The 60,351-nt window shown below is 45.3% G+C and overlaps 1 protein-coding gene and 1 long non-coding RNA gene across 2 annotated transcripts; one reads left to right on the top strand and one right to left on the bottom strand.

The window, feature by feature from the left end:
- Nucleotides 1–20,923: 20,923 nt before the first annotated feature.
- On the bottom strand, nt 20,924–28,642 carry LOC137475165 (uncharacterized). Its single transcript, XR_010999714.1, has 3 exons — nt 26,075–28,642; nt 21,722–21,929; nt 20,924–21,598 (listed from the first exon to the last, which is right to left on the bottom strand). It is a non-coding gene; the product is annotated as an uncharacterized lncRNA (long non-coding RNA).
- A 1,090-nt stretch (nt 28,643–29,732) lies between these two features.
- On the top strand, nt 29,733–49,065 carry SGPP1 (sphingosine-1-phosphate phosphatase 1). Its single transcript, XM_068192182.1, has 4 exons — nt 29,733–30,529; nt 40,718–40,807; nt 42,957–48,753; nt 48,789–49,065. Exons 1-3 carry the CDS (start codon nt 29,936–29,938, stop codon nt 43,506–43,508), a joined length of 1,236 nt encoding a protein of 411 aa, XP_068048283.1. The 5' UTR covers nt 29,733–29,935; the 3' UTR covers nt 43,509–48,753; nt 48,789–49,065.
- The last annotated feature ends 11,286 nt before the right edge of the window (nt 49,066–60,351 follow it).

Here is a 60,351-nt window from a genome sequence, read left to right as displayed (position 1 = left end):
CATCCTGCAGAAAGCTGCTAGGAAGCCTTTCCTTACAGTGAGTGTGGTCAAACACTGGAATAGGCTTCCTAGAGAGGCTGTCAATGCCCCCAGCCTGTCAGTGTCTAAGAGGCATTTGGACAATGCCCTTAATAACAAGCCGTAACTTTTGGTCAGGCAGTTGGATGAGATGTTCCTTGTAGGTCCCTCCCAACTGAGACATTCTTTCCCATTCTCCTCTCTCATGGAGGCCCTTTTTGGGATGCTTCTGAACAAATTCATCCCGTGGACATGTCAGCACTAGATACAATGCAAAGGGAGTAATCTTAAGCGTGTGATTTTGTGATGTGGCCGAGCCCATTCACCTGTCCCCAGCCCCTGAGGTGTGTGCTCTGTCCCTGGTCCCCTCCCCAGCACGCTCTGGCTGGGCAGGACTGTGGTTCTGGCACTGGTACCCACTGACCATGCAGCCACCTTGCCCTTCAGGGACCTGAACCAAATAACAGCTCATTACAAGGCATAAAAATAGCTTCAGGCTGGGCTGGTTGAGTGCCCTGGCAGGCCGTGCTGGGAGCTAAGAGTGAGGGATGGGGGAACTGATGTGCTGGTGTTTGATGCACTGAGCTGCTCCCCAAAGCCACCCTGCAGTGTGACCTTGCAGCAGGAGCTGCTGCTCCCCAGCAGATGTGCAGTGAGCTATCCCAGTACAGCCTTATGCAAGCACAGGCCTCCAGATGTGTCACCAACCCCAGCAAAAAGCCATGTCAAGGTCCCTCCAGGCCATACAAACCAAGCTGCATGTGCACGAGCAGACTGCACTTCTATAAAGGAACACGACTTTTTAGGACAAAACTCAGTTCTTGCTAGTGCAAGGTGAAGTAAGCTGGGTGTGAGAGAGTGTGTGCTTGCTGGAGCAATGAAACAATTCATCTCCAAGTGCCTGATGAGCCCCCAAGAAAGCCCTATGTGTCACAAAAATGCTGTAATTCCACTACCACCATGGACTAAACCAAAATGTCAACCTCTCTCAAGTTCAAAGTATTACTTCATGCTGTTTCAATAACAAAGTTCACTGCATAATTTTGCTTTGTGCTCTTTATTCACCTCAGACAAGTCCAGAAATGAAATGGGATCAGGGTAAGAGGACAGCTGAAGTTGCTCATAGCTGATGTTTAGTCTGTGCCATTAAACTTTCATTTTCGGTTCTGCTAATCCTTTATTTTCATGACAAATTTGAAGAGCCATTGTAATTACAATGTAATGAAAAAGCTGAACCCAGAGATGTAGCTGCAGAAGGGAAATCACCTCCTGTGCTTTGTATTTAGAGGAGGTGATTAACTGTACATTTCAGGGACGGATTGAAGTGATGAATTCGACAAAGTTCAACAATCAGGAAATCTTAATTTAAAATACCTCTCTGCTATTTTAAGTTTCTTTTTGCAATGGTTCTCTGCAGTCATTTCAATTTTTAAAGGAAGATTAAGTTTAGAGGCTGTCGGAATTAATTAGATGTGACTAACCAGGAAGGCACCTGTGGCTTTTACTAATTCCAGTGAGTCTGTATCTTATATGCATTTATTTAGATTCCTAATTATATTTTAATAAAACTATTAGAAATGGTGTATAATGCTTCTTTTTTTAACATGAATATTTTTCTCTTAGGTCAGGCTGGGTTGCAATTAAAAATGAGTATATAAGTGCATTAAAATTTGATTTTACTCTACAAAGTAACTGAATACATACAGGAAATTACACATAACTTACACTTAAAAACAAAACAAAACAAAACAAACTGATTCATTAAACAAAAAAGCTTTTCCTGTAATTAGATTTGGAGGGTTTATTTCTGGATTTCAAAAAGTGTTAGCTCTCATCCTCAGCCATCTTCCTTCCCTAGGCAAGAGGAAGAAAACAAGTTTTCTTCTTTTTCAGTTGTCAGTGGGCTTCTTGAGCTGTCCTTGGCCAGCTAACCAAATAAACTGGAACCAGAAGTACTCGTTCAGCCCCAGCAGACAGGCTCTTGCCAGACCCAGAACTCGGTGCTGGCTGCTGGAACCTTGGCCCTGGCAGAGCAGCTGCGGGTCATATTTAATTACAAATAGCCCTATTTCCGGCAGAATAAATGCAATCAAACACCTCCAGTGACCAGAGGGGCAGTTTGGAGGGCAGTGCCAGGCGCTGGGGTGGGCTCCCGTCCGCGGACAGATCCTCCCAATGATGCCAAAAGCGTTTTGGGGCAAATCTCCCCTGGAAAGTGTCTGCTGCAGGTGCGTCCCCACCAGCCCGCTGGAAGCCTGGCTAAATGAGGGAGCCTCATTAGAGGCTTCTAATTAACCCCCGGTGATTTGCAGGAGGGACGCTGACATCTAGCGGGCAGCCCGCGTTATTCGGGCAGCCGGCAGAGTCTTCGGGAGGGATTTGTGCGAGCAGGAGGCACCACCATGGCTGGAGAGGCACCACCATGGCTGGGCAGGCACCACCATGGCTGGGCAGGCACCACCATGGCTGGAGAGGCACCACCATGGCTGGGCAGGCACCACCATGGCTGGAGAGGCACCACCATGGCTGGGCAGGCACCACCATGGCTGGAGAGGCACCACCATGGCTGGAGAGACACCACCATGGCTGGAGAGACACCACCATGGCTGGGCAGGCACCACCATGGCTGGAGAGGCACCACCATGGCGGGAGAGGCACCACCATGGCGGGAGAGGCACCACCATGGATGGAGAGGCACCACCATGGCTGGGCAGACACCACCATGGCTGGGCAGACACCACCATGGCTGGAGAGGCACCACCATGGCTTGGCAGGCACCACCATGGCTGGGCAGGCAGCACCATGGCTGGGCAGGCACCATCATGGCTGGAGAGGCACCACCATGGCTGGGCAGACACCACCCTGGCTGGGTAGGCACCACCATGGCTGGGCAGGCACCACCATGGCTGGGCAGACACCACCATGGCTGGGCAGACACCACCATGGCTGGAGAGGCACCACCATGGCTGGAGAGGCACCACCATGGCTGGGCAGGCACCACCATGGCTGGAGAGGCACCACCATGGCTGGGCAGGCACCACCATGGCTGGACAGACACCACCATGGCTGGGCAGGCACCACCATGGCTGGGCAGGCACCACCATGGCTGGAGAGGCACCACCATGGCTGGGCAGGCACCACCATGGCTGGAGAGGCACCACCAAGGCTGGGCAGACACCACCATGGCTGGGCAGACACCACCATGGCTGGAGAGGCACCACCATGGCTGGAGAGGCACCACCATGGCTTGGCAGGCACCACCATGGCTGGGCAGGCACCATCATGGCTGGAGAGGCACCACCATGGCTGGGCAGACACCACCCTGGCTGGGTAGGCACCACCATGGCTGGGCAGGCACCACCATGGCTGGGCAGACACCACCATGGCTGGGCAGACACCACCATGGCTGGAGAGGCACCACCATGGCTGGAGAGGCACCACCATGGCTGGGCAGGCACCACCATGGCTGGGCAGGCACCACCATGGCTGGAGAGGCACCACCATGGCGGGAGAGGCACCACCATGGCTGGAGAGGCACCACCATGGCTGGAGAGGCACCACCATGGCTGGAGAGGCACCACCAAGGCTGGGCAGGCACCACCATGGCTGGGCAGGCACCACCATGGCTGGAGAGGCACCACCATGGCTGGAGAGGCACCACCATGGCTGGGCAGACACCACCATGGCTGGGCAGACACCACCATGGCTGGGCAGACACCACCATGGCTGGGCAGACACCACCATGGCTGGAGAGGCACCACCATGGCTGGAGAGGCACCACCATGGCTTGGCAGGCACCACCATGGCTGGGCAGGCACCACCATGGCTGGAGAGGCACCACCATGGCTGGGCAGGCACCACCATGGCTGGGCAGGCGCCACCATGGCTGGAGAGCCACCACCATGGCTGGGCAGACACCACCATGGCTTGAGAGGCACCACCATGGCTGGGCAGACACCACCATGGCTGGAGAGGCACCACCATGGCTGGGCAGGCACCACCATGGCTGGAGAGGCACCACCATGGCTGGAGAGACACCACCATGGCTGGGCAGGCACCACCATGGCTGGAGAGGCACCACCATGGCTGGGCAGGCGCCACCATGGCTGGAGAGGCACCACCATGGCTGGAGAGACACCACCATGGCTGGGCAGGCACCACCATGGCTGGGCAGGCACCATCATGGCTGCAGAGGCACCACCATGGCTGCAGAGGCACCACCATGGCTGGGCAGGCACCACCATGGCTGGGCAGGCACCACCATGGCTGGGCAGGCACCACCATGGCTGGAGAGGCACCACCATGGCTGGGCAGGCACCACCATGGCTGGAGAGGCACCACCATGGCTGGGCAGACACCACCATGGCTGGGCAGAGACCACCATGGCTGGAGAGGCACCACCATGGCTGGAGAGGCACCACCATGGCTTGGCAGGCACCACCATGGCTGGTGAGGCACCACCATGGCTGGGCAGGCACCACCATGGCTGGGCAGGCACCACCATGGCTGGAGAGGCACCACCATGGCTGGGCAGGCACCACCATGGCGGGAGAGGCACCACCATGGCTGGAGAGGCACCACCATGGCTGGGCAGACACCACCATGGCTGGGCAGGCGCCACCATGGCTGGAGAGGCACCACCATGGCTGGAGAGGCACCACCATGGCTTGGCAGGCACCACCATGGCTGGAGAGGCACCACCATGGCTGGGCAGGCACCACCATGGCTGGGCAGGCGCCACCATGGCTGGAGAGGCACCACCATGGCTGGGCAGACACCACCATGGCTGGAGAGGCACCACCATGGCTGGGCAGGCACCACCATGGCTGGAGAGGCACCACCATGGCTGGGCAGGCACCACCATGGCTGGAGAGGCACCACCATGGCTGGGCAGGCACCACCATGGCTGGGCAGGCACCACCATGGCTGGGCAGGCACCACCATGGCTGGAGAGGCACCACCATGGCTGGAGAGGCACCACCATGGCGGGAGAGGCACCACCATGGCTGGAGAGGCACCACCATGGCTGGGCAGGCACCACCATGGCTGGAGAGGCACCACCATGGCTGGAGAGACACCACCATGGCTGGGCAGGCACCACCATGGCTGGGCAGGCACCACCATGGCTGGAGAGGCACCACCATGGCTGGGCAGGCACCACCATGGCTGGACAGACACCACCATGGCTGGGCAGGCACCACCATGGCTGGGCAGGCACCACCATGGCTGGAGAGGCACCACCATGGCTGGGCAGGCACCACCATGGCTGGGCAGACACCACCATGGCTGGGCAGACACCACCATGGCTGGGCAGACACCACCATGGCTGGGCAGACACCACCATGGCTGGAGAGGCACCACCATGGCTGGAGAGACACCACCATGGCTGGAGAGACACCACCATGGCTGGAGAGACACCACCATGGCTGGGCAGGCACCACCATGGCTGGGCAGACACCACCATGGCTGGAGAGGCACCACCATGGCTGGAGAGGCACCACCATGGCTGGAGAGGCACCACCATGGCTGGGCAGACACCACCATGGCTGGAGAGGCACCACCATGGCTGGAGAGGCACCACCATGGCTTGGCAGGCACCACCATGGCTGGGCAGGCAGCACCATGGCTGGGCAGGCACCACCATGGCTGGAGAGGCACCACCATGGCTGGAGAGGCACCACCATGGCTGGAGAGGCACCACCATGGCTGGGCAGACACCACCCTGGCTGGGTAGGCACCACCATGGCTGGGCAGGCACCACCATGGCTGGGCAGGCACCACCATGGCTGGAGAGGCACCACCATGGCTGGAGAGACACCACCATGGCTGGAGAGACACCACCATGGCTGGAGAGACACCATCATGGCTGGGCAGGCACCACCATGGCTGGGCAGACACCACCATGGCTGGAGAGGCACCACCATGGCTGGAGAGGCACCACCATGGCTTGGCAGGCACCACCATGGCTGGGCAGGCAGCACCATGGCTGTAGAGGCACCACCATGGCTGTAGAGGCACCACCATGGCTGGAGAGGCACCACCATGGCTGGAGAGGCACCACCATGGCTGGGCAGACACCACCCTGGCTGGGTAGGCACCACCATGGCTGGGCAGGCACCACCATGGCTGGGCAGACACCACCATGGCTGGGCAGACACCACCATGGCTGGAGAGGCACCACCATGGCTGGGCAGGCACCACCATGGCTGGGCAGGCACCACCATGGCTGGACAGACACCACCATGGCTGGGCAGGCACCACCATGGCTGGGCAGGCACCACCATGGCTGGAGAGGCACCACCATGGCTGGGCAGGCACCACCATGGCTGGAGAGGCACCACCAAGGCTGGGCAGACACCACCATGGCTGGGCAGACACCACCATGGCTGGAGAGGCACCACCATGGCTGGAGAGGCACCACCATGGCTTGGCAGGCACCACCATGGCTGGGCAGGCACCATCATGGCTGGAGAGGCACCACCATGGCTGGGCAGACACCACCCTGGCTGGGTAGGCACCACCATGGCTGGGCAGGCACCACCATGGCTGGGCAGACACCACCATGGCTGGAGAGGCACCACCATGGCTGGAGAGGCACCACCATGGCTGGAGAGGCACCACCATGGCTTGGCAGGCACCACCATGGCTGGAGAGGCACCACCATGGCTGGGCAGGCACCACCATGGCTGGACAGACACCACCATGGCTGGGCAGGCACCACCATGGCTGGGCAGGCACCACCATGGCTGGAGAGGCACCACCATGGCTGGGCAGGCACCACCATGGCTGGAGAGGCACCACCATGGCTGGGCAGGCACCACCATGGCTGGGCAGGCACCACCATGGCTGGGCAGGCACCACCATGGCTGGAGAGGCACCACCATGGCTGGAGAGGCACCACCATGGCGGGAGAGGCACCACCATGGCTGGAGAGGCACCACCATGGCTGGGCAGACACCACCATGGCTGGGCAGACACCACCATGGCTGGAGAGGCACCACCATGGCTGGAGAGGCACCACCATGGCTGGAGAGGCACCACCATGGCTGGGCAGGCACCACCATGGCTGGAGAGGCACCACCATGGCTGGAGAGGCACCACCATGGCTGGAGAGGCACCACCATGGCTGGAGAGGCACCACCATGGCTGGGCAGGCACCACCATGGCTGGGCAGGCACCACCATGGCTGGGCAGACACCACCATGGCTGGGCAGGCACCATCATGGCTGTGCAGGCACCACCATGGCTGGAGAGGCACCACCATGGCTGGGCAGGCACCACCATGGCTGGAGAGGCACCACCATGGCTGGGCAGGCACCACCATGGCTGGGCAGGCACCACCATGGCTGGGCAGGCGCCACCATGGCTGCAGAGGCACCACCATGGCTGGAGAGGCACCACCATGGCTGGGCAGGCACCACCATGGCTGGAGAGGCACCACCATGGCTGGAGAGGCACCACCATGGCTGGGCAGGCACCACCATGGCTGGAGAGGCACCACCATGGCTGGAGAGGCACCACCATGGCTGGGCAGGCACCATCATGGCTGGAGAGGCACCACCATGGCTGGGCAGGCACCACCATGGCTGGGCAGGCAGCACCATGGCTGGGCAGGCACCACCATGGCTGGAGAGGCACCACCATGGCTGGAGAGGCACCACCATGGCTGGGCAGGCACCACCATGGCTGGAGAGGCACCACCATGGCTGGAGAGGCACCACCATGGCTGGGCAGGCACCACCATGGCTGGGCAGGCACCACCATGGCTGGGCAGACACCACCATGGCTGGGCAGGCACCACCATGGCTGGGCAGGCACCACCATGGCTGGAGAGGCACCACCATGGCTGGGCAGGCACCACCATGGCTGGGCAGGCACCACCATGGCTGGGCAGGCACCACCATGGCTGGGCAGACACCACCATGGCTGGAGAGGCACCACCATGGCTGGGCAGACACCACCATGGCTGGGCAGGCACCACCATGGCTGGAGAGGCACCACCATGGCTGGGCAGGCACCACCATGGCTGGGCAGGCACCACCATGGCTGGAGAGGCACCACCATGGCTGGAGAGGCACCACCATGGCTGGAGAGGCACCACCATGGCTGGGCAGGCACCACCATGGCTGGAGAGGCACCACCATGGCTGGGCAGGCACCACCATGGCTGGGCAGGCACCACCATGGCTGGAGAGGCACCACCATGGCTGGAGAGACACCACCATGGCTGGGCAGGCACCACCATGGCTGGACAGACACCACCATGGCTGGAGAGGCACCACCATGGCTGGAGAGACACCACCATGGCTGGAGAGGCACCACCATGGCTGGACAGACACCACCATGGCTGGACAGACACCACCATGGCTGGGCAGGCACCACCATGGCTGGAGAGGCACCACCATGGCTGGAGAGGCACCACCATGGCCTGGCAGGCACCAGCAATGAACGGGTGAAAGTCAACAGTGACTTACGTGGCCCCCAGTTTCTGGGGCAGAGCTGATACCCGGCACTGAGACCAGCCCCATGGTTTTTCAGTCTGTTTCAAGCACTATGGAGTCAAACCTTCTCAAACCAGCCTTAAAACTGAAGGATTAAGCAGCAGTAGGAAGGGATCTTGCTGTTGAGCTTAGCTCTGGTTTGTATTACAACCTGTTTTGCAGTACAGAGATCAATACTGCCTGCTAACATAAGCACTGAGCAGGGGCATGTGCTGGATACTGCTGCTCCAGAATAATATCTGACAGTACCTATGGAAACAAGAGATAGAAAAATTTTTATGTCTGTAGTCCGTGACTCTCCCTCTGCTTCTAAAGGACAATTTTGCCAACAAGTTGGATTAGAAGAGAAGTTAAAGGAGGAGGTGTTTCCCTAGAAACCTGAAAAGGCAATAGGCAGTTTCATATCCCTGATTGATAAGAACAAAGATATTGAAGGGATTGATAAGCCTCCCACATTTTAGAAACAACTGTGAGATGAAGGTGGGAGAGACCATGATGAACTGCCTGAAAAAACTGCTACTGCAAGGAGCCAGAAAGGAGAGGCTGAACAATAAGGGGAGCTGTGCTTTTAAGGTTTATTTTGCTTTTTAAACTCAAAATGAATGAGGTCTATCCATACAGACTCTGTTTGGAAAATGCTATTGCATGTCAGGACAAATCCTTTAGGTTAAATTCCTCCAAGAGCCAACTTTCCTACAGGAAACATGGAGACAGAAGCAGCTTCCAGGAGAGGGGCAGCAAGGCAGTATTGGCAGGGTTGCACAGGCCCACAAAACACAGTTTTGAGCATGAACAAGAAACATGGGAAAACTTTGCTTTTCCAGTTTTGAATTATAAGATCTGTAATCAAAGAGGGCATATTTTCAGGCAATAGGTAGAAGAGATGTCTGATCTTCATTGACTCGAATAAATTCCTTAAATGAAGGGATTCTTATGGCTGCAAAAGAAATTTATAAAACATGACCTTTTGATAAAGAAAAAAATGTTACCAGGACCTTAAACCATGAGGTTGGTCACACAGAGAGCTAAAGCATTCCTCAGTTTAGGCTTGTTCATTAAAACCTAACATTAATAGGGAACTCTTTATTGTTCAGGATCACTGTAGTGCTCAGCCTAAATCTCAGGGTAAATACTTGACTCATATTTTCTGCTCTGGGAGTGTATTAAACAGGCAATAGAGCTGCTCCCCAAATAAAGAGTCTTGTGTCACACAGCATCCCTTTCAGCTGCTGCAGAAATCTTGCAGACCCTGCAAGGCTTCCTGCCTGACTTGGCTGGAATAGCAGAACTTGGATGCAGAGGGATGCTGACTCTCTCATCCACACACCAAAAATGAAACACTGGAGAGCAGGAGTGCTTTTCTGAAGTGATTTCCACTGTGGCAGCTTCTGTTAAAGCAAAGTATCTTCTTGAGCAGTTCCCAGTATCCCAAGTTATTGTGGTCATACAGCAGTATTTTACTCATTACATTTCATTACCTTCCCCCCCCCCCCCCCCTTTTGTTTGCCTTTGCAGTTTGGAGCTTTGTTAAAGCTTTTTTGGGACCCTAAATTGAATCTCGGCAAAGCTACTCACAGACAAAGCAAAGCTGCAGCTGGAGAGAACAAACAGTAATCCCTGCCAGCACAGAGCTGTGTTTGCTCAGTGGAGAGGACTGCATGGAAACAGCGATGTGGATTGAACAGGCAATCACGTCTGCACTTGGCTGCCTGGGAGGATTCTCTTCCAGCCTCCAATGCCAGATCTGGAGACTGAAAATCAGTTCCCAGCAGTGCCTCTTTGGCCAGACCGTATCAGTATTACAGACCCACCATACATGCTTCTGTGTTTACTTTCTCTTTTGAAACACCCAGACAAGACACACCAGCACCAACCCGAGGGCTTGGACAGCAACGCTGTGCCCTGGCCCATGTGAGTATGGAGGTGGCAAAGCTGCTGTCACCTTACGTGTGCCAGCTCATGTCACAGCTTCCCAGGGACCTTGAATGCTACTGATCCAATGCCTCCCTGTGCCCCAACTCTTTCCTGTTAACACCCACAGAGATGTCTGAACTCACTGCTGAGGCTCAGGAAACCTCCTCCAGTCTCCAATCAAGGTGATGAAGCATCAGTGCTCCTTTTTTACTTATTTACCAACAGTGGCTTATTTTCGTGACCACCATGTGCCCACAAAGCACAAGTCAGTGCACAAGAAGCAGAAGGCAATGGAAGCAGAAGGGTTCATTTCCCAGCTGTGTAGTCAGGGCTGATATGCAGCTCTCAAGGTCCAGCTCCCTTTAATCCATCCTTTCTCAAGGCTTGCAGTAGTTTGTTATGGATCTGTAGCTTCTAGGTTCACAGAATCATGGAATGGTTAAGGTTGGAAGGGACCATGCTGGGTCAGCTGGTCCAGCCAAGTAGGGAAATATAGGTCATGCCTGTGTTCTTGCTATCCTTATTAAGCAGCACTTTACAACAAAATTAGAATGATAGAATCTTATTTAGAATCATAGAATCTAAGGTTGGGAAAGACCTTTAGGATTATCAAATCCAGCTGTAAGCCCAGCACACCACCATGTCCTCAAGTGCCACATCCACACATACACTTCCAGGGATGGTGACTCTACAACTGGTGATACCATTGATTTGAACAGGCTCCTGTGTGACCTTTTAAAAGGTGAGGGATGCAATGCAGAAGTACCAGGTGAAATTTGCAGATAGGCAGAACTTACACTTAAAAAAAATTGAAATTACCTGATTCATTAAATAACAGTCAGAACACTTTGACTGTGGAAGGGCAGCAAAGAAACTTCCCTGAAAAACCAGACAGTGGGATTGTAACAGCTTGGTGTAAGAAGTTTTGGGTCATTTCTCCCACATCTTGAATTATGTAGAAGGCTGTTAGATTTCTACTGACTGCATTTTTTGGTGATAAATTAAGAAAATGCATTTAAAGGAATGATCTGTGCTAGGGGAGATTCAGGAATGTGGGCACACCAGGAAAAGCTACTGCAGAAATTTCATCAGAGAACATTTGCTCATGAGATTTCCACATTTCTCCTTACTGTCACCAAAGTGAATGCAGTGCAAACCAGAGAGACTTGCCAAGTCTTTCAAAAGTCTTCACTAAGCCTTGGAAATGGGAGACAGGTGAGACTGCCCTGCCTGGAAACAGTCCTACTTAAGGCTGTCAGCATTGGGTGAGACTTCCTTTGTGACTGTGGTGTCCATATGGGTGAGATTTATGCATCCCACAATTCTGGGAACGGTATCAAGCAGCTGGACTGAACGTGCCTCCAGTGGCTGAGGCTTTCTGGGGAGCCCTGCTGCACCTGTGTGCAGCACAGCATGCAGGTTCTACAGCTGTGCAGGATGTCCTGACCTGTGGGAAGTGCTCATGGAGAGAGTCCATTGGGATTTCAGCTGCTGCACCGCTGGAAATCTTTACCAAACTGAATGGATTTAACCAGAGAAAAGCAGGGCATATGTGGCAGCCTTGAGTCCACCTATAAATTCCAGTGCTTTCAGGCATTCTGGCACAAGCCCCACACCCAATCACCCTAATTAGCCTCCTGTTAGCTTTAATGAGCACGGAGAGCCCAATATGAGTGTCCTGGGAGGCCTGTGTGTGCCTTCTCACACATAGGTTTCTCTTTACCTTCATCTGGAAAGCTGACCAATTTACTCCAAACTCTGTGTAATGTTTGTGCACAGACCGGGAATGCTGCTCCTCACAACCCTACACATGGGGAACATTTCCAGAATTTCCTTCCCAGATCCCTTTTACCTTTTGCCCCAGATTTCTAATCCCCTGGTTTAGGTAACTCTTTGCCCACACTGTACTTGCCTCAAGGGTGCCTAAAAGGCTTATGGTGGCCAAGTGCTGCAAAAAGAAGAAATTGGAATCTTCAGAACAACACCCCAGAGCTTGGAGCAGATCTCACATGGCAGTCGTTGGGTTGATTGTCCTTGCTCCCTACTCCCACATCCTGACCTCCCTGGCTGCCAAGCTACATGTCCACTGGGGCAATGCTGGTGCTTGCAGGTATTTTCCTACACGTCTTCCCTCCTCCTCTAGTTCAGCAGATGCAGTTCTGCCAGTTCACATTCCCAAATGCTGTGATTTATTTGATGCACAGATCGGCACATTCATGCATTTACTACAGGCAGGAAACCTCAGGCCTGGCGTGTATTTGCAGATGCATTTATGTAATTAAACATTTAGGGGTAATTACTCTAATTGCCTAGCTTGAGTTGTTAAGCCTCCCATTCTGAAGATGAAATTCATTTACCTAAAGAGGCTTCATTTTCACAGTCCCCTTCATTCCTATCTGTCCCTTATGCAGCTGAGGGCTTTGCCATATCCCCTTTCCCCTAGGTGACAGGTGGGCAGTGACCAAGGGCTGCTTGACCCTCACAGCTGGATGCACGTGTTACAGAGGGGCTGCAGTCAGGAGTGTTCTGGTGTGTGTGCTTGCACAGTCCCACAGTTTTCAGCAGTTATTTAACCCAGCTGTAGCCTGGCATGGTCATCCCCCTCTCTCTCTCCTTCCACTCAACAAGCAGCCCAGGCTGAGCAGCCCTGTGAGACCTGGCTGTGCAATGTGTGTAATCCCTCGTGCCTGCAGAGCTCCCTGGGCTGGGTGCTCACAGATGAATCTGCAAATGAGAGAACACTCTGCTTTGAGCACAAAGCTGCAAAGAACTTGGTGTTATAAACCCCAAACCTCAGCACACAGGCTGTGACTTTGCATTTTGACTACTTAGATAAGAACATGCTGCCTGTTCTATTACTCTTTACATGGGCTCAGGTTTAATCACTGGTGTGCCAAAGGGAGATATGCCTTCATTCTTGCAATAACTCTGTGCTTCTTGTGCTGAGCTGAAGGGTCCTGAAGGGATGGAGCTGTTGTAATCATCCCCCAGCACCCTCAGCCTTTCAGAGGAGACAGACTTTCACATGTTGATCAGGCCTACCCAGCAGCCTTTTGCTAGAGGGTGAATTTTTGTTTCCCAGATTGGATGGCTTTCCCAACTCTTTTCAGCACACATAGAAATTATTCTCAGAAAAATCACCAGTGGGTCCAGAGCAGAGGTCTGGATAACCAGTCCTTAGCTCTGCAAATGCACTGACTTGTCATGCTTCAAAGCTATGACACAATGAAAATTAAAATAAAAACTTGTCTTTATAACCTTTCTTCTCTTTTTTTGTGCTCTGGGCAGCTGGGCTTATAGCAACTACTACATTTATTTGGACAAGTGGAAAGAAAAATGAGGCAAACTCATTCATCCTCTTAATTCTCTGAAATAGCTCTTAATGAGATGTTTTTGTCTGCACAGCACATATAAAACAGGCAACGATCCAACACAAAGTTTCATGGTGCTGTCCTTTGGAAAATTTCTCTAATTTGCATGTGGATTTCATGCACCCACAATACACATTCCAGACTTCCATGAATAATAACAAATACCCTTTGTAGCATGCCAGGGCATGATGTCCCAACATGATAACAGACCTTTCCTTGGAATTCAGAGGTACCTGCTCCTGCCTGGCACCATGTCCCTGTACCACTAGGTGGCTTTTCCACCCCATAGTTTGTACTTCGTTCTCCAAAGTCATTACAAGTACGGGAAATCTCCTAAGTGCAACCATCAAACCAGTGGAAAAGAGACGACAAAGCTAAGGCATCCTTCAGCAGATGAACTCTTCAGTTTCCATAGTTTTACAGTGAAATCTTTACCAATCCCTCATCTGTCCTTCTAATGCTTTGTTTTGACTTCGTTACAGCTGGCTTATTCCCAGATTTTGGGTATCATAAGGTATCTGCTCAGATACATTTCTGTGTAGCTATGGAACTTGGCAAAATAGTGCATGTGCCGAATTTTATAATAGTCATTTTTGAAATTCATTAGCATAAACCAGTTAGTAAGACAGAATCAGGATGTGTATTTGTTAATATAAAGCGTTGCTTCACCATGTTCTCAGGAAGAGTAAATCCAGCTTTGTCTTCTCAGACCTTTTACTCCTTTTTTAACTTAACCATTTTAATTACAGATCTTTACTCACACCTAAACACTGCAAATATATGGCTATGGATAGTATCTTTTTCAAGTAGCTCTCAGTGTCTGAAGTTTTGTCCAAAAAGAAAGGCCCTGAGGGGTTCATTGACTGTGTACAGAACAGAACAGGCAGGAGGCTGACTGTTGCAAGTCCACAGCAGTGTTAAAAAAATATATATATATAAACCCCTCTCCCCTGAGTTTTATTTAAGTTTGGCCATGTTGAATATAATGTATTTTATTTGAAGCACAAAGGAGCTGAGTTGGGCAGAGACAGACCTAAAAGATGCTAGAAATTTGTCAGATGAACTCAAGATTTGCATTCTTTCATTCATTTCAGACTTTCCTTCTGACAGGAACTCCTATTTTCTGTTACAAAAATGGTCCTATATTCGCTGGAGAGAGACCATGGAGCTGTCTCCTGACAAGTGCCCTTCAGTGGTGTGAAAAGTTGCATGAACAGCTCTTTCAGGTAGAACATTTGGAATTTACATGTAAATTTTAGGGGGGGCTAATCCTGCAACCAATTTAACACATAGAAGGGAAGATCTGAAAGAGGAAAGTCAGTTATTGATGAAAAGTTTGGAGAAGGCTCCTGCTTTAAAAAACAGCAGAGTCTCATTTGGAATACCTGTGTAAAGCTGGTTCCTCTCTCCAGATGTCCAGCAAAGATGGACACAGCTGGGCAAGAGGTTGAGAAAAACACTCCTGCAGCTGCTCTGCACTGCTGCAGCAGGGTGTGCTCTTGGTTGCCATGTCCTGATTTGTGCTGCTTGGATCCAAGTCTCCGCACTGATTGTAGCAGCCAGCTTTTTACAGCAGCTGGTTTTCAATAGACAGCTTTCCCAGAGGCCCTGGATTTCTGAGGGAAGAGGAAGATTGTAGTCAAACTTATTGGAGAACACTGATGCTCCGTAAAAGCTGCACCAGGGGAGGTTTGAGTTGGACATCAGGAGGGATTTCTTCACAGAAGTGGTTGTTAAGCATTGGAATGGGCTGCCCAAGGAAATGATGGACTTACCATCCCTGGAGGTGTTCAAAAACAACTGGACATGGCACTTGGAGCCAGGTTTAGTTGACAGGGTCGTGTTTGGCCAAAGGTTGAAAATGAATCTGTGATTCTGCAGTAATATAACTGAATAAATAAAGCAATTAGGAGTATGTGATGATTTTTTTCGTTACACAAGCACCTTTCAAGCCACGTTTATACATCATAAGTGTCCATGGTATATTCCAACCAAAAGCTGTGTTATCACAGTAGCCTGGTGCTGACTCAAAGTCAATATACTCTGCTCCCAGGGGCTTTTTTGCTGGATCTTGGCATGGCATGGATGCAGGAACACAGCTTTTGATGGGCACAGAGCATGGGCAAGAGCCATCTGTATTATCTCAGTGTAGGTGCTTGTCTAAGTTGATCTTTAGGTTAGAATTATCCTAATCAAAATGAAGTTTTGATTTTTCATGCTCAGACAGATGCAATGTAATCTGTGCTTTTGCTTTGGCCTGGCACAGTTTGAATCTGTGAGTGCTGGCAGTGCTTCCTGGCCAGAGAGTGCCTCAATTTGTGGCTCCACTTGCTGAAAGGCACTGGACGAGTGGTAAACCTTTGAACAGCCTCTGATCTCTTGGCTGTCCCTCAAGCTGTATTATCTCTGCAAACATGTACTTCCATTAATCTCTATATAATCTTCTCCCAAACAGAGTAATTAAAAAAACAGTTCCATGTCTTTTCCTTAGCTTTGTCTAGCTAAGCATTTTGCAGCCTCCCGTCCTTGTGCCAACAGTCTGTAAATTTTGTCCTGTGACTTTATCTTTTCTAATCAAACTCTTCGCTCCTCTGTCAACTCTGCTCTTTATACAGAACGTTTTTCAAGTGAAACGCTCTCTTTCCTCCTCTTCACCTCATGGAGATTATTCATGTGGTTGAAGAGTCCTTGTGGAAGCAAGCTCTGATCCCAGCTCTGCATTGTTTTCAAACACTGCCCTCCATGAATGTCTGACACCTCTTCTTATCTCCCTGTGCCCACAAGCTGAGCAGAAAGCTGTGGTGCATGAGCAGTGAGAGGTGAGGTCTCTGTGCCAGAGCTGTTTCCTGCCGTGCTGCAGGTCTGGATGCACAAAGGGATTTCAGCAGGGTGGCTCTCAGTGAGCACAAGCACTGGCAGAGGAGGCAGCACCCAGGTGGGGATATCAAAGTGACAGCCCAGGGCTGCTCTGGGAGGCAGCTGGACACATGTCTCTGTTGTGCCCAGCATCCAGGGCCATCTCCTGCCCAAAAGGGCCCTGCCCTTCTTCCAGTCCTTGGAAATACCCACTGCAAACCCATAGGTTATGGGAGGATGTGATATGCTTTCCACAGGGCTGGTATTTCTGTCAGGTCTTCCTCTTCAAAGCTTTTCTCTTGTCATTGCCAGGATCATCATCTTTGTTTCTAAGCCTTTGTTAGTTCTGTGCTAATCATGGGACATGTGCTGTGATGCTTTTACTGATTTGCTATACTTTGACATCCATTTTCTAGCACAAAAAAGAAATATTGTTATAACCATTAGTCTCAGTTATTTTGACTGTAGTTAGACCACACAGGAAAGAATGTGAAAACGGCTTTTTCAAAGTGTCAGTTTTATTTTTTCAAGGACTGCATGAGCAGTTTATACCTTGTATTTTAATTGCTTGTGGTAAGGGAACATCAGTGGATTCAATGTAATAATATTTTTCTACACGAGTGCCAAAGATCCTGCATCTGACATGGTTCATGGAAATTATTCACAAAAGCAGGTTTTCATTGCATTGATAACAACTTTTCTGGTACTTTTCACCAGTTGATTTACAAAGGAAATCAGTGTCCTTATTTCACTGTTACTGGTACAGAAGCTTAGGCAGAAAAAGGACTTGCTAAGGTTTATTCTTCCTAACAACATGATTTCTTGCAGAGGGGTTAAAGACTTCTGGCTCCTCTCAACTTTATTTAGAGTTTAGAGAGCCTTGGGGGCCTATTAAAAAACTATCAATGTTCACTTAAATAATTTCTTTCTATTTCAATCTACTTATTATCTTATCCCTATCTCACACACGGAGTATTTCAACACTAAGAAAGGAAGCTGCATCTTAATTCTATTAGCAGTAGGACCACAGGCTTCTCAAAATTAATTCCAAACATTTTATGACCTTGTCAAGATTCAAACATGTTCAACTTCCAGCACTGAGTGCCTTCCTTGTGACTTCAAAGGAATGTGTGAGCACGATGCATAAAGATAATCCCTTGCAGAATCACAGCACTGGTCAATATCTTTACTGGAAATTAAACATTTCATGGTAGGGTATTACAAAGAGGTATTATTTTGTAATGACACACTTGGGAGAATAGTGTGACTGCCTTTAATTTGGAGATCACTTCATGCTGCAAACCTACACAGACTGCCTTGTAAGAAATACCTCTTACAGTAAAAGGTGGTATTTTCTAAGGTCTTTAAGTGCCACCCAGGTTCTTGCATGCCAGCCTCCTCCACCTCTGTGTGAAAAGAGCAGTTATATTAGTAATTGTATGTGGTCAAAAAGCTGCTGAAACCAGAAGGCTCTAAATGACTATTTACACAAACCTTTTAAACTTCAGGTTTTAAACCATTTAAGCCAAAATACATAACTCAAGCCAGAGTTGCTGAAGGCATGGCTGAAGTTCAGTGAGACAGTTCATAAAACTTAGACAGGGTTACACAGAACCTGATCTGAGTTTCAGATTTGTAATTTATGCTGGTTTGAGGTTTTCTTGCAAGTATTCTGCATGCCCTAACAAATACAACTGCATTTTAGTTTTTACAGTGTCAGGGGTGTTTGAGCACCAACACACCCTTTAACCCTGCTGCAAGGGGTTTGGTGCCCGTGTTCGGGGCCAGTGCTGTAACCTGGGAGAAGACTGAAGGCAAAAGAGCAGTGAGAAGTCTCCTCCAGGCTGGGATTTGCTTGGCCTTGTGCCTGATCCTGCCCTGACCTCCTTGACTTGCGTTCCTGGCTTGAGCATTGCCCTTCCTCCCTGCCGTGGCTTTGCACCGCCATCGTTGGGCTGCAGCTGATTCCAGCTGGTGTCACCAGGGCTGCTCTGCTCACCTTGCTGGGGTGCTGCAAGACTGTGCCCCAACAGACACTGGGAGTCTCACTTGTGGCTCTCCCAAGCACTTGTTTCAAAAATTAAACCACTTTGTTAAATTACAGAAAAAGATCTTACCATGTCATCATTAAAACTCCTGCAGGCAGTTGCCTTAGAGTCAAACAATAGGGTCTGACACTTGAGTGAAGTCCTGTTTGCCAGGATTTCACTGGACATGGTATGCAATAGCAGCATGATGATGATGACCAATCTCTCGCATCATTTAGGTATGATTTCCTTCTGGACACGGAAGTCCTGGTGCCATTTTAGTGAGGGCTTTGTTGGAGGGTGGTGATTTTGTTAGGCAAATAAGATGTTCTTATTGCACCTGAAATATGTCTGTTAGTCATTGCTACACCATGTTTACCCTGTTCTCCACATTGTTCTTTGGATATGTTGCTATTGGCATGAATGCCAAATCTTGCAGACTCAGAGGCTGGAAATTTCTCTAGGACAGAAGGATAAGCTCTATTTACACACTGGATAATATGCAGAAGCCTGTGATTGTATCTAGGAAGCTTTAACTTTACTTATGCTTTGTTTATGATTTGGTTTTGTAAATAATATTGGATAATTACTGTCTACTCATCCAAGGACATATGATAGGTTCTCCAGTAGCTGTGTCACCCTGTGTCTCCAGTTTCTTAATGAAGTCCAAGTTCTTAAGGAAAAATGAGGAAGTCCTGTCCTATGTAGGACTTACAAGCCATATCCAAGAAAGAAATTACTCTGCCAAGAGAGTGATTCTGCCTGGTGTTTATTTTTTTTCCATAACAAATTCACTTATGCTCTTGTTACTGGCATTGTCAGGAGGACTCTGTCTGTGCTTTTCTGCAGCTGGCACTTAAAGGGTGAAAAAAAAATGAAATATAGTAACATGACCCTGGTGCTACCATATGACCAGAAGTGTGAGCACTCCACTGGTGCTGGTAGGATTAAAGAGTAGGACAGAAGTGGTTGTATAGCTTGTGGCTGCAGAAACTCTGCCAGACACCCTATGTACAAAAAGCCAAAGGGACTTTGAAGAGTTCTCCTGACTGCACATGTGGGTGAAGTATCAACCAAACCAATGCAGGGAAGAGGGCAGACAGAGCTAATGAGAATAAGGCATAATAAAAAAGGTGTATGGGAACACATATACATCATACAGAGGGGGACAGCATTGCAGTCATAAGGCAAAATCAGATTCCAAAAAATTAGCACTTCCAGCCTAGAAGAGATAGGATAAAACCATCTGATTAGCCAGAGAACATGCAAATTTTAAGACAATGTGAGTGTGACAACTCCAGCCCTTTCATTAATAGTGTTTTATCTTCCTTTGTTGTCTAGCTAAGCTGGTTTAAGAGCCCCTTCATCAGCAGTGTGTCATTTCTAAGCACAACAGAGGTGCAAAACTACGTAGTCCTGAGAATGCTTAGGTCCTTAACTGATGAACCTCCATTGCAAGTTCCTCCAGTCACATTATAAACTATTTTCCCCTAAAATACAGTGATCAAAAAGTTACACAGTCTCCTACTGCCTCCAAAATTAGCAACTTCTTTAAAAAATGCTTCTCCTACTATACATCACCTTTTATTGGTTTCTTTTCAGGGGCCACAGCAGATCACGAGGGAGGTATCAGAAGACATACAGGCAAACAAACCCAGAGCTGTTGCATCCTCAAGTTATGCTTCAAGCATGGTTGCTCCACAGCTCTGTGAATCAGCAGTCTTGTGTTCTTGGCCAAATTCTACCATTTACATATCCTGACTCCAAACCTACAGCTGCATGACTTGTTTGCATGACTAATTTCACTGAACTCCAAGGGCAGGACTTTGGGGGCCTCCAATTGCAGCTCCCAGTACCTGTGGGAGGTAACACCTCATCAAGAGCCTCTGCTCCCTCCTCAGCCAAAGCAGTGAAGCTCCACCAAATCTGGATCTCCAACATCCCAATCACAGCACTACTTGAAATGCTTGATCTCTTTCCATTCCTCTGACAGAGGTCTTAAAATCAGGAGGAGGGATGGAAGTCACGATGCCCTGGATTATGCCATAACTTAGTGGCTACAGCAGAATTCTGAGTCATGAGTGGGCTGCATCCCATCAAGCCAAAATGAAACTGAATTGAGATTTCCCACTCCCCAGCTGACTGATTTATTAAGATAAATGGAAGGAAGCTCTGCTGCTTTTCCCTTACCTTTTCACAGAAGCCTGTGTTTTTTCTGTGAATGGCACTGGCTCAGTGCTACAAGGCTCTGAAGCAGAGTGGGCTTCTCCAGGGATCCAGGTGGATCAGTCATGCCTTTTCTGTGTCCCTGAATCAGGCTGAGGGCCTGGTTCTACTGGTCACTGACACCTGTGCAGGCATGGCAGCCCAGTTTAGTCACCTAGGGAACTGCCAGGACAGTTGGTGGCAGGAATTTTTACATACCTCTAGGCTCAAAGAGCTGCCACAGCAGAAAATAGTTTCCCTGATAGGTATCTAGAAGATAGGTAGTATTCTTGAACTTGGTCAGATGAATCCACCCGAGTCCCATCTCTGGTGCTCAATGCAGACACTGTAGAACCTATCCATCATGACAGCGCATTTATTTAATGACTTGGATGTTTGAGGGCAACTCTCATAACCCTGTGTATTTTAACTCACCACCCCAAACATCTAATTACTTACTTCATGATGATATTTTAAGGATTAATTTACATTTGAGGAAATGGCTCTGGGTCTCCAGGGAAATGTTCACAGCACCAAACCTGCTGGAATTCAGTAAGTGTTTGGACAATGCTCTGGGGTACATTGTGTGGGGTGTCCTGTGCAGGGCCAGGAGCTGAACTTGGATGATCCTTGTGGGTCCCTTCCAACTCAGGATATTGTGTGATTCTGTGAAATATCACAGACACACACATAATTCTGAGCACTTTCTTTGTAATTAAAAAGAGCAGCAAATGTTACCCTGAGAACGAGAGCTGGCAGAACCACCAGCTCCATCCCAAATACTTGTCATACAGGTTCTGAATCGCCCTGGGATGCACGGGTTGCATTACCTGAAAAAGGGTGCAGCAGTAAGGCAGGCAAGTTGTTCTGAGTATCACCATGTGTGCTGAGCACACCTGGCCTTTTCCTGAGAACCTCCCCAGGACTGGGAGTACGTAACACTCCGAAGATGGAAGATTGATGGAGGTGGATTGCTGGCATTTCAGCAGATTGAAAGAAAATGGCTCTTGGCGATGTCATTGGATATTCTCAATTCACCTGCAACAAACAGGACCACAATGAGAGCAAATTAATATTGGCTATTACATTGTTAAAAGGGCTTAGAAATGTCCTTCCCTGGCAAGAGCTCTGACCACTTGGCATTTATATCAAAATTGGTTGTCCTATCCTGTAAAAAAGTGGCATCTACCCAATTATTTATAAAAGTAATCACAACTGACTACCAGCAGTGGATCCTGCATTGCATTGAATTCAAGATATCTCCTTTTTAGTCCTGCCTGAGGTGTGGGATGGAGTTTCAGAGCCATCCCCACACTTGGTTTGTTGTCAGCCAACTCCAAACAACTCTCTCATCTGCCTGTAGATCTCTTGGTCTGTCTGTCAAGTTATCTGCTTTTCCAGTGAAAGATTCCATGAATGACGAAAACATTTCCCAAACTGTGGTTTCTTTTCCCCCTCTGAATAGAAAATGAATAAATGTTGTCAGAAAGGACCCTAGGGAAGCTTCCACTCCTCCTACTCAAGGGATGAGTAACTTGACACACCCTTGAACATGAATCTGCTCCATTTCATAATCTTGGCAATTTGCGATCTTCCAAGAAAAAGAGTCCAGAACTGACTAAAACACACATCTGTGAAAGCAAAGGCAAATTCCCCTCAGCTGCACATCTTATACTTTGCATCCTGATTCTCTCAGCATATCAAATCCCTCTTCCCTAGGGATTTATTTGGCACATCTAAGCCTTGCCTAGTTACCTACACATGAACTTTTGAGCCTGATGGGAAGATTTGAACATGCTCCTTCCTTTCATGTCATGGGATGCCACGTGGTGAACTTTCTGCTCCTCCTCTTCAGGCTGATTCCCATGAATTCCTTCCCATTCTTGTGGTGTGGTGTGCATCCCTTTGATGAGTTCAAGGAATCAGAATGGCTCTAGTTTCTTGAAAAGGTGCTTTTTTTTGGTTTTTTGGGTTTTTTTTCCCATAAAGCTGTAATTCCTAGGATGTGATCACCTTCCTAGGTGCCCTCCCAACTCTGTGATGCCCCAAGAAGAGGGCTCTTTTCATCCTTGGCCTGGGGATAAGGCCTTTGAACTGTCCCATCAGTGAGTGGGTTCTGCTTCTGGGGAACCAGGAGAGGGATGCCTGCTGCTCTCAGCATGCTCCAACAAGAATCTTCCTGCTCCCAGGAGCTCTCAGCAGCTGTTTGCCCCTGCAGCACAGTTGGCTTTCAGACACGGATGTAACTGCCACTCCTGCCCACAAAATTCAGCCCAATGTGCAGGAATTGCAATTGATGCGAATCAGCATGAAAGAACTTACTCCTTTCTTAAAGGACAACTATCTGAGGGATCTGCATAAATTCCAGGGATAAAAAGGCTGAAAGTGTGGCATAACCACCAGAGTCCAGATGATGTGTGGCAGAGGGAACCCTCTAATTCTGGGCTCCAGGTTGATGAAGGGCTGTGCACAAGTTTTGGTTGTTTGGGGTTTTTTTAATTCTACCCCTCCTCTGCTGTCTTGCTAGTAATAAAACAGCTATAAAATAACACAGTGATGGCACCCAAACATGTACAGGCCCAAGTTAGCAACTTGCCTCTTCCACAGAAAAAAGTTATGGATAATATAGGAAAGCTTGGGAATGAAAGCAAAGTCAGTTATTCTGAGTGAAAGCAAGCAATTCTACAACTTAATCCCTGGTAGCCAGAGTGAAGAAACAACTTCCAGAAATGAGAGTTTCACACCCACAAATAGGTATTATTAGCTCAAACTTTAGAAAAAGCAGGAACCTAAACCTCCTCCTCTATTTCTATTTTTTTTTCTTTCTGAAAAAGAGCAAATGTACTCTTCCCACCTACAAAGCAACCAATGTCTCCCCTGCCTCCCCAAATTTAATTATTTTCAATTCCAAATCCTGGGATGAGGAGGCAAAAAGACCAAGGGTTTATTGTTGCTTTAGGATTTGTTACTCTCTTTGAGAAACCACAGGAGAAAAAACATCTCCATTTTCTCATCACAGTCAGCACATCACTGAATTAAAAATTTAAAATTACAGAAACATGGGAAAATGGAAGAAATGGAAGTATAATGAAACTGTTACCAAATCAGTATCTTTTTCCCAGTAGTAAAATTAAGGGGGTGGTAATCACATGTTCCACTCCCTCACAGAGTTGTTCTGATGTGTTGCCAATTAAGAACTGTAAGACACTGAGATAAATTTATTTTAAGATAATGCTAAAAATGGAATAATCTCATTTTTAACACAACAGAAACACTCCTTAAATAATGACACCTTGTCTGAATTGTGTTTGAGATGGCATGTGACTGGGTTACATCCATGGATTTAAGTTCACAGAAGAATGAATGGACTATAACAACTGCACTCCTAGAACACCTTTAGAGAGGAGACTCCATCACTGCAGTCCCTTTTATTACTTACTTTCAACTTTTTTATTCCTGTTTGCTGTAATGGATCACAGCATTGCCCACCTGGCATCTGCATACAACCATGCTGTCACTAAAATTCTGCACCTTTCCCAGATTATGTGCCCATACAGATATGCAGAGAAAAAAAAGAAAAACCAACCTAAGCAGCTGGGCAGACTCTGGAATGATGGGCACACTTGGCTCTCATCTAAATGAGGCAGCAGTATTATGAGAAATGCATCTTGTGACATGAGGACATGTGCTGCTGTGCCACCCTGGGCTAAAACAGCAACACACCAAAGCCAGCTGATTCCATTCCCTGCAAAATCCAAGCTTTGTACCTCTGAAGCAAAACACCATTCAAACAAAGCCTGTGCTTTCTGCTTTTGGAGCTCATGGTCCTATTGCTAAGGTAATGTTATTTGGGCCTTCATCTTTCAACTTTTCCAGACTGCCAAGGGATCAGATTTCTGACGTACCCAGTGACCTCTCCCTGTCGTACCCAAGCACTGCGTGTGCACAATTTAACACATTAACAGAGTAAATAATACAGGCAAAGTGTTACAAAACACCACCACCAACAAAAAAGGTTCTCTTGCATACAGAACTTAGAGCATTATCCTGCAGAAATAAATGCATAACCAGGCTAAATTGAAATCAGGAGACTGCAGCAAGTCATTGAATTAATTTTTTAATGCAATGGTAAAATTTTTTGCATAGCAATTAGAACACCACCAAAAAACCAAACCAAAACCAAACAAACCCCCCCCCAAAACCACAAGAACCAAACCTTATTCTTTCCAAACTACTGAGGATTTTTGAGGGTTTTTTGCCCATGCAGGATGACATAGTTGTTACACCTTACCTAAAAGAAGTGCTACATTGGCTCATTCCATAAATTTTTATTAAAGACAGCTAAATTCCTTAAAGTTCCATTGAATAAGCCATCCCTAAGATTCATGAGCAGTAACTTTTACAGAGATAAGCCATATTTTAATGTCTTAAATGACTTACGAAGAAAAGTACTGTGCAGGACTCGGCAACAACCAAGTACAGCCTAAGAGAGCTGAAAACCCTTCAGTCTGTTCTTCCACTGCTGTAATGGTACATTAGCACTTGTCCAGCTCCTTCGCTGAGCTATTGCAATAGCTCATACTCCAGAACAAATCAAAACCCTCCCAGGCCTTTTTTTTTTTTTTTTTTGCTTAGAGTAATAAGCATTAATTAGAAATAAAATCCATTTTCCCTTATTCTCTCATGTATTTTTCAAGACTTATAATAAACCTTATAATAAATATATTCTTGCCTTCTCAAATCTGGGCACTCAACTCACCAATTTCTTTAAAAATTAATAATAAACCTGATATGGTTAGCACATTTTATTCACTGACATTCAAAAATAATCTAAAATGAAGCTTTCCTCTGACTCTAGGCACTTTAACATCATTAATAATACAACATAACCCTAGCAGCACTAGAGTAGTTATTTCATATGGATACTCCTTTCCATTATTCCTCATGCTGGGAAATAATCTTAATTCTCCTGACAAAATGCTGTCCTACATGCCTTTGGCACAAGAAGATGACTGGATTAAAGCTATTTCTGGTGATGACAGAAAACAATCCCCCAGTCCTGGAGAACATCCTGACACCTGCTCCTGCAGTTTTATTAGGAAAGAAAAACAACTGGCTTCTGCTGGCTGGGATAAACTGGTCTGCAATTGTTAAAAGCTTTACAAGGCAGGTGTGTTAAATACCAGTGCTCATCTAAGTGGGTGCCAAGCAAGATGTTCTGCTTCAAAAAGGAACTCCTGGTGCTGCTCCTACCACTCGGGCAGGGCTGTGACAGCAGCAGCTCTAAGTGGGATGTGTTCTGCACTTCATTTGCCACCGATTCCCACAGCTGTCTCGTAAAATCCTGCCAGCCTGCAGAACACGCTGCGAGTGCACTGCTTTGCCAGTGCATCCTTGGAAATGCATGCTATGGGTGTCAGCTCAGGCAGCCCTTGTGTGCTGAGCTGAAATGCATCCAAAACAGCCTTGGGGCCATCTTCTGCAGATACTACAGAGAAACTCAATTTCTGTCCAAGTTCAGTGTTAGGACACACCCCACCCCCCTCCTGGAGTGGCCACTGCAATCGTTTCTTGCCTAAAAATGCACAGAGGTAATTTAAAAGCTCCCTCAGTGTTAATGTCATGCCATTTTCACACTAACAGTTCAAAGTCAAAGTAAACAAGTTTCAGCCAGACACACAAACACTTTCTGCTTTTTTAAGTTACCAAGCACATACCATAAAGACAAGTCTTGCTTTGTAATCGCTGATTTTCCCCCCCGTACAGTTATTCAGATCTCATTCCAGAATTCGTCATCTGGTTAATTAACAGATTTCAGTTTGTTCTGTGTTTAAGGGGAGATTGTTTGTGGCTTGACTCTGGGAAAATGCACAAACGAGGCAGCAGCTTGTTTTTCAGCTCCTGCCTTTGCATTTTCTGCCTAAGCGCCAGGGAAGCATGTAAATTAGGAAGCACATGTATCTTGCAGGATTAGCATTTCTCAGAAGGCAGAGAAATGACAGCACACCTTCCAGTCTCAAGACAGAAAAATTGATCATGTACCATTTTGGGGGTGGATTTTTTCATGTTTCTCTGCCAAGCTACTGATCTGAAGTCTTATTTTTATTTCATTCATCCTTCTTTCAGTAACAGCAGCTCCTCAGTTGGCAATATAATTGTTCATATTATGATGCCTCAAGTGAGGTTAAGGCTGTATGATGAAAACATATGCCACATACAAATATACATAATGTACAATATAGGAAATCTACCAGGATTCATTTGGTGCAGTTACCTAAGCACTCTGCATAATAATGACACAAGAAATATTTTACAACATGAACATCAAATATGTAAAATTGCCTCAAGGTCAAGAGAACCAGAATGCACTAAATGAATTTTCTTGTAAGGATCTACTCCTTCAGAGATTTAAATTAAAATGCAAAGAAATTTTCCCAAGTAATCCCAAGAGCGTAAATTTAGGAGGGAAAAGGCCAAAACCTTTAGATATTTTCTTAGTAAATATATTCTGCAGCCAAAGGCTTAATTCAGATCAGCTTTTTTACGGTGCGTAGGTATTTCAAGGCAAAAAAAGAATTGATTCTAATGCTCATGGTAATAAATGCAATGTCTGCTTCTGGCACTTAGAATTTGAAACACAGTGGTCCCAGTAGATCATCCTGATGCTGTGCTTATCATGGGCCATCGCATTTCAACCTGCATTCATCCAATAAAATAAAGCATAACTTCTGCTTGGCTAAAAACTGATTTTCAGAAATACATCTGATCTTCAACAGAAGACATGAAATGATGGCAAATCCTCAACTTCTGGGAATGTGTTCAGGTGGTTAACCATGGAAAAATGAGTGTCTTATTTCCTATTTGAATTTGTCTGGCTTTTGCCTCTGGCCATAACTTCTTATTATGCCTTTCTTCAACAGATTAAAGAGCCCTTTAATATCTTGTATTTCCCCTCAGGAATGTTCCTATACACTACAATCAAGTCACCTCCCAGTTCTCTCCCAGATAACTTTAACAGCCTGAGCTCTTAAAACATCCCAGCATAAGGCATTTTCTCCAACCACCAGAACATTTTGCTTCATTCTTTTGCTCTCTCTTATTTTCCAATGTGCTTCTTAAAATCTGAAAACCAGCACTGTATGCACTACCCTGTGATGATATTATTGAGGTCAAACATGAGAGGTAAAATAAGCACTTTTTAATTCCTTTGTTTATACATTGATTAATCCTTTTCTGCCATAGCAGCATACAGGAAAGCCCTTATCTGATTGCTTACTTATCTGACCCTTAAATCCTTCTCAAAGTCATTACCTTCACAGTCTTCTATTTTCCAGTAATGGTCTCCACACTTGGGTTTTAAGATAGACAGCTATTTGGTTTGATGAATAAAGATTCATTAGGTTTGAACAAGCTGCTTGTACAAACTTGCATTGTATTGATCAGTGCCCCATCCTGATCATTATTTACAATTCCATTAATTCTGGAGCTGAATTTTTGCAGCAGCAGGTTTGGATCAGTTTCCTGACCATTGCTAAAAATGTATCAGGACATGGAACCTGCTACTAGGACCTCTTTAGACACCATCTCTTTCAACAAAGTTGTCATACAGATTTCTTCTTGAGATATGGCAGCAAATTCTATATGTATGGTTTGTTGGCACTGTATAATGAGAATATCACAGCACCAAATCAAGTACCTGCTCAAAACAGTATTGATAGCTATTTTAACTAAAACACTGTAAACGGGCATCATATTCCCTTGTTTCAACTTTTATTATTTGAATTCCGCATCAGATTTTCTATTTTGTTTAGGATTTAAGCTAATCAGTTGCTTGGGTCACATTGTTCATCCTTTTAAAAACGGCACAAGAGTTTATCACTTCTTTAACCTCCTGATTTTAAGGCAATACACAAATACACAGAAGCAGCATCTGTAGTACAGGCAGAAACCACAGAAATCAGAGGAGACCATAGACTGCATTTCCCACAGCATTTCCAGGGTGGAAACCGCAGGAACTGCGGACTTGCAAAGTACCTGCTCACAAATACCCCGGTGCTGCTGAACTCCCAGCCCTGCACACACTCAGACACTCCAGGAGATGTGGAGTCTCCTCCCGACTATGGAGACGGGGTAAGACACGACTGCTTGCCTCAGGCACTGCAGAACCTCCCCGAGCGGCTCGGCAGCCCTGTGGTCACGGCCTGCCGCCACGGCTGAACCGGCCTGACCGCCGGGGCCAGGACCACTCGCAGCCTCCACTTCCCTCTCTTATTTACACCGCCAGATTCTGGCTCCGAGAAATCTTAAGAAGCACCACGGGAAGTTTACGTTGGACATTAGGAAGAATTTCTTCACGGAAAGCGTGATTAGGAATGGGCTACCCAGGGAGCTGGCGGAGTCACTGTCCGTGGAGGCATTTAAGGAAAGACTGCATGGGGCAATCAGGGCCATGGTCTAGCGGGCAAGGTGGTGATCGGTGACAGGCTGCACTCGATGATCTCAGAGGTCTCTTCCACCGCAAGTGATTCGGTGTTTCTATAACGAAGAAGAAGGAGGAGGAGGAGGAGGAGGAGAAGGAGGTGAAGGAGGCTCCGCCGCGGCACCCGAACCACCTCACGGGCCGCCCTGGGCCGCCCGCCGCAGCCTCTGCCCCTCACGTTCGAGGCCGCCTCACGCCGCGCACCGCCTCGCGCAGCGCCGAGCTCCGATTGGCTGCGCCGCCCGTGGGGGCGGGGCCGAGGGAGAGCCGCGGCCAATCCGCGCCGCGAAGGACGTTTCCCGCGGGGTGGGGGCTGCGCGCAGGCGCGGCGGGGCGGGGTCGGCGCGGGCGTGAGGGAGGGAGCGAGCGGGGAGAGGGCGTGAGGGAGCGAGCGGCGGGAGGAACCGGGTGAGGCGACGGTAGTCCCGTGGTATCCGCGGCGCCTCGCCTTCCAGCGGGTTTCTCTTCAGAGAGCGGCTTTCCTATAACGCGGAGCCCCCGTCCCCCTCTCCGCCCCTCAGACGAAGTCCCCCGCCGCCCTCAGCCCGCCCCCGGTCCCGCCGCTATGTCTCTCGGCCAGCGCCTGGCCCGGCTGGCCGCCCACCTGCAGGACCCGCGGAAAGTGGCCGCGTTCCAGCGGCTCTGCGGGGTGGAGGGGCCCTCGGGCTGGGCCGGCGCGGAGCAGCGGGGGCCGGTGGCGAACGGTGGCCCCGCGGGCGGGCAGGAGCATCCCGCTGGGAACGGGGCCGTGCCCGGCGCGGCGGGAACCCCGCGGCGCTGGAGGAGGAGGCCACGCCGAAACTCGCTGACGGAGGAGGAGGACGGCAGCCAGGAGTTCGCCACTCGCAGCCGCTTCCTCTACTATCTGTTCAGCCTGGGCACGGAGCTGGGCAACGAGCTCTTCTACATCCTCTTTTTTCCTTTCTGCATCTGGAATGTGGACGCCTGGCTGGGCCGGAGGCTCATCATCATCTGGGTGTGGGTGATGTACCTGGGACAGTGCACCAAGGATGTGATCCGCTGGCCGCGTCCTGCCTCGCCGCCCGTGGTGAAGCTGGAGGTCTTCTACAACTCCGAGTACAGCATGCCCTCCACCCACGCCATGTCGGGCACCGCCATCCCCCTGGCGCTCCTGCTGCTCAGCTACGGCCGCTGGCAGGTAATGCTCACACCTCCGTGTCCTCATCCGTGCGCTTTCCAGCCCCGAGGTGTAAGGATGTGGCAGACCTCATTTCTCCTCAGCAGGGGACGTGGCTGAGTTTGGTTGGGAAAACGTGAGATTCGTACCTTTTTTCCTTGCCTCGCTCTTATTTTTTTTTTTTTCTGTGATTTAAGCGAGTGCTCAGGTAACGAGAAGTGTTCTAGTAATTCTGTCTTGTGAATGGAAGTTGTGCTGGTTTTGAGGATTAGCTCAGCACGCGTGAAAAGTTCGCGATAACAATCTGCGTTTTGTTCCGATGAGAGGTTTTTCCCAGCTTGTCCATTTGCGCAAAGTTTGGATAAGCATCCAGTGTTTTTATAAGCATCTGGTTTTACAGAGTGAGAATTTAGTGGAGAGCCAGTAACTAAAGGGCTTCTTGTTGATCCTTCTTTGCTTCGAGTCACTTTGTAGCGTCACTGAGTTGTAGCTTTAGCCTTTTCCTTAACGATTTTATTTTCATTAACCACAAGCTGGAAATGATTCTGGTATTTGTACTTTCAGGAGGTTCTACAATCTATCAGTGTGTTCCTAATTAGCAGGAACTGGTAATCTATGATATTTTCATCACCTTCATTCAGCAGAATCTCTAAAATCTGGCTATGGCACTTGGGTTCAATAGAGGAGTTAAAATAACACTGTTGGTCGTCTGTTTTACGCAAGCAGTGGCATGTGCTTTGGCGCTGGCTGCTGGAAGTATGGCAACAGCAGCAGCTCTAAAGAAAGCACATCCAGCTCTCTAAATCACGGCACAACTTTCAGCAGTAGCTGAGAGAAGGCTTTCCCAGGTAAATGTCCCGTGCAGCGTTTCAACAAGTTAGGCAGTAATTAGGCTCTTAAGTTGTTCATGTTTACTAATCCTTACTGTAATACCTGCCTGGTTTAAGTTGGATATAAGTCATGTCGGAAGAGAAAACTGATTCTAAGCTTTGTGCTGGGCTTAACTCTTGTATTCCCAGTTGCTGGTAACAATCACCGTTTGTCTGCTGCCGCTGCCTGACACTTTGTGGCTCTATCTCAGCATCTAGAATGGGTGACTGAAAGGAATGAGATAATTAAGGGTTAGAGATTTTATTTGGCCTCTCTAACCAAAGATTATGTATCTCTTTCTGCAAGGTGAATGCATGTGCCCAAAAGGAAGCTCTTCGGGATTCATATTTGCTAGGAGAAGGTGAAGTATTATCTGCTGGAGCTATGCAGGCATAATAATTACATATATATATATATATATATATAAAAATATAATATATATAAATAATGTAGTGTTTTGTGAGTGTTTGAAATAAATATTTGAAGTTTTGCCACCGAGATGCTTAATCTCAAAGTTGTTTTCATTAAATGACCAAAATCCGTTTGTTTGATTATTGCTTGTTAGATGTGTAGCGCTGGTGTCAGTTGGAAGAACAAACTGGATTTGTACGTCTTTGCATGTGGGAAAGCTCATTTTGCAGTGCCAGTCGATCAGCTTTGCACAGACTGATGTCATGTGTGCAGAGGAGAACCCGTCTCGATGGCCTTTAGAGGAGCAGCAAACAGGGTGTGAAATGGTGTTTTTGCCAGCGAACCGAGTTCGATCTGTGGTTTGCCAACCCTGCCGCTGCAGTCTGTGAAACACTCTGCTAATTGACTAAACATATTTACCATGAATGCGTGGTAAGGAATCATAAACATTCAGCCTTGTCATTCGTGTAGGACTGTGCTTAGGAAATGCAGAAGCAAAGTGTTTGAGTCTTGATTTCAAATCCTTTTTCTTAGAAAACGAGTATAAATAAAAGACCTCTCTGAAACCAACTTCTGTAATTTCAAAATACTCATGTAATAAAAAATCCCTCCTGATTTTTAAATTATTTCCATAAATTAATCAATAATTAACCAATGGCATGTCAAGAGTCTTTTCATTAACCTTTCATCTGACACTTCTTCTGTTCTCCCTGTTTTACTTCTGTTGGAGTAGAACCTATGTGACATCTTTTTGTTGTGGAAAATAGTGTTTTTCTGGAAATGGTGTTAAAAAAGACTGACCTCAGAAGTTTTTGGAAGTTCTTTATTAAAGATAAAAGAGATTTTAATATTATTTTTACTAAATTCTTCAAATTTACCAGTAGGGGCAGGTTGCTGTATTTAAATCCTTGGCAATCTCTTTCTGTATATATTTAGTGTCAAGAAGCCTCACACAGAGCCTGGTTGTGGTGAGACAATATCTTGGGACTGTTGGTTCAGCAGGTCACAGTGGAACGAGGCTGAGGATGAATTGAGGCAGATACAGGTGTAACTGCAGGGACTTTTACTCTGGAATACAGGCAGCTTTGAGTTTGTCACTTTGAAGTTTATACTAAATCAAAGAAAGCTCCTCTTGCTCTAAAAGATGTTACACCAGTGAGGAGGGAATCTTGTGTAGCTTATTTGTAGTTTGCTTTCAGTGATCTATGACTTCCTACTATTGTGTGATATTTCTTTTCTATCAAAGACAATCTATTTGAGTCTTTTTCTTGAAGAAAATAGAGAACAGAGAAAATGTGCTCCTATTTTTCTAGGTGTGGCCCAGATTGTCCATTTAAAAGCATGTTTGGATTGCAGTAGGGTTTTTTCTTAACCTGCTGACTTTGTGCTTTTCAATTTTTCAATGCCTTTAAGCAATCCTGTTACAATTATTTTTACATAGTATTCAAAAGGATTTTTGACTATAAAACTAAAATACTTTCTATAAATGCAATAGTTCTATTGTTCAAGTAAAATATTTTCAGAGATAATGTATTTTAAAGGTGGTTTTGGCAAGTTATCACAATTAGAAGCTTTGAGCATAGGGAATATTGAATGAAACTGTTTCAGACAGAAGTGAGTTACATATTAGGATAACTTTCATAGTAGTGTTCTGTCCATTGTATCCAAATGTTCAGTTTCTTGTCTTATGAGAGCTTGCCTGAAACTTTTGATTCTACTTGCATAATCCATGTTCATTTATTTATTTAATATGTTACATTTCTGCAGGGTAAACCATTTATTTCAGTGATACTTCAGTAACCATGAAATATAAAGCTCATGTCAAAGACTCTTGAGATTTTGGGAGTGTTATAAATGTTGATTTCCTGCCCCCCCCCCACCCCTGTCTTTGAAGTGCTGATATCCTGAAAGAGGAGGGCAGACATTTAAAAGACAGGTTATAGATCTTGATACGATTTATCAAAATGTGATTTCTTTGAAGCTGTGCACAGTTTGAGCCAGGCTGGCTTATATCATGTCCCCGATGGGGTGAGGAAGAGATTGTGTGAACTGCTAATTATCCACAAAATCTCCAAAGGCTCAGGCTGAGACTACTGGAAAAAGTATTTTTTATATTTTGTTTGATTATGTTGAACTGCTGATTTCAAATAGCTGTCAAGATATATTTTATTATAAATGGTCCTTGAGTTGGGATGGTACCTGAATGTGTCAGAACTCTGCTGGCTTATTTTGAGGAGAAAAAAATAAATATCAGCCAGGGGATACAGAAAATTTGCTTCTCTCCCAGGGTTCCTCAGGATGCAGCCTGGCTGTAGCAGTGGCTGTCTGCATTAGGAGTTGATGGGTTTGCACTCCTTCCTGAGCTCTGCATTAATGAGCTCAGTGAGGAACTGCTGACTCTCACTGTAGCCACTGAGCAAACTTCAGTTGATATTCAGCAGGAAACCAGAGCCTGGGTTGATGAGTAGCAGGCCTTTAACTATATTAACCGCTGATTTACCTTCTGAGGCAGCTCGTGGTGCTGAACATGACAGCCTTGTCCTCCCTGGGTACGTGCCTGGCGATGTTTGATATGCAAACTGTCATCAGTGACTGCCTTTCCACCCTGCTGCTGCTAATGGTGACCTGGATAAACACCACTGCTGAACCTGCAGTAGGTGCATCTATTCTCCAATGGCCTCTCCGCTGCAGTTTTCATTTACAGGTTTCATTTACTCAGTGCTCTTTTGACTCTCTGTGGTACCGGTTGTTTAAGACTCTTAAACAAGTCTTCATGTGGTACCACGTGAAACTCCCTTCCAGAAATCTTTGATCTGCACTGTGACTTTTATCAGCCAAGGCTGGTGAATATAATTAGAGATGGGTTTGACAGGATCTGTGTTGGGATTTCAGGGAGCTCTGCATTGCTCTGTGGTTCTGACTGACCCCTATTGAAGATTACCTCTAGAATTGTCTGCCTGCTCTTTCATTTCAAAAGGCTAAACTCTCTGATTCCCACTGGAAATAGGGAATAATTGGTTATTGGGGATGAATAAACAGCCTAATCACAACAGTGCTGTAGTGAGAATTTTGTAGAAAAGTGCACACCCTTTTTTAAATGTTTGTCCTTGGTGAAAGGCTTGCATTTTCAGTAAGATTGATGTAGTGATAAACTTGAAGCTACACACAGAAGACCGTCTCTTAAATGCAAAGTCTGTGTGCAGGAGCAAGTGCAGTCCCTTCAGAAAGAGACACATAACCTCTCAGAGAAGCCCAAACGGGCCTTTGGCTAAAATACTAAAATGTTGAGAAGAAACATTGGCAAAGAGATGTGTGCATGCTTGTCTAATTGGTCTTCTTGTACATATTTCTTTAACAGTCAAACAAAAACTCTTCTGACATGGGAAGCACAGCTGAAGGGATGATCTGAAAACACAGAATTACCCACACAATGATTTGAGAGAGAGAGATGGGAATTTGGAGGGTCAGCACTGGCCTTGTCTTGTGTGTCTGAGATATAAGGTCTTCCATGGGCCATATTAATGCCTGTAGTTTGTTTGTAAAGGAAACTGAAAAAAAGTTGTTTGTTGCAGGTGTTCTTAAAAGTTTGAAAAAGCACAGCCAGTTCTGACAAATGTCTGTAGGGAATCTCTGCCAGAGGAATACAGCAGCCTGTCTCATTAGACTGTGTTGATTGTCATTAGATGTATTTTTCAGTTTTGCCTAAGTGAATCTTTAATTAATTTAAATGGTCTTGGGGGAGAACATGTAAAAACAAATGCTCTAAAGTTGTATACAGAGTTTTTGATGAAAAGGTATTAAAATGAAATACTTCTCAAGCAGCTTCTTTTTTCTTGGTGCATTGTACACATGTAAAGCACTCCTTGTTCTTTCAAATAGGGTGTGCTGATTAAACTGAGAAAACATTATTTTGCAGAAAAAATGTAGTTTTAGTTACCGGGGCATAAACAGAGCAAGCCATAAGTGATTCTTGCTAGCTGTGTTCTGAGAGGGATTGTTTTTTAGTGACTGCAATGAAAAGAAATAACAAGCTAATTCCTATTGTTACTCCTTAATTTCTTTTCAGATTAGGTGTAGCAGAAAATTAAACGTTTTAACTTCCTTCAGGACTGGCATTGAAAAGTTTTTCTTGGAATTTTAAAAAGAGGTTCTTGTAGTGACATGCAACACCGAGGTTTTTATAGATCTTGGTCTTAATGATGGTCAGTGCAAGAAAGGAGAAAATAATTGAAAAATGTAGCTTAACCAGTGGTATTTACCACCTGGCCATTTTGAAAGAAAAAGTTGTTTATTTTTCCTAAAATGACTGATCGGTGGTCTCTCTTTTTGAACAATCCTCTTCTCCCTTTTCTTCTGCTCCCTTCACAAAATCATTTTTATGCTTTGCTTTTTGAAGTCATCTGTGCATCCAGGGTGCTGGAGCCATTCCCATAAACAATGATTATAGCTTTTCATATGGCTATTGCCAGTACATGGCCCAAATACCTTATTAAAAGTCTGGTGCTGCAAGTGCTGCTTGGATTCTTTCAGTGAACTTTTGCCCAAAATAATTGTCTCAAACTCAAGTTGAACTTCTGAGTTATGATACGATTAAAAAAAGATCGTTGAATACTGTAGCACTCTGAAAATATTAGAAAGTTACTTTGGAATCATTTGTGGGTACTGGAAAATTCTCTGGTGCAGAATGTGCTTCAAAAAGGTAAAGAAGTGAGTATTTCGTGTCTTTTAATAATGTTCCCTTATGAAAGAAGGAATTTTCTGACCTAGGTCAAAGCTTTTAGGACAGATTGTTTCCTTATAAGCATTTTTAAACAATGGTTATGTTATTAAGACTCTTGGCAGAAAGATCAAGGAGCAGGAGGAGGATAGGGGAGGGTTTTGTGTATAGTCCAGTCAGAAGTTTGCAAACCTATTTTGGAGGATGTAGTGGACTTTTCTATAAGATGGGAGTTTTGTTTTAAAAACATAGGACATAAAGTTCTCAAAGACTTACTTGAGAGTATTTTCACTGCTGTTTTACAAATATTAATTTAATTCAATTTCTTCAATGAAAACAAGATTCTGGATATGGGAACAAAATTGGGGTCTGTAACACAATGGGTAGTTTACTCAGTCAGCTTTATCTCTAGCATTACCTTTATAGGTGAAGTTAAGAAATCAATACATTTTAAAAATTATTCTTTAATAACATGCTTATTGGTTTGGAGTTTTTTTTCATTTATATATATAAAAAAAAGCAGTATGCTGTTAAAAAAAACCCACAGAATTGTTGAAGTGGCATGTTGGCTATGGAGGCATAAGGAATTTTTGAGAATATACATTAGATGGCCTTAAATGAAGGCATGGAGACAGGGTTTGAGATGCTCGTGTCCAAAATGGGCTGCTCCTGAATATCTGACTGAAAGTGACACCAGGTGTGGTCAAGAACTATGATGCATCAATTCTTTTATCAAAAAGAACAAGGTGAGAGAATGAAACCTGGTTTCTATGTCTACCTTCCACACCCTCATCTGGAAGGACATGTGATGCCAGTCTGCCTTCTGATGCCCAAATGAGTAAAACCAACAGTGAACTGGGGAAGAGGGTAGAAGTAAACTTGTGATTTTTTGTCCTTTGTGCCTGTGTAGGTCTGATCTGGCTTGCCAGGAACCATGGGACCTAAACTGCTGGAATTCAGCTGTCTTGTTTAATATCTCTCATTTAAGTAGAGACCTGAGTCAACATAATAAAAAGAAAAAAAGTGCTTATGACTTTCTTCCCTGAACACTTGATATAAGTTTATATTCAAATTTTTACATTACTCTTTCATAAAATGTGCCTGTTTTAAGCAGAATCCTAGTAAAAGCTGTTTATTTTTTCTTTCTTTCTTTGAATATTCATTTATGATTTGGAGTGGAGATTTTTGAAATCCATTATTATAAAACAGTATTATTGTAAGGCTTGCTGGTACCTCAGCCTTGCAGGCAACAGTTTGGAAGTAAGTTTATGTCATCAGCTTTTTTTTACAAGGATCCAGGTGATGTCCCTGTTGGTGGTGTGACTTGGCATGCTGCTGAGCTCAGAGGTGTGTAGAAGTGCTGATATTCTCCTTTAGTCACCTTGTGCACTTATCCCTGCGTGTGAGGACCAAATACACGCTTGTCTCATCACCTCCGGGCAGATTTTAAGCAGGTGCTACCAGTTTGGTGTTCTGGGAATTCTTGAACCCAGTGGCTGCTTTAAAAGGTAGGAGTTAAAACAGGCGGAGGAGGACACAGGGTGTTGTGCTTTATTTATGAACAGTACTTAAAAGGTGCCTGTAAGAAAGATGGGAGCCAACTCCTGTGGGCCTCTTGTGATAGGAGGAGGGGTGAAGGTTCTAAACTGAACGAGGGTTAATTTAGATCAGATGCAGGGAAGAAGTTTTGTAGCTGGTGAAACACTGGCACAGGTTGCCCAGAGAGGAGGTGGATGCCCCATCCCTGGAAACATTCAGGGCCTGGTTGGATGGGGCTCTGAGCAACCTGTTCTAGTTGAGGATGTTCAAGCTGTTCTACTGTGTTTTGCTACAGAGAAACTAAACCAGCCTGTGTTCTCAGACAGTTTAAGGGGTATTCATTCAGAATTAGAGTGAGATACGACAGAGCCAAATAATCTTTCCAAAACATTCTTCAGAGCTGGAGTTTCTTACTCAAACACCCCTCCTCTGTGAGTTCCCTGGCAGCAAGCATTTCTTCTTTCATTTTCAGAATTATTGTAGTCTGCCTGCTGTTTACAATCACCTGCTCAGGACTCTTAAAGCCAGACTTCTCACCTATTTCCTTCATGCTCCTTGTTCTCAGGATTTTGCTGTTTAGCTGCTCTAACCTCTTCCCTCCCCCAACCCCAACCTCTTACCCGCAGTATCATGAGCAGCTGCTGAGCCCTGCTGAGCCTGGCACTGCATGCATCTTCCAGCTAAAGCTCCAGCCTCTTTCTGTCAGGTACTGCAGAAACAAGACAAGTCTTTATTAAAGGAAAGCCTTACCCCTGATTGGGCTCCGAAAGCACAAAAGATGTGTGTCAGGAGACAAGGATGGACATAGGCTAGCAAGTGATGGCCAAAGAGTTTGAAACTCAAAGCTGCTCTTTGCTTCAGAGGCCGCAGGGTACAGCTGTCCCTGCACAGAGCACTTCTGCTGGGGGAGTCTTGTGCGAGGGAGGGCGAGTGGAGCAGCACTGTGCAGGGAGGGTGTTCGGCTGCTGCAGGCAGCATTCCTTCTACCCTGAGACCAGTGGCAAAGGGGGAGGCACAGAGGGGCAGAGGGATGTGGCTGCACTTGTAAGGTGCCAAAAGGGATGCTTCTGTGGCTGCTGTAGCAATGTTGGTATCTGATAACTGCGGTCATAAGTGAGTGCGACAGAGTTACCGGTGCATTGTCCGGGATTAGCAAAGTTCTGAAAGGCAGGAAACTGAATTTGTTCCTTCATCATTCCAGTCAGAAATGAGTCACGAGTACACAGTTCTGTTTAGATCCAGTTTGTAGATGAATGTGATAGAAGCAAAGATAAATGTTGCTACAGGAAATAGAGTTTAGTCTAGATGGAACACAACTGTGACTTGGGTGTTCAGTATTTTAATGTGAAATCTGCTTCTTACGTGAAATGTAAGCTTCTGATTTTCTCTTAGTTTGAGAATGTTATTTTAGGTTTGTCATACCAATATGGTCCTGGAGTTGAGAATTCAGGGAAGGTTGGGAAAATGCAGAAGAGTGATAATACTGTCTCAAGCCTTTTACAGAAAGACTGGTTTTGGAACTTTACAATCTGTTAAGTGGCCTTCACAGAGGACACAGAGCTTCCTCCAGTAATTTTAAAGATTTTCTCGAATTTGTTGGATATTCTACCCTTCAGGTTACCTATAAAAGGAACAAGGGACAGGGCAAGAAAACTGCCTGTAGATTTTATTCCTAGGTTTGAGTACATCTAGGCTGCCTGTTTACATTGAACATGTTTATTGTAGGAAGAGAAGCAATTTTGGAAACTTGCCATTTTATCTTGTGACTGCGTCTTTTATAGAAGAGAGGCAAAAAAGGAAGGTCTATCCTGTCTTGTATGACATTTTGCAGTAGTGTAGAAAGTATTTCTTACTGTCCTGTAATATGTGAATTAGCATCGTTTTATCCAAAACCTGAGAAAGTTAAGAAACTATGTTTCTCTACATGATATGTGCTTATTAAAGCAAAGTATTTTATTTCTTCCTGGTAAAAAGTCCTTATTTATAAAAAAACATGTGAGAAGGCAAAAAGAATTGGAAGTAATTATTTGATGAATTTTGTTTAACAAATGTGGCTTGTAGGAGGAAATTTATGTGGGTTTGGAAAGAACAAAAAAGATTACTGTTTTAGGAGTTTCATGCTGATGCCCAGAGATTAAGTCAACGACTACAGAAGCCTTAAAACAAAGAATTGAGGAAGGAATTGAATTTCTTTGTGTTTTGTTATGTTGTAAAAGGAAGTTCCTCCTTTTCGGGGAAAAAAGTGAAGCCACTCGATTCTGCCTGGGTAATTGCTAACAATACAAGTAGGTGATGGAGCTGCTTCACCCAGTGTAAAACTGTTGCACAGTTTAACACACTTGTCTCTGCCCATGTGGTCAATTTGGGATATCAGAGCATGACAAGACAACTGCTGCAGAGATTGAGACATTTCTTACTGCTTTGAAAAAGTCTGGTCAAAGCACTGAAATTCATATATCCTGAATGCAGAGAAGATGGGGAAGACTGAAAGTTTGACTTAACAATTTCTTTATGAAAAGGTGCTCTCTAGGCCTGTGGAGGCTAGGGCAAGGAAAAGGGTAAACATCACTGGCATTAATTTGAATTAATCATAGAATGTTCATAGAGTGATTTTTTTTTTGTTTATTTATTTCAAATTCTAATATGGTTTCTGCATTTTTCTTCCCTACCAGTATCCCCTTGTGTTTGGACTGATCCTGGCATTCTGCTGGTGTTCTTTGGTTTGCTGTAGTCGAATTTATATGGGAATGCATTCAATTTTGGTAAGAAAATCTAATCTACTATTGAACTTCTGTTTTAATCCTGTTCCGATTTAATAAACTCACATCACATTGAAGGTTTTACAGTGCAATAATTATATACAGATGTATTTTTGTAATGTCCTACCATACAGAAACAGAAGACTTACATTTCTTCAACACAGAAATTGATAAAATACCTAAAAGTGGCTTTCATGCTAAACTTATACTTGTCTTTTATAAACTCAGTCCACAGTTGAAACTTAACAGGTGTTTAATGTAATTTTTTAGTGCAGAAATTGATGACTGCTCTAAAGTGTAGAGTAAATTTTCCTCTAAAGAGTAGAAATCATTTTGCAGAATGAGAAAGTGGCTGTTAAAGTTCATTCCACATTAGCTGCTCAAAGCCATGTGCATTTTGGAGTGTCACTCTACATGCTAGAGTTTTGTTTACCAGAGTTTCTAAAACCAGGTAACACAGTTGTCATCTTTAAAAAACAAAGTCATTTATTAAACAGGATTAAAACTCCCCAAACTGAAACACAAATGTATGCAATGTAGAAATGAGAAAACAAGAACACTACAAAGTGGTAATTGCAATGCAAGACCACTTATGAGGGTGGCTAAAGATGTTTTTGAAGAAAAGCTAACAGACAGAAAAGGGTAAACCTGGTAGGGAGTAGAAAAGCTGGTAGATGAACACAGTATAAAAGGAGATGGGAAAATAAAGCAGCTCAGAAAAACTAAATGACATTTGTGCAGCAGTAGTTAGGAGGCTTTCCAGTTTAAACCACTCTGTCAAAGATGATGTGATGGACTGATAGTTCAGCTGACACAAAATGTCATAGAACAAAGTTGTGCCACAAATAGTGAGCAAGCAGACGGGGCTGTTTTGCAGTTTCACATCTGAATCCTCTGCAGAGTTTGAGGGAATACAGTTCACCATGTGGTGCCTACAGTGTACATCAACCACAGTGCCTGAGTGTGGGGGGAGTAGGTGGCAAATAGAGCAGAAAGACTTGTTCGTTTCAGAAGCAACAAAAAAATGTGATGTTTATATCAGTCAAAAATTTTAGAGCTTTTATCAAGCTTTCAGTTAGTGGAAGGAAATAAAAATGATTAATTGATGCTGGAGCAATACAAACTCTGGTGATTGAAGTCTCACCTCCTGGCTCATGTGTAAGAGCTGATAAGCATGAAAATGAAGGCAGGCCACTTTGTAGTGCTTGGATTGCACAACTTCTTTAACAACTGAAGGTGACAAAAGTAGCAGAGAATTCCATGCAACTCAGTGATCAGTCAACAGTTAACTAAAATTTAATGTTGAAGTAAAAAATCATTGGATAACGTTTTCATTAAGAAAAGACCTTTAAAAACAATAGTAAAACTGAAAATCAATTAGGAAGCCAGAGAGGTTATCTCTTCCTCTCGTTTAATATTTGGAAGCAGTTCCCATTCTTCCAGCATTGTTAATTCTGAAGCTGGAGTGGAAAGTTGAAGCTGCTCTAGTGCCTGACTGCAGCAGTCCTTGACTGCTGCACCAGCTGCTGCTGCTGCCAGTGTTGGGTGTGTTGGCATCCAGGCCCTCAGAGCCACTGTTGAGCTGTTTCAGCAAACTTAAGGTGGCAGAACATATTTAGCTGGGCTGGATTTGTGCTGACTGTAGGTTGGAATGCCCTGGCCCTGGGCTGGGACCAGTGTTACCAGCAGAAAAATCATAGAAGAATCACAGAATAGTTTTGGAAGAGACTTTTAAAGGTCATCTAGTCCTGCCCCCTTGCAATAAGCAGGGACATCTTCAACCAGAACAGGTTGCTCAGAGCCTCGTCCACCCTGACCTTGAATGCTTCCAGAGACAGGGCATCCACCACCTCTCTGAACAACCTGCACCAGTGCCTCATCATGCTCATTGGAAAAAAAGTCTTCCTTATATCCAGTCTGAATCACCCTTTTTTTAGTTTAAAACCACCACCCCTTGCCCTGTCACAACAGGCCTTACTAAAAAGTCCAGACCTGCAACTTCAGTGAAGGATCAATCCTGTAAAAGGTAAAAGATGGGAATCCACAAATTGCTTTTAACACTAAGCAGCTAGGGCTTGTATTATTGCTAATGTAACTTGAGGGCTTTTGTTTTAAATGGTTACTACACTGAAACTATCTTTCTCTTCAACAGGATGTTATTGCTGGATTTTTGTATGCTATTCTTATCCTGGTTGTCTTCCATCCAGTTGTGGACCTGATTGACAACTTCAACTTAACTTACAAATACGCACCCTTAATCATCATCAGTCTCCATTTGGCCCTGGGCATCTTCTCTTTCACCCTGGACACGTGGAGCACGTCGCGGGGAGACACAGCTCAGATCCTGGGCTGCGGTGCCGGCGTGGCCTGTGGCTCTCACGTCAACTACATCCTGGGTCTGCAGCTGGATCCTCCTCTCCACACCTTGCCTTTGTCTCTGTCCTCCCTCACTGTGACTGCGTTTGGAAAAGCCATACTGCGCTTGTTGATCGGAGTCATCGTTCTGTTGTTAACAAAAGTGGCCATGAAAAAAGCCACGATTCCGCTGGCCTGTAAAATGTTCCGCATCCCGCACGCCGACGTGCGGAGGGCCAGGCAGCGCATGGAGGTCGAGCTGCCCTATCGCTATATTACCTATGGAATGGTTGGCTTCTCCCTCATGTTTATTGTTCCTTGCCTCTTCCATTTCATTGGTCTTTCCTGATGCAGTCTGAGCACTTTGAGTAGGGAGAACTGAGCTAGCTGCTTTTTGAAGAGGTGCACTAGTTTGCTAAGGGAGGCCAGCCAGCTTGGCTTTAGCAGGGTCTTCCGATTAACAGCAATACAAAGCAGGCAAAGCATTTAAAGGGCTTTGCACATCTCTGGGGATGGTTTAGGGCCAGCAGTCAAGCATCAGTCCAGGAGAAGTGCTGACCTCTGTAAATGCTGTTTTTTGGACTTATTGCTGTAACCCAGTCTGTGTGTGTGTGATGCAGTGAATGTATCTGGGATGGCTGCCAGGCTGCACCTGTATACAGTGACACTTCAGCAGGTGTGTCTGACAGCTAATCAGAAGGCTCCATTCGAGATCTGTTTGCCATTTCACAGTAATTAATTCAAGTTGTTGGACCATAAACTGTTACATTTGCTTTTTTCCATTCTTTCCTGAAGTCCCGCTTCAAGGTATTTCAACTAATAGGTATTTTTAATGGACCAAACTTTAATGAGGTTGAATTTTTCTAAATAAACAAAAGCCTTTTTCTTTAGCCCCCTTTGCAGAGAAAAATGTCTGGATTAGCATTGGTAGATATCACTAGAGTATATATAATTCAGGTACTGTATTTTATGGTTTAATAACTGTGCCTTTCTGTTGCTAAATTAAGAAATGCCATATGTACTGTGATGTAAAAATGCCTAATTTTATGGAAATTCCTAAGTAATTAGGCAGGTACTAAAAAATGTTAATTGTCCATGTTGCTGACATGGTCCAAATTAACCAGAATGTTCAGTTTTTCCTGATCAAAATTGCATAAATGAAATGACCCAGGAATTGTGTCCTTGAGCTCAAGATATTGTAAATGAACAATAGTCACTTTTGTAAGTATTTTTAATGTGTATTGTAAGTTACTGCAAGAGGATATATTTTTCTGGAGATTGTTTATACAGTGGATGGATATTCAAAATTAATTATTTAAACATATAAACAATAAAAGCACCCCATTCTGCAAAGAAATGGGCTTCACTTATTATTCCAAACTAATCTAGAAGGACCGCTGCCTTTAGATATTTGGTTAGAAAATATAATACTTATTCTAGAAAAATCTGTATTTTTATGCATTAACATACTATATTGAAAGGTGATAATCACTTTTACCCAGTTTAGATAGTTATAAGACAATGTAACAATTAAAGTAATCTTGTAATAATTCTGATTGACAGACTGTGAGCAGTCAAGACAGTATGGTCAATGCATGAACAGTTTGTGATGTCTAAATTTAGTAGGATTTTATTATGTGCTTTTGAGCTTTTCAAGGTCCTTTTCCCTTCAAGTGTAATTTCATGTGCCTTTTTTCTGTTCATTTCGTCTTGTTCATGTGTTGCCTGATCTGTTTTTTCCGTGTCAGGGACAGTTACTGCAGGAAGCACTGTCTTAGTGTCTGAGCAGACACAAATTAAGTAATTTTGTATTGTACTTGTTTTTCAGGAAAAGCATCATTTGGTTGGGAAATATGGTGATTAGATAGAATACAAAGCCTACATTTTCTGTAAGCAGTATTTGGTTTTAGAAGGTTTTTTTGTGTTGGAGATGATATCTCCAAGCTGTTAATATGTAGATTGACAAAGTTAACTTCACTTTCTTTGAAGCACGTGAGATTTATGGTACGCTGGCACTGGATGATGTGAAAAACTCAACTTTTCTGGTGCATTTCTGCCGTGCATCCTGAATGCACTGCTATGAATGTATTCAAACTGAGGTATTCAGACCTAGGAGTGTGTTAAACCACTTCCATAGCAGAAAAGACCTTACCCAGTTGAAAATGGTGAGCTTGTTTCAGTGTGTGTTTCTGGATTTGATTTTTGTGTCTGTTCCTCTTTTGCAGTTCAATGCAGAATGTGCAGGAAAAGGTAAATTGGTTTCTGGGGTTTTGAGAGTGGGATTTTCACTGATTTGGCTTCACACACCAAGATAGCCATTAAATAAATAGCTGGGGGAATGTACACAAAATGCCTTATACTTAAAGCCCTAAGCAAGTGGTGTAGTTTCAATTACATTTAATTAGTCTGAGGACTGTTAAAAATAATAGGATAACTTTCTCTGAAATTTAGGGCATATTCTCCTTAAATATCCTAGCTTTACAGTTTATAGCAAAAAATGTTTAAATTCTAGCACAGAAAAGGTAAGTGAGCAAAACTAATTTTTTAAGGTACATATTGGACTTCTAGAAACTTCAAGTTTACATCATAAGGAGCATAATTAAAGCTGTATTTTCTAGCTGTGCTTGCTCTCTTGTAGTATTAATGGAGCATGAGATGTACTGTAGAGGATCTGGATGGGGTGAAAAAGATCACACTGAGCTTCCAGCAGGCTAAGGAAAATTGCACTGTAGCTCATTCTACTGTCATAAATGTAATTTTTATATTTTTATACGTTACATTAAGTAAGTTCAAAATGTCATGTTCCATGTACCACTACCCAGGAAATGTCCATCAGAATGTCTGTACAGCACCTTCAGCAACTACTTCAGTGAAGTTTACATGAGAAAAAGTTCTACTGTTCTATTTTCCTCTTTTATAAGGGGTTAGGCTCAAGAGGGCAGTTAGCACAAAATGTCATGCAATATGAATACCTTTAGAGGATAAAGAATTACAGACATGCAAATGCTTAAAAATCCAAGTAATGTATTTGTATTGTTGTATAATTTTGTTTACTAATAAGCTAAGATTCCTTGGAATTGGGCATAACAAAGCAGCAGGTAAAACTAGAGCACTTTCTTTGCCCTAATCTATTCTTAGAGTTGAACATGAAAAATGTTTCTAGTGTGAGCACCAGCTGGTACCAAATTCTTTATAAATAAAGTTAACATAGCTTTAAGAGGTAGTCAAATGTCTTTCCAGAAGGAAATATGCTTGAAACCCTTTATGATGTGGTGCAAAAACGTCCTGCTAGTGAACTCCCTCAGTCCCAGAGAGAAATACTACTTCATAGAACCGGGTATAAATGCACATTTATTACAAAAAGCTGCAGGCTAAATTTGCCTTTTTTAATTATTGTATGAAATAAACCTAAAAACCAACAGGCAGGTGGAGAGCAATTTGACACAAAATTCTGTTTTCCAAGAGGCTGAAGAGATGCAAATTAGTCTGAGACTGCCTTAAACATAGGAGCAGGATTTTTTCTGGTCTGGCCGTCACTCAGAACTGACACATGCATCTTGGGTGAGTTTTAGAATCTGTTCTTTTGGAAAAATGTTTCATGTTTATAAAAAAGCATTGCTTTTACTTTCTCCTTGTGGTCACCTGTGAAGCTGTTGGGTCTCTGAGCAGGAGGTGGAGGAGCAACTTGAAAGTAAATTGGCAAACCAAAGGGAGTTGGGTTTTGTTTATTTATTTGGAATTTTTTTAAGGTTATGGAAAGAAAAACCAAACAGAAAGATGCATTTCTTTTAAAATGGCATCTCCAAATGTGATATGTGGCTTTTGTTTTATTTTTTTCTTACCAGAACAGTGTTAAGTTGTCTGGATATTAGAAGCTAGTATGTTTTCCTTTGCTTTTGTTTTAAATTACTGCTCTCAGTATTTTTTACTCCATTTTTTGCTTCTTTCTGAGAGAGTGTCCAGAACTTCTGTAAGCAATTGCTACTTATGTGAAGATTGTAATTTTGAACTTGTAAATAATTAAGGGTTGTCAGATGCAAAAATATATAAAAACAAATCCTTGCATGCTGTAAGTAAATACATCTGTTGTGCTAAAAGTTGTTTCTGTTTCAGTATTTGCTTCCTCAATAAAAAAATCCAGTTTTCACACACATTACAGAAGATATATATAATAATTCAAGGGTATGAAGGGGCATTGCTGTCAAACTCCTGCTAACTTTACAGCACTTGGTTCCTTCCACACGACTCTGAGAATGAAGCCTGAAGGGCAGGTCCGTGCTGACTGTGAGCAGGCTCCGTGTGTGTGAAGTGACTCAGCTTCTAAATGTGATAGCCTTGCTTTTGGGTGGTTTTCCTTGTTAAAATCACACTTAGCCCTGTTTTTACAAGATTGCTAAAGGGCTCAACTTGGCAGCCCGTTCTCTGTAGGTGGAACTGGCTGCACATTTCTAACACTCCCCCTCTGTACCATAATTCTGTGAATGAAGAGACCCCAGAATAAAGTCAGTAGATATTAAAATGAGAGGAGAATTGGTTTCTTGGGGTATTGTGACTCAACTTATTGTAATTGATTCTTGAATGGTTCTTTGGTCTAAAGTAGAATGTTTGTTGGTTATATCATTTATTTCTGTATTCTACAAACAACTTTGAGGAAACTTACCTTTTTTGTGGGAGGAAGTTGAATGACTTCTTGCCAGACTTTATTCTACGGGAAAGCTTAAGTGGCCTTTTGTTTCAGAAAAAAGCATATAAGCCTGTTTTAAAATTTAGAGCAAATGATATATTTGTCAAATTGATAGATTATTTGGGTCATTAACGTTGTTCTTGCAATACTGAAGAAAGGCAGTGAAAGCCACATTTGGAAACAAAATGTGATATTCTGTGGCAGAGAGGATAAAGCACTTTAGGTGTTCTCTAAAAAGCAAGTATCACATGCTGGTTTTGAAGCAAATTTAGCCATGCATTTGAAAAATGTCTTTGCACTCCATTCCGCACCAGAAATTATTTGCGTGTTGGTAAGAGGCCTTGTAAGAAAAGGAAGGAAAGCAGGGTGTGCTTGCAGTATATGACCAGTAGCTGTTCCTGTAGGATCAAAGGAGAAGAGAGGGTACATGGGATAACAGTAACTTAAAGATACTGACTAGTAAATGTAAATAATTCCCATCAAGTTGGAGAGTTTTATTAGTCACTGTTTTCCCACAAGTTTATTTTTCTTAGGAAGTGTAATGAAAGATAAGAGTGATATTATTAAATTGGAAATTATCTCTTAAGACAATTCTAGATGACTAAAATATCAAAACTGAAAAAGATCAGTTAAGGAGCAAGTAATGGGAACAGTAAGAGTAAGAGTCTGAGGGGGATGTTGTATTAAACTTAATGCACTTAAAAATTATGCCAAAATTTGGCCTACACTTGATTTATATGAAACCTGTAGTACAATATAGATACCTTTATATATATATATAAATATTATGTATTGGAGTTTAATTTTTTTTATGTGTAGATATTTTTTTCCTGTTTACTGCATTCCCTGATAAAAGGAAGATGATAAAATACAAACCAGCATTGTCTGTATAAGGTAAGGCTGTATGTTAGTAGCCTTTTGGGAAATAATGCAGTTCTGACCCAGTCTCTCAACCACTTGGAGAACTTGATTTTAAAAAACCCAAAACAACTGAGATGCAAGCCCCGAGTTAACTGAGGATCATATAAGGTTTGCTGTATAATAGTGTACAACTGATGTTTTAAAAATTAATACATCAGCACTTTGTTTTACTCTTGTTAATGATTTTGTACTCATTGTACACTTTCTGAGTTGTCAATTAATACTTAAGCTTCTATTGACTGGTAACTGAAGTGTCCAACTTCACCTGCAATGCGTGGGTAATAAACTCCTGTTGGATTCAGTTGTGTTTTTGTCTTTCTTCCTTCCAGTGCTCAGGGAGAAGACTGGAGTTTGTGGATGGATTCAAACCCCAAAGTTTGTTTTCTGAAAGTTCTTTTCCCCTTATATGCTAAGGCTGATTTGATGCAGTAGCTTAGCAAACGTAAGCAGAAAGTACATTCTGCTTCCGTGTCAGTTGAAAAATTACCTTGAAATATTTAACCCAGCATGTTTTTTCATCTCTCCTGGTATGCCTGTAGCCATATGTGGCTGGGAATTCCTGCTGTAGAGAGAGTTCAGTCCTGGTGGCTAATCAAATCTGCAACTGCCTTGGGAATATTGCCAAAATAATGCCTGTAATGAAGAATTCCTTTGCAATCGCTTACCTCATGCTGTTAGGCAAAGGGATGTAATCATGTTTGCCACGTATTGAATGATTAAATTTCAGAACATGATGACCCAGATTTCTACTAACTTACAAAGATTTTTGAACTGGAAATTCAGGGATGCCATTTCCCATGCTTCAGTGTATGCAGCAGGTACTTTAATAATTTGGTTTTGATGATTTACCATTTGCAGCATTATTCATGCTGTAATGGCTCCTGATTGCTTAGTGGTTATTGCTGTGGACTGCAGTACATCAGCTGCAGATGCTGCGACTCTAAATTAAATAAAGCTTTTACTCAAATTGACACTTCCAGCTTTAAGACAGAATATTTTATCTGATGTGATGTTTATGGGACATAATGCTTTCTCTGATCATTTTTAATAAGATTTGAAGGTGGAAAAGATGCTAATCTCTTTAAGACAGTGGTAAAGCACAGAGTCAACATCTCTGGCACTCAGAGTGATTTCCCAGCGATGGTAATTAGCACTGCACTGTGCTTGCCTTGCAGCAGCAGTTCAGTTCTTTCATGATCCACTGGCCATGTGTCAGTGTTGGTATTGTGTCTAGACTTCAGGCTGACTAACCTCACTAATGTACAGCTGAGAGAAAAATGATAAATGCTTTGGACCAGGTTGGCTCTTCACACTGAGTGGCCTATTTGGGCACCTTCTTTAAACCTCTGGCTGCCGGGTTTTCTTTGTTGTCAATGCAAAAAAAAATGACTATTTTAGAATTTCTATACAAGACACTTCAGCAGTTATGCAAACACCATGTTCTAGGATCAAGAGTTCTGGAATACCCATCTCATAGAGTGGCCTAGGGCTGAGCTTGGGCTTTTGGGGACCAGTCTTCTGTAAGGGATCTCCGTGTCACCCCAACCTGTCTCAGCGGGGGTAAGGAGATCAGATGCTGGAGCAAAAATAAGATGGTACCCTCCCAACAAAACCTGTACAGCCTGTGGAAGCTGACAAATCTTCCTTCTCAAGAAATTGCCCCTCCCAAAAGGCAGTAAGCATCAGATCTGAGCTGCTTTCTGATGCATGCCTTTTGCATTTAGGAATCTCACATGTGGGAGGGTTGTCTGAGGTTCCTGGGAAAAGCCAGCACCAAAGGTAATGGCTCAAGCTTGCCTCCACGGTTTTGCCTCTGTACAAGTACAGAAGAAACTGAGCATGCACTGGGTGAAATTTGCACTTTTTGGTGTTCCCTCTGCTACCCCTCAGGTAGAAGGAAGGCTCAGCTTTAGTGCCCAGCTTGATCTTTCCGCTTCAGGGAGGAATCTGGAATTCTTGCCACTAACAAAATGGCCAATAAAAAAATCAAATGTCAGTATGTACACCCCTAGCAGGCCTGTTCCGGTAGTGAGGATGACCAGGAAAACAGAAATACATATCTGCAGTCTGTTTTCCTATCTGAATGTGCCTGAAGCATCCACTCAGCCTCTTAGGGACAGTTACAGGAAACAGGGAGGCTGAGGAAGAGCCCTCAGTGCATGGCCCAGGTTTTTGCTTTCAACAGGATCCAATATAAAAGCTTAACCTGGCACCCTGCGCAGGTATGAGAAACTGTGACCACTGTTACCAACAGCAGCATTATTAAAATTAAGAATTGCTGTAGCAAAGAGATGAAAGACACAGCTGCGGGATGAAGGAAGTTAGCTTAGGTTATGTGAAGTCAGGCACTGCTAACTCTGAGCTGACCTCTAAAAATGGTGTCCTTACCCAACAACTTGACTTTGCAATCAAAACTTCTTTTTATTGTACTATGTAATTAGAGTATATAATTTAATCAGCCCTTGATTTTGGTTTATTAAATGCTTATTCAGCGCTAAGTGGCAATTAAGCATTGAAGTGCCTTCAGTGAATCCCAAAACCTGATTATCATCAGTCACAATAAATTTGCCTCACTTGTACATTTTGGCAAGTTCTGCAGATAAAAATGCCAAAAAAATGCTGGAGAGAGGTTTGCGAGCTCCCCCCTCCCCCTTATCCCCAACAGAGGACAACTGGCAAGTGAAACCCATGAGCTGTACCTTTTAAAGATGTTAAAAATAAACCCGTTTCTCCAGCCAACCACATTAACTTCTGCTACTTCAGCTGCAGGGATCTGCTGATGGAGTTATGTTCACTGATCCCTGGTATGTAACGCTTTGTCTCTATGCACACACGAGCTGATTGCAAATCATTATACTGAAAAAGTTGCAAGCCAAACTACACTGCCACAAAAATACCCTTGGCATGCTAGGCAGATGCAAACACACAGCAAAAAAAAAAAAAAAAAAAATTAATTCTCATTCTAGACATTTTGCTGTTTGAGTCCTTGACCTCTAGCCTAGAGTACATGACACTGAAACTCAGATTTGTTTAGACTGGTTTCTTTAAGGTGGGGATCTTAAAGATTCCTTTCTCAAAATACCTTTTATGTCTGTAAAGTAACTGTCAAAGAGTCCCAAGTGATCTCTGGAGCATCTGCCCTGCAATTCCTGTGGTAAACTTCAGCTGCATCCCTACCCATGGTACCTGTGACTCAGCAGCACTGGTGTGCTATCCAAAAAATGGTATTTTCTGTTAATACAGCAGTTCTTGTCTGGGAGTACTGGCCACCAAATCCGGGGCTGGAAACTGGCATTCCAGTTGATCTTGCAGCTGTTTTTACCACGTGAACAATGAACAGAAGGTATTTGATGAATTTGTGGCAACTGCCCCGGGAAACTCAGATGAAAAACTCCCAGCTGGAAAATATTATTGTGATACTGACATTTGCAATACAGTCTTAAAAGGCAGATTGTGCTTTCAGTGAAATCATCTGCCTCCTGTTTGGAACTCTTCAGAACTAATCCCACCACTGTGAGCAGACTTTAGTTCTGGGTGACAGCTCTGGCAGGACGAGGCTTCACAGTGAGGGAAAGGAATTTGCTATGAAAACATGAGTGTGTAATTTGGGTCTTTGTACTCCGATGTATTTAGATGTTTTTCCATGTTCAATGCACCGTAAAAATGTCAACCAAATAACTGTTAAGGAGCAAAAATAAACAAAAAGGGCACTTTTTCATGGCAGTTGGGAGCTCGGTGTGTTGTGAATCTGTGACCCCTCAGGAATGCAAGCACCTGGTTCTAATAAACTACTCAAAATGTTGCAGTTATCAACAGAAAAGGGTAATCCCTGCTCACAGACAGATAACTGCACTGGTAGAACATAAATGCATGCATTATTTATGTACCTATGTAAGCAGGAACCGTAACAGTAACAGTTATACTGGAGTGTGCAGAATTAAAATATTGCACACGGCTAGTGACAGAAAATTAAACTGTCAGCATTTTGAAGTCTTTCGATTGACTTTCTGCTTGAAGGTGGCATTAGACTGAACTACAAGGTGTGTTTTTCATACTGCTCTATGGTCATTGTCCACATAACTTGACCACATCATTGGGTTTAGCTAGAGCTTTTTTTATATTGCTAGAACAATACATAGCTCAAATTCTGAGATTTCCATTTTTAAAAATGGAAGTGCAAACTAAGCTGATGAAAATATTCCTATGTTTAAAAAAAAAGTCTTGTAAATTATTTGTTTGTCCGTGATATTGGCAGTATGATTCACGTAATTTATCAGAAAAGACAGTATGTGTGATTTTAACTGCTATGAAAATAAAGGTACAAATTATTTTCCTCACCGAATAACATCCATCCAAGGCTACGGATCAATGCTACTACTCATCAGTGCTGAACAGTACATTCAGAGTAGAACAGGGAATTTTAAATTTAAAAACTTGGCACAATATTAAACAAAACATTAAAAGCAGCAAATGTTATGCCATCTCCCTTTTCACAGCCTGGATGTGCTATCCTAGTAACTGGCGAATAAAAGAAGGAGAAAAAATACTCTTTGGAAGTTTAACTGGAAAAAACATAAAAAGGATCGGGGAAAACCGAATTAACCTTCTTGTCCTTTTTGGTGTTTGGGTCCCTCCTCGGAGCAGATCCTCGGCGTTGCTGCTCTCCTGGAGGACGCAGCTCCGTGTGCCGCCCGCAGCGCGCTCCCCGCAGCGCGTTCCCGCAGCGCGCTCCCGCTCCCCGCGCCCGTTCCCCGCCCGCGCTCCCGCCGCCCCGCCATGGCCGCGCCATGGCCGCGCCCCGGGGCGGGGCTGCTGCGCCAGCCAATCAGACCGCGCCGATTGCCGGCCGGCCCCGCCCCCGCCCCGCCCCTGCACCAATCCCCTTCCCGTGCGTCGCTTCCTTCCCCGCCTCCACGGACGGAAGATGGCTGCCGCTGCAGCCAATGGGGCGGCGGGGGCGGGGCCGGCAGGGGCCGCGCGGCGCGCACGCGGCGAGGGCGGCTCTGAGGGACCGGGACCGGGACCGGGACCGGGACACGGCCGGGGTAAGGAACAACGGCAGGGACCGGGACCGGGACACGGCCGGGGTAAGGAACAGCGGCAGGGACCGGGACCGGGACACGGCCGGGGTAAGGAACAGCGGCAGGGACCGGGACACGGCCGGGATAAGGAACAGCGGCAGGGACCGGGACACGGCCGGGGTATGGAACAGGGGCAGGGACCGGGACACGGCCGGGGTAAGGAACAGCGGCAGGGACAGGGATCCCATGGAGCGGCCGGGATAAGGATCCGGTAAGGAACACCGGCAGGGACCGGGACCCGAGATACGGCCGGGATAAGGAACATCGGCAGGGACAAGGATAAGGATCCCAATGAGGAACACCGGCAGGGACAGGGATAAGGATAAGGATCCGGTAAGAACACCGGCAGGGACCGGGATAAGGATCCGGTAAGAACACCGGCAGGGACAGGGATAAGGATAAGGATCCGGTAAGAACACCGGCAGGGACAGGGATAAGGATCCGGTAAGAACACCGGCAGGGACCGGGATAAGGATCCGGTGAGAACACCGGCAGGGACAGGGATAAGGATAAGGATCCGGTAAGAACACCGGCAGGGACAGGGATAAGGATAAGGATCCGGTGAGAACACCGGCAGGGACAGGGATAAGGATCCGGTAAGAACACCGGCAGGGACCGGGATAAGGATCCGGTAAGAACACCGGCAGGGACAGGGATAAGGATAAGGATCCGGTGAGAACACCGGCAGGGACAGGGATAAGGATCCGGTAAGAACACCGGCAGGGACAGGGATAAGGATAAGGATCCGGTAAGAACACCGGCAGGGACCGGGATAAGGATCCGGTAAGAACACCGGCAGGGACAGGGATAAGGATAAGGATCCGGTGAGAACACCGGCAGGGACAGGGATAAGGATAAGGATCTGGTAAGAACACCGGCAGGGACCGGGATAAGGATCCGGTAAGAACACCGGCAGGGACAGGGATAAGGATCCGGTGAGAACACCGGCAGGGACAGGGATAAGGATAAGGATCCGGTAAGAACACCGGCAGGGACAGGGATAAGGATAAGGATCCGGTAAGAACACCGGCAGGGACAGGGATAAGGATAAGGATCCGGTAAGAACACCGGCAGGGACAGGGATAAGGATAAGGATCCGGTAAGAACACCGGCAGGGACAGGGATAAGGATCCGGTAAGAACACCGGCAGGGACCGGGATAAGGATAAGGATCCGGTAAGAACACCGGCAGGGACCGGGATAAGGATCCGGTAGGAACACCGGCAGGGACCGGGATAAGGATCCGGTAAGAACACTGGCAGGGATAAGGATAAGGATCTGGTAAGGAACACCGGGAGGGACAGGGATAAGGATCCGGTAAGAACACCGGCAGGGACAGGGATAAGGATAAGGATCCGGTAAGAACACCGGCAGGGACCGGGATAAGGATCCGGTAGGAACACCGGCAGGGACCGGGATAAGGATCCGGTAAGAACACTGGCAGGGATAAGGATAAGGATCTGGTAAGGAACACCGGGAGGGACAGGGATAAGGATCCGGTAAGAACACCGGCAGGGACAGGGATAAGGATAAGGATCCGGTAAGAACACCGGCAGGGACCGGGATAAGGATCCGGTAAGGAACACTGGCAGGGACAGGGATAAGGATAAGGATCCGGTAAGAACACCGGCAGGGACAGGGATAAGGATAAGGATCCGGTGAGAACACCGGCAGGGACAGGGATAAGGATCCGGTAAGAACACCGGCAGGGACAGGGATAAGGATAAGGATCCGGTAAGAACACCGGCAGGGACCGGGATAAGGATCCGGTAAGAACACCGGCAGGGACAGGGATAAGGATAAGGATCCGGTGAGAACACCGGCAGGGACAGGGATAAGGATAAGGATCTGGTAAGAACACCGGCAGGGACCGGGATAAGGATCCGGTAAGAACACCGGCAGGGACAGGGATAAGGATCCGGTGAGAACACCGGCAGGGACAGGGATAAGGATAAGGATCCGGTAAGAACACCGGCAGGGACAGGGATAAGGATAAGGATCCGGTAAGAACACCGGCAGGGACAGGGATAAGGATAAGGATCCGGTAAGAACACCGGCAGGGACAGGGATAAGGATAAGGATCCGGTAAGAACACCGGCAGGGACAGGGATAAGGATCCGGTAAGAACACCGGCAGGGACCGGGATAAGGATAAGGATCCGGTAAGAACACCGGCAGGGACCGGGATAAGGATCCGGTAGGAACACCGGCAGGGACCGGGATAAGGATCCGGTAAGAACACTGGCAGGGATAAGGATAAGGATCTGGTAAGGAACACCGGGAGGGACAGGGATAAGGATCCGGTAAGAACACCGGCAGGGACAGGGATAAGGATAAGGATCCGGTAAGAACACCGGCAGGGACCGGGATAAGGATCCGGTAGGAACACCGGCAGGGACCGGGATAAGGATCCGGTAAGAACACTGGCAGGGATAAGGATAAGGATCTGGTAAGGAACACCGGGAGGGACAGGGATAAGGATCCGGTAAGAACACCGGCAGGGACAGGGATAAGGATAAGGATCCGGTAAGAACACCGGCAGGGACCGGGATAAGGATCCGGTAAGGAACACTGGCAGGGACAGGGATAAGGATAAGGATCCGGTAAGAACACCGGCAGGGACAGGGATAAGGATCCGGTAAGGAACACTGGCAGGGACAGGGATAAGGATAAGGATCCGGTAAGAACACCGGCAGGGACAGGGATAAGGATCCGGTGAGAATACTGGCAGGGACCGGGATAAGGATCCGGTAAGAACACCGGCAGGGACAGGGATAAGGATCCGGTGAGAACACTGGCAGGGACCGGGATAAGGATCCGGTAAGAACACCGGCAGGGACAGGGATAAGGATCCGGTAAGAACACCGGCAGGGACCGGGATAAGGATCCGGTAAGAACACCGGCAGGGACAGGCTGCCCAGGGCCCTGGTGGAATCACCGTCCTTGGAAGTGCTGAAAACCATGCGGTGCTTGGGAACACGGGTTAGTGGTGGCCTTGGCAGTGCTGGGCCAATGTCTGCACTGGATCATAAATGTCTTTTTCAGTCTCGATGATTTGTGATTTAATGAAATATATTTGATTATGTCAGGTCAGTGCCAGCTGACCTCATCCAGGTTTGGTGCAGATGGGAATCTCTATTAATGATAGTAACTGTCTAAAATAACAAAAAAAACAAAAAAAAAACCACACCCAAACAAATCTGGAAAAGGTCAGAAGAAGAAATGAAAGTTGCAGTTTGGGGTTTTTTGTTTGGTAGTTTTACGCCTTTGGGGAAAAAAGGAAAAGAAACTTTTCTGTGGTTTTGAATAAAATGTAGTTACAGAAATTACTGCCAAAGCTGTGATACATGTATCCTAAACTTTTCCTTTATATAATCAGCAGATATCCTTGAGTAGACTGTGCTGCAGAATTAACTTTTCCTAAAAGATACAGGGAGTGGAATTGTCAATTCTGTGTTTTGTTACTGGCCCATGCTGGTTATAATCCTATAATTCTAAATTAATTTTTCCCAGACATGTGTTACATATTTGAAAGAGTGCAGAAACACAAGCTCTTTTCTTAGTATGCTGTTTTTTTAGGTCTGTAAAAACTTTGTTCTCAGAACTTAGTTATGTTAATGCCTTTTATTTCCTCATATTTTCAGTGGGTTTCCTGTTTGAGAGAATAATCAGATTCAGTGAAGTGTCTGTGCAGAGCAGCTCCTTGAAGATAATTGTCCCTGCCAGCAGAGTGATTGAACAGGTTTGTGTTCATGTGAATCCCATGGTTTCTAGGTGCTAATTTTACACTGTGCTTCTTTAAAGTTTGCATGTTGGTTTCTGTTTGTTTAGAGTTAAAGACTGGTGCAGCTGTTTGTGTTTTCCTCCAAATCTCTTTTTATGGGGTCAAGGAACAGCCCTGTAGGGAAAGGTGGGCCTGGAACTCCTGGGCAGCCTCTGCATACATTGGCATGACCTGGGGCCTGCCTGTTTCTTCTGTTGTCTCAGACCTTTTGGAAATAAATATATTCTTTTTTTTTTCCCACATAAGAGTTCTTCTGTGCATGAATTGATGATGTTCAAGTGGATTAAAATGTTTTTTAAAAAAGAGCATAGAATCATAGAATGGTTTGGATTGAAAGGGACCTTAAATCACCTCATTCCAGCCCCCTGCCATGGGCAGGGACACCTTCCACCAGGTTACTCCAAGCCCCATCCAGCCTGGCCTTGAACACTCCCAGGGATGGGGCAGCCACAGCTGCTCTGGGCAACCTGTGCCAGGGCCTCAGCACCCTCACAGGAAAGAATTTCTTCCTGCCCTCTGTCAGTTTAAATCCATTTTACCTTGTCCTGTCACTCCAGGTTCTGGTAAATAGCCTCTCTCCACCTTTCTTGCAGGCTCCCTTCAGGTGCCGGAAGGCTGCAGTTATGTCACCCCAAAGTCTTCTCTTTTCCAGGCTGAACAATCCCAATTCTCTCAACCTTTCAAGTTGAATTTTTTTTAAATGCTTTTTTCTTTCACTGCATCATTTTTGCAGGGCAGCCCTAGGGTCTGGTCTGTACCTGACTGCGTGGGAGGTCTCCTGAGAGACCAGATGGTTGTTGCCTGCTGGCAGCTTTTTCCAGCTTTGTTGTGCTTTTTATTTGAAGTATAAAATTAATGGTATTTCCAAGCTTTTCTGGGAAAAAAAAAACAAAACAAACGGGCAAAACAGAAGGAAATCAGCACTGCCATGCTGCTCAGCTGTGTTGATACCAAGCTGCCTCTGCAGACAATCTAAAACTTGGGTTTATTTGGTGAGTGAAAAGATGTTTTTTATGGGGCTCAGCTTCTCCTGTGTGAGGACCAGCCACACCAGACATTAAAAAGAAGTGTTGAGGTTTGTGAATCAGGGTCTTGGCACTCCAGAGCAGTTCAGGTGCAAGGTGGGCAATGCAGGATGTAAGAAAAGCAGAAAAAGAGCATATTGCCCAATCCCTTGTGGGGTTAGGAAATTCAGCCTCAAACATGCCTTTGCCCTCCTCAGGGACCTTCAGCCACTTCTCCCTTAGCTCTTCCCCTTCTCATGTCCCTGCAACTGTTCCCTTTCCTTCAACAGAGGAGTTAAACACAAGAGTAACATAAATCCTTGCTGGTGTATTTTCCTCTCTTATTTCCTCCTGCATTTAATTTGGGGCTGGTTAGTTAAATGCTTGTGGAGGTAACTTCTGCACATGACTGAGACAGTGCTTTTTTAGCTTCTTAAGTGAGTGGAAGGTGGTGGGACTGGGAAATGGGATAGAGATGGATGCTTTGGTAAATAAAGCATGAGACTGGGAGTGAAGGATGTCTGATGCCAAAATACTGCCTTGGTTGAATTGTTTCTGTGATGTATTTTTGCCCTGGCTGATACTTCAATGCAAGTTTTAACAAAATATTTCAGTGAGAACACAGCAGGAAGTGGGGGTGGGAAAGAAGAAGCTCAGCCAGTGTACAGGACTGTAAAAATCACACTCAAATTGCAGCAGCACAAACACTGGGTAATTCCAGGAGGCTGTTCTGAAGGTCCCAGCATAGAATGTGTTTTCTGTCCTGTTTCTAGGTCTTATATAATGAGTCTTTTCAACAGTCAGAATAATTTAGTAGTATTGGCAGGAAGCAAATATTTGCAGCTGTCCATTTTACAAGTCCATAGTATGCTATAAACTCTCCATTCTGATAAATTTTGATTCTGTTTATGTCAGGTGTTAAAGTCCAGCAGGACTATTAAATTATCTAGTCTGATCTCCTTTGCAACATAAACCATCTGTACTGTTGTTTGTACCCTTTACAGACTTTACATTAATTTATCACCCCCTTTTCACATCAAGCTGAAAGCCCTTCTTCCAGATTGTTAATATTATCAGGGTTTTGTGTTATTTTTTATTGCACTGTTTATATTGCTGAAAATGTTTTGAGGTGACCTTAATGTTTAGTTTGAGACTAAATTTGCAGCAGATAGAGGAATGCAAGTATTTAAAAACTTATTGGTTCCTATTGTTTTAATCTTTGAGGCTTGTTTTATATAAGAATGCACTGTGGCCTTGAAAGGGCACTTGCTATTTTTTTTTAAATTCTGTACTTTTCCAGATAAATGAAAACCTAATAAAAAATCAAAATGAAAGGGTTCTTTGTTTAATATAGCAAATGAGTCTTATCTGTAAAAATGCAGGTGCATTAAAACACTCTTAGTTCTTATGCTGACTTGAATTAAATTATGCAAATCCAAAATTAATTTTAAAGTAAAATGATTGTTTTGATGTAGTGTTTATAACCTTTCTTACAATTGCTTGATTTCTTCAGCAAAAACTTTTTTTTTATATTTTTAACTGATTAACAGCTTTTAGCTTGCACCTCTCTGCAGCTCACCGTCTGAGCTCATACTCTTACCATACTGAGATCTTTCTTTTTCCCCCTGCCTGTTATTTCTAGGCAAAACCGTTGCTCAGCTTCTCATGAAAAATAAGATACAAAAGTGCTGTTAAATTGGTGAAAAGACAGCCCAGCATT

Source organism: Anomalospiza imberbis, chromosome 6 (assembly GCF_031753505.1).
Source record: "Anomalospiza imberbis isolate Cuckoo-Finch-1a 21T00152 chromosome 6, ASM3175350v1, whole genome shotgun sequence".
Classification (NCBI taxonomy): Eukaryota; Metazoa; Chordata; class Aves; order Passeriformes; family Viduidae; genus Anomalospiza; species Anomalospiza imberbis.
The sequence above is the reverse complement of the archived record's forward strand: the minus strand, read 5'-3'. Positions and strand labels throughout refer to the sequence as shown.

What these genes read in the sequence shown, in the direction of transcription:
- SGPP1 (XM_068192182.1), top strand. Translation starts at nt 29,936, where the DNA reads ATGTCTCTCGGCCAGCGCCTGGCCCGGCTGGCCGCCCACCTGCAGGAC. An exon ending in TCAGCTACGGCCGCTGGCAG is followed by an intron (nt 30,530 to 40,717) that starts GTAATGCTCACA and finishes CTTCCCTACCAG; the next exon opens with TATCCCCTTGTGTTTGGACT. An exon ending in TGGGAATGCATTCAATTTTG is followed by an intron (nt 40,808 to 42,956) that starts GTAAGAAAATCT and finishes TCTCTTCAACAG; the next exon opens with GATGTTATTGCTGGATTTTT.